This window comes from Crinia signifera, chromosome 8 (assembly GCF_055691185.1).
Source record: "Crinia signifera chromosome 8, ASM5569118v1, whole genome shotgun sequence".
In the NCBI taxonomy this organism is placed as follows: domain Eukaryota; kingdom Metazoa; phylum Chordata; class Amphibia; order Anura; family Myobatrachidae; genus Crinia; species Crinia signifera.
This window is the reverse complement of record NC_139224.1, coordinates 77,039,648-77,111,736: the sequence shown is the minus strand read 5'-3', so window position 1 is coordinate 77,111,736 and position 72,089 is coordinate 77,039,648. Positions and strand designations below refer to the sequence as shown.

The following is a 72,089-nucleotide window of genomic DNA, read 5'->3' as shown; positions in this document are numbered from 1 at the left end:
GTGTCTTATATAGCGCAGCAGATTCCGTTACAGTGTCTTATATAGTGCAGCAGATTCCGTTACAATGTCTTATATAGCGCAGCAGATTCCGTTACAGTGTCTTATATAGCGCAGCAGATTCCGTTAGTGTCTTATATAGCACAGCAGATTCCGTTACAGTGTCTTATATAGCGCAGCAGATTCCGTTACAGTGTCTTATATAGCGCAGCAGATTCCGTTACAGTGTCTTATATAGCGCAGCAGATTCCGTTAGTGTCTTATATAGCACAGCAGATTCCGTTACAGTGTCTTATATAGCGCAGCAGATTCCGTTACAGTGTCTTATATAGTGCAGCAGATTCCGTTACAATGTCTTATATAGCGCAGCAGATTCCGTTACAGTGTCTTATATAGCGCAGCAGATTCCGTTAGTGTCTTATATAGCACAGCAGATTCCGTTACAGTGTCTTATATAGCACAGCAGATTCCGTTACAGTGTCTTATATAGCGCAGCAGATTCCGTTAGTGTCTTATATAGTGCAGCAGATTCCGTTACAATGTCTTATATAGCGCAGCAGATTCCGTTACAGTGTCTTATATAGCGCAGCAGATTCCGTTACAGTGTCTTATATAGCGCAGCAGATTCCGTTACAGTGTCTTATATAGCGCAGCAGATTCCGTTACAGTGTCTTATATAGCGCAGCAGATTCCGTTACAGTGTCTTATATAGCGCAGCAGATTCCGTTACAGTGTCTTATATAGCGCAGCAGATTCCGTTACAGCGTCTTATATAGCGCAACAGATTCCGTTAGTGTCTTATATAGCACAGCAGATTCCGTTACAGTGTCTTATATAGCGCAGCAGATTCCGTTACAGTGTCTTATATAGTGCAGCAGATTCCGTTACAATGTCTTATATAGCGCAGCAGATTCCGTTACAGTGTCTTATATAGCGCAGCAGATTCCGTTAGTGTCTTATATAGCACAGCAGATTCCGTTACAGTGTCTTATATAGCGCAGCAGATTCCGTTACAGTGTCTTAGTGTCTTATTTTTCAATTTTTTTCTTTTCAAATGTAAAATGCCAACACATGTTAGCCCCGCCCCCAAATCATTGCGAGGGGGGGGGGGGGGGTTGGTGCGAAATATGCCCTTGCTCCAGGCTCCATGGCACCTAGCTACACCGCTGTACCCAGGACCTATTCCATACCCCAGAGCAGCTGCAGGAGGGCCACATGTCAGAGGTGGAGGAAGATGGTGAGGAGGAGGAAGACACTGGCATGGAGGAGGAGGGGTACATGGCTGGAGTAGAAAATGATGAGGAGGAGGAGGTAGTAGAAGCTGGCCGCACAAAAAGTGGCCGAAAGGTCAGATTCTCCTACGAGGAAAATGCTGCGCTTGTCCGGGCTATCATACCTGTGTTTGACCAGTTACTGGGGAAAACTCACCACAAGAGCACTGCACAGCGGAAAAGGGCTGTGTGGAAGGACATCACCCAGGCGATGAACGCTGTAAGCCAGCACAAGCGCCTGGTCAGAAATGTCAAGAAGAAGTTCAACAACATCAAGAGACAGCTCAAAAGTAAAATGGCCATGGAGTTGGAGGAGGCCACCAAGACTGGCAGAGGAAGCCCCACCACTGTTTGCTACACGTCCTATGAGGTCAAGCTCAAAAGAATCAGGTCCTGCCTGGCATGCACGTTGCGGATACCGATAGGCCGCCAACGCCATCCAGAGCTGGTAAGTGTGACCACATGCAATCTTAAACATACATGCCAATGTTTTCAAACTGTAATGTTCACTTGTATTGTTATGCTAAGTAAAGTGCTGCTGTGGAACTACATAGCCCAGCAAGGTCAAGCACAAAAAATTGCCTGCTCCTACTTTCAAATTGGTCATAATGCTGGGCCTTGTAGTTCCACAACTGCTGATATTGATCAACACTTTAACATTCTTTCTAGCAGCTTAACATGTATGTGGGCAAAAAAACATTGGTGTACTGGTGGTTTAGCTGCCATGCCTACATACCACATATTATCCACCAGTTGTAATGTGTCCAATAGTTTAATAATAATCTAACAAAAAATTCAGGTGAAAAACATATGTCAAATAATGTAGGGACTAAATAATGTAGTCCTTAACCAAAGGAAGTATTGTCCAGTAATGTCATTTCAATGCATTTTTGGAATAAATGCTTATCCATTGCAAGGTATATAATGGCTGCCCATCTTTCCTTTCACAGATTGTCTGTCCCGAAGTGCTCACGCATCAAAGAAAAGAAGGCCCGTTGGTGCAGAATCTGTGGAAGCAGGTAAATGAACAAAAAACAGGCCATTACACATACAGTACACACACCTATGTCACATCAACAATATCTCACACTACATTCATCTCCTGCTGCTACATTGCAACGGAAATGAATGTAATCTGACCTAGCCATCTCACTTATTATTAATGTCAATGTTACATGCAGTATCGGGGTACATGTGTAAGTACATAATACCCCTAGGTATGTGCGTTCAGCATCTCAAGCCCTTTCAAAAACAGTACTGAAGAGAGACTGGCCTATATATGCATCAGTACTTACCTCTTCATCTGTATCCACAGGTACTGTACAACTAGGAACACAACCAACAGATTCCTCTATGATGATGTTGGACGAAATGGACATCATTCTCGAACCTGTGGAGACCTTTGCAGCTGAGGAGGAAATACAGACGTCATCACAGAGTGATCTTCCCCCAAGTGGGGTGACTCCCAACCCACCCCCACCCACAAACACACCCCATACTGCAGCTTCTGCTGCACATGTAGCTAACTCCTTGGTAAATTTCAAGGAGAAACAAATTGAATTTATGGCCTCCCAAAGCCTGCAAATAGGGAACATCCAGGGGTACATGCGTGACACTTTTCTTCAATTAAGAAAAATTTCAAGGAGTGTACGGGTTGGTGTAGGTACTCATGTGCCCATTGCTAATAGCATTGACACCCGTTTTGCAGATCTTACTTCTGCTGTAAGGGAACAGAATAGCCATATTGGCAGCCTTGCGCAAAGTATAGCTGCACTTAGCCAATCATGCACAGCGCAGACCAATGCCTTAATAGGTATGCAGGCCCAACTTCAGCAGATGGAAGGCAATGTCATAGGTGCAGCAGCATCTACACTGAGTAGTGTATCTAGCACCCCAGTCAGTGGCTCCCCCACTTCCCCACCCCGTCGGAGTATTAGGACCCGGGGTGGCCTGGGTGCAGCTTCAAGAAGTGGTTTAGGGTGGCCTGATGGTGGGAGAAAATAGGTCATATTTGTTATACATTTTTAATTTGCATCTTATATGCAATACATCTTGTTACATCCCCCGACAGTTTGAATGTTTGAGTGACAAAACTGCAGGTTGTTTATGACATACTATATTGCAGTAAAAATGTCTAAACGCATACCATTTTGTCTGCGTATTATTTTTAAACCAATTGATGTGTGAAATATGACATAGTGTATGCTATATGACAATGGGATTGATGAAAAGTAGTGTTGGGTAACTCCTGGCCCGTCAAAGGTTGTGGAACTACATATTCCAGCAAGCTCTGGCACTCATTGGCCCTTATTCTGGTTGGTGCGGTCGAGCCGCATATGCGGCTCCGACCGCACCAGACGAATCCCCGCCCACGCTACGGATCGCCACGGCCGTCCGTACACGGACGGCTGGCGATCCGCACGAAAATGGTGGAGGCGTACGCCTCCACCATGGTGGGAGCTGCCCCCTGCATTCGATGGTCGACGACCATCGAAGGCAGGGCCGCACGCCGCGGCAGCTCCCGCAAGCTGAGACCACACGGACGATTGTCCGTGTGGTAGCTTGTATGGGGGCTGAAAGCTGACATCCGGCGACGTCAGCTTTCCGCCCCCATGAGTGGCGTCATGCCCTCATTACCATGCGTACGCCCCGCGTTTGCATGGGAACGCCCATGAAACGCGGGGCGTATACATAGGGAAATGAGGGACTGAAGCCCCTCACGCCCCTATACGCCCCCTTTGCGGCGTCTAATTTTTTTAAACGGAGATTTCCCCTGCACATGCGCAGAGTGACCTCTGCGCATGTGCAGAGAGAAAACATCGGCGGTACGGCCGCATGCGGGCCGTACCGCTTCAATCTGAATAAGGGCCATTGTTTGGACTGTAATGGTTATAGTGTGTCAAGGCATGCTGGCACGTGTAGTTCCACAACACCAGGTGACCCATGTTTTAGAGCAAACTTAATTCATACATGTTACAAACAGTGGCGTAACAATAGAGGGTGCAGGGGATGCAGTTGCTATGGGGCCCGGCGGCTGGGGGGGCCCGGGCCAAGCTAACAATCCCCTGCACCCTTTACATTTTTTAAATAATGGTGCGGGCATGCTGACAGCGCTGCTGTCCTGTGTCCCAGGGACAGCGGCCAGCGCATCACTGACTGTATAAGCGAAGCGTCGGAAGCGATCGTCCAGACTCTGGTCTCTCCTCATCCTCTGTTCTGGGGCTCAACGTCACTATCTAGTGACCACTGATCAGCCCCAGCGCGTCCTTCAAAAGCGCCTGTGCACTGCACAGTTTCCGGCGCTGATGTGCTGTTTGGAGAGACCGGCGCGGTGATGCCGACTCGGGAGTCCCAGCACTTGTGCAACTTCAGGCTCATGATGCGGAGACCTGGCGCGGCGTAGCGAAGACCCGGCAGGGTGAAGTGTTGGCAAGTGCTGTTGAGTCCTGACGGAGCAGAGACCCACCGTGCTGCGCAGCTTGAGGTAGTGTCATCTGTCCTGGGAGGGTACACAGTGGCAACTTTATTGGATATGGGAGGGTGTAATTGAAAAGTACACCGAGGCACCTGTAAGTAATGGGGGTAAAGTAGCAGGTACACAGCACCATCTCTCTCCTATGCTTTCTCCCCCTCTTTTTGCCCTGCTCTCTATCCTCCTGCACCTCTCTCTCTCTCTCTCTCTCTCTCTCTCTCTCTCTCTTCTCAGCACTGTTTCTGTCCCGACACCATTTGTCTCATACACTCCCCCTTTTTTTCTGGCACCCCCCCCCTCCCCCATGGGCATTATAGTGACAATGGGGGGCCCCATCCAAGATTTTGCTATGGGGCCCACATTGTTCTAGTTACGCCTCTGGTTACAAATGTACTTACAAGGTTGATTACAGCAAGGGATAGGTCAGCACCACCAGCTGCATCCGTTGGGCTCTGTGTATTAGGCTAAATGTGGGTGGAAACAGATGGTATTGCTAAATAATTTGTTTATGAGTACACTTACAGCAAAGGTACATATTGGAATACAGGGCACATGTGCTTACCAGAAAAGTAATGCCTGATGATTTGTGAACGCACCAGATTCCCCCTCTGCGTACCCCTCACTACCCGAGGTGTGGTAGGTTGGGATTCCTGCACAACTGTTGCATGTTCCTCCTCCACATAGGCAGGTTGGGACAGGGCTATGTTGTGTAACATGCAGCAAGCCTGGACGATCATCACTACTTTTGCAGGGTGGTAAAGCAGCGTACCCGATGACCGGTCCAAACACCGGAATCTACTTTTCAATACGCCAAATGTGCGCTCCACCACATTGCGGGTTGCAATATGGGCTTCATTATACCGGTGCTGTGCAGGGCCCTCTGGGGAGCGCAAAGGTGTCATGAGCCAGGAAACACACCCATATCCTGAGTCACCTAAAACACAGATAGGAAGTTATTGCCTTATATGGTAAGGTATATGCATTGTGCAAACAGAAGACACTGGGACAACAGCAATATGCTTGTGAAACTGGAAACACACACATTTGAGCAGGTACAAATAAGGACAGACAGGGTAATATGTAAAAATGTACTTACCAAGTAGCCAGCCCTCTGGCATTTGTTGTTGGGTAAATCGGTTCCAGAGGCCGGAGTGTCTCAGAATATAGGCGTCATGGCAGTTCCCAGGAAAGCCTGCGACAACACTTAGGAATTTGAGATGAGCATCACAAACAACCTGCACGTTCAGGGAGTGCCGCCCACGCCTATTGACATAGACGTGGCCCCGCACGTGCGGTGCCCTAATCCCAATGTGTGTGCAGTCTATAGCTCCCAGCACGTGAGGGAATGCTGAGAGTCTATAGAAAGCCACCTTGTGGTCCTGCCACTCCAACTCAGAACGTGGGAATCTGATGTATGTCCGCCACAACTTCTTTAAAGCAAGTAACACTTGAGTAAAATGCTTAGAGAAAGTGGGCTGTGATACCCCCAAGGACCATGAGGTCACAGACTGAGTGGAGCCTGTGGCCAAATAGTAGAGGGTACACATTAATTTCTGCAGCCCAGACACTGCATAGTTGCCTCCCCCGAAAGGGTCCAAATCATCTCTCACCTGCTCATATAAGTCCAACAGGTTATTGCGGTTCAGCCTAAACATCTCCACAACCTGTTGATCCGAGAGAGAGTCCAGGTACAGCCGAGCACGATACATACGTAGGGTACGCAGTAGTCGGGGGGCTACCTGGATCTGGTGTGCAGCTTCCTCTCTCCTGCGCAGCTCCTCCAAATGGGCCACATCACAAATGAGCAACTCCAAACCACTCTGCAAAATCCCCATGTCTCAAACCCTCACAGGTGTCCTTAATGTTGTTGGGGTTTATGTAGGGGTGTTTCTGAGTGAAATTGAGGGCACCTGTGCTGAAATTAACCATTTGTGCACTTGACCAAAGTGAGTTCTGGGCCAAATCGCCCAACAGAACCTGGTCTGAAAAAAGTGCGATTATTCGACACCTTAAAAGTGCGATTTGCGAAAACGCATTCCATTAAATAAGCGATTTGTATTCTTTTCTGTACGAAAACATCTGGATGCGATAAAAATGCGAATTTTTCACACACTTTTGGTCCGCATGAGTTATCGCACATAATATGCGATATCCGTCCCTTAGTGCATAATATAAAATATGCGATTTCAAGGAAAAATGCGATGTCGCCATTTTTTTTACTAATATTCGCCAAAAAACACAAATCTCATCCCATAGAATGTCACCCTCAATGTTTTACTGATTTCTGCATGCCCACAGAGAGTTGTAAGCACAAATAAGTATTAGAGAATTTTAGTCCACTAAATGGCTTTACCCATTTGCAGGGTTCTGAGAAGTGCTTAAGATGGAGTCAATAATTAAGTAAAGGTGGAGGCAACAATTACACAGTTTTGTTCTGAAAATGTTTTGGTCCCTGAGGAAACCTCTTTGTTACTGCAGTCATTAATATGTGAGAGCATCTACCATAGAAATTTTGGGTCCATGATATTTAATAGGCAATTCAGAATCGCTCGTTGTGATCCAAATTTGGCCCCATCCCCAATAATCTCAAATGTGATGGGTCCCTGAATCTGTATCAAACAGCAGCCTAAATAATTACGCAGTGTATATGTTTAAAAAGCTCTTGCCTCATCTGCCAATTTGCTTATTGATCAAATCCATAGATTACCTAAAGCCAGGACAGCTCCTGATAATGTTCCCGGGGATGTACTAATGAGGATACAGTATTTTAATGTCGAAGAGTATCTCTTACAAGATGCCAGACCATCATCATCACCACCACCATCAGCACTTGGAGAGCTTCAACTCTTTGGAGACTTTTCCCCAACTTCACTTCTCAAGAGGCGATTGTTCCCACTTATTACATCTGCCCTCCATAAGTTGAATATCCCTTATCAATGGGGTTTCCCAACCAAATTCTTGGGGCGTGATGTAATAGTATGTGATTTTTTTTTTTTTTTACACCTAAAAAAAAATTCACTATATCACACATGTCAAATGTGCGATCCCCCCCAATTTTTTTTTACACGCGTGGTTTTTGAGTCTGGTTCCAAAAACATGGGGGAGTAAAAAACTGGGGTCTCCTGTATTTTGGAACCAGCCCCAGACTCAACAGCCAGCGGTATCATGCCACAGCTTGCGCTCACTTTTTTATGCAAAGTCCCCCAGCAGAACCAAGATCACCCTGGCTGGTCAGTCCTGGACAGGGTACCTGGGGTACAGGGGACCCCCCTAATAAAGGGCCCCCTTCCCAGGCTTTACCTTTCCAGGGCTCTCACCGCTACTCGTGGGCTGTGGGTAGCAGGCTGATAAATTAATGTTAAAAATAGATTTTAAAATATCATTGCTTTTTACAGTAGAACTGCTAGTCTCAGAATGCTGGGAGTTGACAAACCACAAGTCCCAGCATGCAAAGCATTAATAGGCCCCAATAGACTTGTAGTTGACCTGTAAAAAGAATGTTAAAATAAACACACACCTAAAAAGTTAAACACTACACATGCATTCGCACATAGGGGTGTGTTCAGTGTATTCAATGCTTTCTGCAAGCTGTGACAGCAAGCTGTGCTGCCTGCTCACTGTCACAGCTCACAGGGTCAGTATTCAACTGACCCCCTGCACATGCCGTTTCCCCCTCTCTAGGTTTTTAGAGCAAGGGGGAAATGGCATATGCGGGCACAGGGCCGGCGCTACCCGCTCAGCAGTGGATGCAAAGCAGGGAGGCGCCAGGTAGGAGAGGCGCTCTCCCGAGTCCCTTCTCTGCAATCCCTGCTTATGACTTACGTGCACTGTGTGGCTGACGGCTACAGTAATTCTTAAGACAAAAAGGGGGAGGAGCTAGTGCCATTTTTTTTACAGGAGGGACCCGGCATTCCATCCCGCAGCGGCAGTACATACATTGGCCCCTCCCCCTGTGCACACCTCGCCAGTCTCTTATCATACCTGGTCCTGGATGTCAGGCCGCCGGGGAATTGGAGTCTGAGAAGGGGACGGTGCTACACAGCACTCACAAGAGCTATCAGACAGCCCTGGCCACAGCAGCATGGAGAGAGGGGAGAAGAGGAAGACGACAAAGGAATTTTTACTGTATATGCAGTGAGTGTACAGTATATATCCTGCGTGTGATGTGAAGATGGAAGGGAGGAGTGGTCACTATATAGTCTGTATTCATGTATGTCTGTGACTATGTATGTTTGTGTGTATCTGACTGTATGTATGTATGTCTGACTGTATGAGTATGAATAAGTGTCTGTATGTATGAAACGTGTGTGTGTCTGCTTTTGTGTAAACATGTATTTATATTGTGTATTATGGGAATTATATATGTGAGTGGTGCTGGTTCTGTGGGCCATAATTACTGTAGGTGTGTGTCAGTAATGCCTTGCCCACTGTGTGGCCCTGCATGTGGTGCCATAGACATTTCAAATATTGTACTGCCAATAAGCCTATCAGAGCTCGAGGACAGGCAACCACAATTAGCAGTTGGCTCCAGGACTGCGAGCTCTGATTGGCTTATGAGCTGGAACCATATTTGAAATGTGTCAGCCCTGTTTGAGCCGCTCAGAACTATAGGAGCAGAGGTGTTGAGCAGTACTGGGGGCACTGTGTACCGAGCACTACTGGGCACATTATGTGTAATAGGCACTACTGGTGATATTAGGTGTATAAGCAGGTATACTGGGGGGTATTACGTGTAGCATAATGTGTGGCAGTTTATGATATGGACATTACAATGTGTTGCCTCAAGTGTAATGGACATAACAGTGTGTGGCATAATGTATCATTTGCATTGCTATGTGGCATAATGTTTAATGGGCATTACGGTGTGTATCATAATGTGTAATGGGCATTATGGTGTGCCTAATCCTGTCGCAGTGTGTCCAAGGGGCTCAAACTGGTGCAGTGTGTCTAAGTACCTCTAGCTGGCGCAATAGACACGACGGTGTGGTGTAATGTGAATAACGGACATTATTGTTTGGTGTAATGTGAATTGGTACTATTATGGGGTCACGCCCCTTCCCCACAAAGCCACAGCCATTTCTTGAGCGCGCCTCTGGTGCGCAATGTCCCTGTTTTCAGTGTGAAGGGAGCACAGGGCAGCAAAATGTCTAGTTAGAGCACTGCTGCTACTGGGCACATTATGTGTATAACAGGCACTACTACTCTGGACATTATACGCCCAGTTTTTTCAGTGTGCACCTTCGGCAAGCGCTGTCTCTTGTAAAGTATGGGAGGGCGCAAAATAATATCCCTGCATTAGCCGCGAGCCTTGCTATTTGGGGGAATTCCCCCGGAATGTTGAGTAGGGTGAGCGACTGGCGCTGGGGTTAAATGGTGAGGATCGTTTGTTTTCAGTGATCCCCGTAGTAACCCCCTCGCCGGCCCATACTTACACTTCCTTGTTCCCCCAACGGAGCGGCTCCGGGCTGTCAGCAGAGTCCCTGTGTCATCACAGGGAATCCCGCTGACCTCTGTGCTGGGGACCCCAATCAGCCGCAATGTTTTAGCGATGTCTATGATGATGAAATGTAATAGATAATGTGTATTTAATACTGTAGGTTAGATTTAACAGGCTGATACTAGTGATAGTACAAGCAGAATTGACCCAGCAGCAAGCGCTATACAGTGTGTGGGAACATCTCATATCTCATATTTTGTGAGGACACAAATATAACAGGCAGACATATGTGTCAGCAATAGTACCATAAAGGTTTATCCCGCAGTAAGCAATATACACTGTGCAAAAACCTGAATTCATCAGGGTGATCCAGGGGAAATCCCAACACAATTATTGTGTAAATAATAAATGCTGAAATATATACTTGGATCAGTGACATCCAAATACATCATATATAATTTTGTCTCACATATGGGGAGCCTTTACCTCACCTGATCTCCTACTAAGTAAGTCCCATTGGGATTTACCCAACAGTAAACAATATATATTGTGTGGCAAAGGAACATTAATGCCACAATATAGTGGGAAGATATTAACACAATAGGCTGATATATACGCCAATAGAAGCATCATTAGGGTTTATCCGCAGCAAGCAATATATACTGTACTGTGGAAATTTGAACTCACTAACAAGGCACCTTAAGGGAGATCCTATATCCTATTGGTATGTGAAGAACAAAAAATGCCTAAATAAATATTCAGATCAATGACGTCAGATCCCCTTATATAAAAATTGGGATTATCTGTTTCATCTGATCCCCTGCTAAATAAGCTAACCGAGGACTACACATTATCTGTCCCATTTGATTCCCTGCTAAATAAACCAACAGAGGATTACACTAGAGCAGGGGTGGCCAAGCCATATGAGACGAAGAGCCAAAAAAAAAATTCTGTTAAGACAAAGAGCCGCAACCATTCAAAAATGGGTGTGGCCTTGCTCCCATAAGGCCACTCCCCATGTTTAAATGGGTAGTGGCTTAGAATGACATCAGGACACACGGGCTGAGGCCCGAAACAGCGTGGACCAAATAAACATCACGTTTGAAATAAGTCAGAGTGACGCTTTGTACAGCAATATATATTGGTGCACCGAGTATATAGACCCCGACAGAAGTAACAGAGAGTGCTGGCTCATTGACCTATATATATATATATATATATATATATATATATATATATATCAGGGCAGGGCCCTGGAACCCCGACCACTGCAGATGACTTAATTTGGTGCCCTCACAGTAAACGTGATATATAAAACCAGGGTGCACACTCATACTGTAGAAATAATTGAGACTCGCTCCCACCACGAACCCCCCCCCCCCCCCAAACACACAAACACACACACACAAACCTCTTGCAAATTACATTGGATTAGCCCAGAAGGGCTCAGGATGGCAGCAGGCTGAGGCGGTGCAGGAGCCAGAGCAGGAGCAGGAGGGATCAAAGCGAGTGGCATACTAAGCACTGCGCAGTGACTGACATGGCGCCGGGGACACTGCCTCCTAGCGCGACTGCGCATGCGCAGGCTCACGGCGGCCGTGGCTTGTCACACTGCAGCACAGACGCCGCAGAGCCGCACATAACATAACAGGGAGGGAGCCGCCGAGCCGCATATGACAGGGAGGTAGCCGCCGAGCCGCACATGAGGCAGTGAAGAGCCGCATGCGGCTCCCGAGCCGCGGGTTGGCCACCGCTGCACTAGAGAAACAATTGTTACACTTTGCAGAGGCTTTGAGACAAAGGGGTGTATTCAATCCTGAGCTGTCACAGCTCGCAGGGTCAGTATTCAACTGATCCCCCTGCATACGCTTATTCCCCCTCGCTCAGTTTTTGAAGCGAGGGGGAATCAGCAAATGCGGCCGCTGAAACAACAAGACTTGTGGCTAAATGCAATTGGCTCACCACTTTAGCTGCGAGCCTCGCTGTTTGGGGGAATCCTCTCCATCCTGTGACAGCGAGGATTCCCCCCAAAACGTAGAATAGGGTGAGGGGTTAAGCAGTGAGGATCGCTTGTTTTCTGCGATCCTCGCTGTTTAACCCCCTAGCCGGCCACATAGAATACAGGCCTAAGTAACAACCTCTGGAACTAATGTACTGTATAAAGCCTAAAACCTAGATGACACTTCAAACAGAGTACAAAAGGGAATAAATAAATGCAATAAAGCATAATATAATTCGATTCCCTGGTACCAAGATAATATTCATATTTGAGGCATAGATCCCAGGAACCCACTAAATGCCCAAATATTAGCATAGACTTTAGCTGCAGTATAAAGACATCCAATAGTTAACTCATCCATTTTAAATCTGTACACTCACTTTTTTCATTTTCTTCAAATTAGCACTATATTACATGTCACAACCACCATGGCTGCTACCCAGTTCCCCTGTGCTGTGCCTAGCCCTAAGACTTATATCAGCGTGTCTCCTGCCACAGGGCTCATCTCCGCTCCTGTTCCTTATACTGGTGGTGTGCATACTCTTGCACTGTCACCATCAGGTGACAGTTGTGGCGTGTACTCCGGTGCCATGCAGGGTCTGGGTGGCGTGAGATGTGGGCCGCCATGACGGTCTGTGTTTGGTTTGATCTCTGGCTGGAATCGCCGACAGCAGCGCATGTGCGCACAATCCCCGCCGGCTGGTTTCTGTCGCCTCTGCTGGTGGCAGCCATGTTTTAAGAACCATCAGCCAATACTGCGCGGCTCCACCTAGTGCTGTCAAACAGCCATCCAATCGCCGCACAGCTCACCCTTCAAGTACTGACTTGCCAGGCAAGACCGGCAGTCAGTACAATGATGTCCATCCCTATACATCATTGTTCACTCCTGGCTGTCTGTAGCATTCCCTACAGTTCCTGCGCCTCTGGTGAAGTCATCCTCTGCTCCTGCTGATCGTCTCACTGCTATACCGGTGTACCACGGAACCTGCTGCCGCCTAAACGGACTGGATAAGGTTAGCCCCCCAAAGGGGTAATATCTTTCTCCTCACTCCTGACGGTTATTCTCCATGGTTACTCCTGGTTCTGCAGCCACGATCCTATTCAGCAAGGTCATTCGGACTTCATCATCATATCCTTATTCAATTCTCCAATTCTTTACCCAACCATCCAATTATTCTTCCAATCATCCAATCTTCATCCAATCATCCAAGTATTCTTCCAATCATCCAATCTTCATCCAACCATCCAATTATTCTTCCAATCATCCAATCTTAATTCAACCATCCAATTATTATTACAATCATCCAATCTTCATCCAATCGTTCAAGTCTTCATCCAATCATCCAATTCTTCAACCATCCTTCAATACTTCTTTCAATTACCAAGCATTTTCAACTTCTTCTTTTTTTTTTTTTATAATTGATTTTTATAAAATTTTGTAAATTGACATACATAACATAAGACATAAAACATTACAACATCCAGTGCGTTAGTTACATTCTGTGTCGTTCTGTATTTTTTTTTTTTTACAGTTTACCATAGAATGGACACTTTACCAACTACACCTTTCATGCATTACTCATTCATTGTACTATGCATTAACTTCCACCATTTCCTGTTCTCCGTCCTTGGTGTTACCCCTCTACTGACCCTACCCTTCCCGGCAGTTCTCTTTCCCTCCTTCATACCACAGTTTTAGCAACTAGGACGTACTACATATTACCTTCCACCCTGACCTTAGATGTCCCTAACCTTTATTTCTTGTATTGTGTCATAAACGTGATAATTCGATCTTCAAAAAAGAGCAAGTCATAGTAACCTAATAACAACAGGAAGGGGGGACAGGCTGACAAAAACACTTCTCACCTGAAATAGTGAATGAAAGTTAGGGTGACATTCTATGGGATGAGAGTTTTTCGCCCTTTTATCTCACTTTTTTTAAATCGCATTTTTGCAGTGGATTCGCATATTTAATGAGGTGCGTGTTCCAGCAAGCAAAGTGCGATGTAGTGCGATAATGGGTGAATTTTATGTCAAGCATCTCATGCATCTTATGTGTTTGTGCGGCATAAGATGCATGAGATGATGCAATCGACACGATCAACACGATCGACGAGATTAGCATCTCATGCATCTTATGTGTTTGTGCGGCATAAGATGCATGAGATGATGCAATCGACGCGATCAACGAGATTTTTACATTGGAATCAATGTAAAAATCCACCAAAACCCCAATTTTAATTGCTAACTCCCCCCATGGGTGAAATGGCCCCCCCATTGTTAACGCCACCCCACTATTGACGCCAACCCGAAGCGTGGCGAGCGGCGGTGGTAAGCGTCCTCCGACCTTTTCATACCCCCACTATCCATGTCGGCATGGAGTTGATTTTATTTAGTGTGGCGTCTTCGGCTTATGCATCTCCATGGAGACGCATCGCCCAATCACGCTCTCAGCCTGTGTTGCGCTGGGACAGCGCGACCTGAAGCTGTTAGCTCCATCGGAGAAAGCCGGTTGTCCCCGCTGTAGAAGGGAGGACAGCGCTGGATCCTGGATCGGTGAGTATGTGGGTGTAAAAGCGAGGTGTGTGGATGTGTATGTAATAAAGTTTTACTTCTCTGTGTGTGTGTGTTTTCTTTTAACATTCTTTTTACAGGTGGACTACAAGTCCCAGCGGGCCCATTAATGCCCTGCATACTGGGACTTGTGGTTCTCCAAGTTCCAGCCTGCGGGGAGGTCTGCTGGTACTTGTAGTTCTCCTGTATAAAGCAATGTTAGGATTGAAAGATTTAACCCCATCAGGCCCCGGACGGGTGACGCCAGGGGGGGGACCCCTTTATTGGGGGGTCCCCACTCCTCCAGGTACCCCGTCCAAGGCTGCCCAGCCACGGTGCTCATGGTACGGCCGGGGGACCTTATGTAAAAAGTGTCCCCCGGCTGTTGCATGACACTGCGGGCTGTTGGAGCCCGGTGCTGGTTTCAAAATACGGGAGACCACCAGATTTTTTGTCCCCCGTATTTTTGGAACCAGGTCCGGCTCAATGAGCCCGGGGCTGGTTATGCTCAGGAGGGGGGACCCCACGCAATTAAAAAAAAAACTAACTAACCACAATGATCTGTGCAGGGTTCTGGCCAACTCGCATATCAGAACCTGGTCTGATTTTTTGGCGAATTTAAGACACATTTCCCAAATTTGCATCTCATTAAATATGCGACTTGTATACGTTTAAATGGGAAAACATCTGGATGCAAGTTCCGGCGCGATTTAAAATCGCACTTTGTAAAAGTGCGATTTCGCGGCAAAATCTGTGATTTTTGCTGTTTTCCGCATCTCATTAAATATGCAAAAACAGGATTTCGGCCGTTTTTTGCGCAAATTTCGCCAAAAAACACACATCTCATCCCATAGAATGTCACCTTTAGTGTTTTTCACTGTGATTCTACTGTGTTCCTAGTGATGTTTTTAATTTTTTTTCCTCTTTTTTTTTTGCCGACCTTCCTATTCGGATTATTGATAGTCAGCTATCTTTAAACCTATCTGTGACCTTTACTATTAAGGCTATTCTTGCCATTTATTTTTAGTGCAAAAAAGGAAACTAATATTTAGTGTTGATATCAATCATAGTTCACTAGCTCTGAAATAGGGGGATGTCAGCCAGGGGGTCCATATCTGTATATATTTGTTCATATTATTACGCCTTGTATGCAGGTGTTTTTCCTGCGTTACTGTGTAGTTGACTAAGGCCAACCAGCTATTGATATCTGGGGCCTTGCTGTCCATCCATTGTCTGGCCACTATTACTTTGGCCAAGGAGCACATGATGTTAATGTTCTTCAACTTCTTCAATAAAGTATTGCATATTATTGACTTTTATCATACCAGAAACTACAGTATTATTATTGTGCCATTATTACAACCTGTACAGCAGTATCTTCATTAAAAAAGGTTTTACTTCATCTCATTGCTTCACTCCCTTCTGTCATTAATGCAACAACCTTATATGAAAGCACCCAGCCTGTGTTACACTCCAGCTGGTGCTTCACAAAATGTGACAACATGTATATATGTCATGTGTGTTGTCATTTTAACCCTAAATATTTTGCTCAAGTAAGGAGGGGCTCCCATTGCGATCCTATATATATTAAAAGACCACAAGGATCTTCCCCTCTCTTTTTAGAGAGAGCAAATTAAAAGTTTAAGTTTTAAAATATAAAAAAACAACCACTGGTGTGCATCCATAGAGCAAATCATTTCTTTTGTGTGTTTATAATATGGCCAGTATTGACCTGAGAGTGACACTGAACTGCTTTCTCATGTATTTGACAGAGACTGTACATAGGGAAAGACTTTTAACTTATTAGTGACGATACGCCATTATTGTTTTACCCAGCTACCTTGTGCCAGAGACGTTAGGACACCAAGTGGGCTCATTCAGTAAATTATGGAGCAGCCACACCATCTGGTGATAGGATCAGTATCACAACCTTTGTATTCCCATCTAATTGAAAGTCCAAAGACTCATTCAGCCTCAGGTCTTCTCCCAAGTGATTTTCATTCCATAAACCAAAGTAACCATTGCTTGTGACATTTGTATTCAGCTTCCAAAGAAAGAGGACCCTATCAAGGCAATATATAAAGCCATGGTTCTGAACCCTGTGCATGGGTCAAGTTACAGAACTTGTGTGAATGGGACCATAATTGTGTTTGGGTACCCAATGGTCATAACTCAAGCATGACAGTTTGTACTGGCCAAATGTATTCAGCCAAACAACAGAGTCCAACAACCGGCTCAGTTCAGCAGCTAGCAGTCCGGATGGAACACCAGGAGATTGCACAGAATCAAGTGAACCAGTGTCTACAGGAACTGTCATCTTCAAAATACTCTACATGGCCCTGGGTCTCCTCCACCTCCCAGACCAGACAATTCAAATTATTTATCCGGGACCTTCCTCCAAGTTTGAAGACTTAGTGTCTCTCTGCAGCAAAGTTGATCTCCGCTTCAGAGAACGAGTGGCTAAGAGAGAAAAGACTGCATATTCTAAAATTCCCTTTGTTATCCTCCATTGTGTAGTATCTGCCGAAATGGTTGAACCTATGCAAATCAATTGCTTATGCTTATCACCTGAAGTCTCTATTGTGCAGCTTCATCTCACATTGTGAATTCTTGTCTCGAGAGTCCAGGAAACTCCAAATCCTAACCAGTCAGGGAGAGGGGCGGTTAGGAGTAGTTCTTTCCTCTGCCCAAACTAGAGACTGTATCTTACGAGCATCTCTACTCATTAATCATTTCTCCAGAGAAGTATCCACCTTATTGGATTCTGGTGCTGCAGGAAATTTCATAACAATGGATCTTGTTCAAAAGTGGTCCCTACCCACTGAGAGATTCTCGCATCCAGTGTTCCTCACTGTTGTGGATGGCAGTAGGATTTTCAGAGGCACGATTGTCCTCAGAACTCTATTCAAGTCAAAGTGAGAGTGACTAAAGCTTCACACTCTGGTCTTTGGTCTTCCATGGCTAAGACCAGGGCCGGCGCTACCCACTCAGCAGAGGATGCAAAGCAGGTAGGCGCCGTGCAGGAGAGGCGCCACAGTCCCTGCTCTGCATCCTCTGCTGTCCTCCGTGCCTGCCGGCTGCTGCGCCTGTCACACTTCATCACAGGCAGCAGCGCCGGAGGCACAGAGAGATCCCTCCTGGCTCATTATCAGATAGTCATTGGCAGGGTCCGAACGGGGGCGGAGCTGCACGGAAGGAGGGGGCGTGGCTACATGGACCAGAAGGGGCGGAGCTACAAGGGAGCAAGGCTGGCTGACTGAAGACACCAGGAAACAGGAGAGGATGAGCTGCCACCATTGTAAAGTGTAAGTGTACTAATGTCGGCAACTGATGTGGGCACGTTTGTAGGCAGCACTACTAATGTCGGCAACTGTTGTGGGCACATATGTAGGCAGCGCTACTAATGTCGGCAACTGGTGTGGGCACGTATATAGGCAGCACTGCTAATGTCGGCAACTGGTGTGGGCACGCATATAGGCAAGCTACTAATGTCGGCAGCTGATGTGGGCATGTGTATAGGCAGCGCTACTAACGTCGGCAACTGGTGTGGGCACGTGTGTAGGCAGCACTACCAATGTCGGCAACTGGTGTGGGCACGTCTATATGCAGCGCTACTAATGTCGGCAACTGGTATGGGCAAGTGTGTAGGCAGCGGTACTACTGTCGGCAACAGGTGTGGGCACGTGTAGAGGCAGCACTACTAATGTCAGCAACTGGTGTGGGCACGTGTAGAGGCAGTGCTACTAATGTCGGCAACTGGTGTAGGCATGTGTACAGGCAGTGCTACTAAAGTCAGCAACTGGTGTAGGCACGTGTAGAGGCAGCACTACTAATGTCAGCAACTGGTGTAGGCACGTGTAGAGGCAGCGGTACAAATGTCGGCAACTGGTGTAGGCATGTGTACAGGCAGCACTACTAATGTCAGCAACTGGTGTGGGCATATGGTTACACAGTGCTACTACTGTCGGCAACTGGTGTGGGCACGTGTAGAGGCAGCGGTACTAATGTCGGCAACTGGTGTAGGCACGTGTAGAGGCAGCACTACTAATGTCGGCAACTGGTGTAGGCACGTGTATAGGCAGCGGTACTAATGTCGGCAACTGGTGTAGGCATGTGTACAGGCAGCACTACTAATGTCAGCAACTGGTGTGGGCATATGGTTACACAGTGCTACTACTGTCGGCAACTGATGTGGGCACTACGTATAAGCAGAGGTACTACTTTCAGGTAACTGGTGTGGGCATGTGTATAAGCAGAGCAACTATTTTTGGCAACTGGTGTGGGTGTTATGTTTAAGCAGAGGTACTACTGTCAGCATCTGGAGTGGGTATATGGTTATGCAGCACTACTACTGTCGGCAACTGCTGTGGGCACTACTTGTAAGCAGAGCAACTACTTTTCGCAACTGGTGTGGGTGTTAAGAATAAGCAACGCTACAAATGTGGGCATATGCAGGAGTACTCTGGGCATTATGTGTAGCATAATGTGTGTCGATGTCATATGGGCATTATAATGCATGGCATATTATGTAAGGGGAATTACAGTGTGTGGCATAATGTGTAATGGGCATTATGGTGTTCTGCATATTGTGCAAGGGGCATCATGATGTGTGGCATTACAAATAATGTGCATTACTGTGTGTGGTTACTATAATGTGTTATGGGCTTTGAGGTTTGAAGCATAATGTGTTATGGGGATTATGGTGTTATTGGTACTTTTATGTGACCACGCCAATTCCCCATGAAGCCACGCTTCTACAATTTTGCGCGCGCCTTCGCCGCGCACTGTCCCTATCTTTTTACACGTGGCACCAAAATTGCTAGTTACGGCACTGGTGCTGTGTTAGGTGAATAACATTGTGCTACTGTGTGGTGTAATTTGGAGTGGGAGCATTATTGTGTGGCCAAACCCCTCCCTTTGTAAAGTTTGGGTGGGGGCAATTTTTTAGTTTGCAGGAGGGCGCCGAACCCCCTAGCACCGGGCCTGGCTAAGACTTCATAATCCCAGTATTGATTGGACCACTTCTCAAGTGACCACCTGGGGGTCAGTCCTGCTTTGGGTCCTGTCTCAAGCGAATATTGCTGACACGAAGTTCTACTCCAAAGACAGTTGATATGGCTTATTATTCTTATGAATCATTCCCTGATGTTTTATGTATTTGGCACTGACATGCTTCCTCCTCATCGTCCCTGGGATTGCCCCATTGATCTAGTCTCCGTGTTTCCTGAGCCTGGTCGCTAGGCTACCAGGGACGTGGAGAGTCACTTCCGCCCCAGCATCAGTCAGTATCACAAAGGGCGGCTGATGACTTCCGCCCAGTGGTTGCTAGGTTACTTGGGGAAGCCAGCCGGGTGCGTCTGCCTCAGCTGGCGGCATTAGTTCCAGGTGGCTGGGCTGGATCCTCCTCAGCTGATTGTAAACCTAATCCATTTTAAGGGATTGAGGCCAGCACAGCCCTGCCAGTGATAGCTTCCATTTGTGCCAGTGATCTTCCTCTGGATTCTTTGTTGCCCATCCTGGGTCCAGTTCCAGTAACCGTAAGTGCTCCACTCTGGAGCCCAGGTTTATTTTCCCTACCGGTTATGCTAATATTGTTCACTCTTGTTTATTTTCGCTCTGGGGTTTCCAGAGTTTGCTGCAGGTCTGCACCATTTGGTTACTCCTAGACCAATGAGGTAATTTTCTGTTACGGTATTTTTCTGTATCTGCATGTGGTTTGCTGTGCTTTTGTGTGGTGTATATTGGTGATCTTTTGTGGTGTCATTTGCTTATGTTTGCGACTAGGTCACCCATGGTATGCGACAAGGTTGCTCATACTTTTTGTTGGCTTTCTCCTCCGAAGTTGGCAGAGTGCTGTTAGCCAGTTACAGTAGGTCCCTTTAGTCAGTTTCACCTTTTGACCCTTTTTAAGATTGCCGGTACTTTGTCCATACACAAGACCTGTTTGACAAAAATCAATATTCTACTTTTGGAATTAGGTCCCATGTGTATTGATTAAACAAACTGCAATACACAAGTTTTTTATTTTTATTTTTTTTATTGGTTAGTTTAAACATGTTGATCCAGGTACACATACCTAACTATCCTAAAACTATGTTTTATCAGATAGAGGATTATTAGACAAATTACTTAATTTAACACCGGCTACCGAGGGTTAGGCACTGGGCAGGGGGGGTTTGGGCTTAGGGAATGGGGGTGTTAGGTTTAGGCACTGGGGGAGGGCTTAGGGTTAGGCTGCAGTGGGGGGTATGAGGTTAGATTAGGCTGTGGGGAGGGGGTTAGGTTTAGGCATTTAGAAGGGGGTTAGGCTAAAGGGCAGGGTGGATAGGTTTATTTGGTACAGTAAGGGGGTTAGGCACTAGTGAGGGTTAGAGAGGTTGGGGAGAGGGTTAAGACATTTACGGAGACCCAGTTGGGATCCTCCATATTGGGATGCCGGTGTCAGTCTTTTGACCACCTGCATCCCTACTACCTGTGTATATATAATATCATTTACTGTCCTGTACTTCAGTCATATTTATCTTCAACAGTATTTTACTCTGAAACTGAGATTACATTATTTTCATCTCATTATAACAAAACAGCAATATTTTTAACTCTACATTAATCAACAGATTGTATTGCAAAATGAATGGCTTATACATAGCTCTTAACTATTTGTGTATACTTATAATAAAAAAAGACAATAACATGTTTATGGATGTTCCAAAAATTTCTAGATCATTAAATTGTAGATGAGGAAGTATATATTTAAGCATCTCATTTGTTCTGTGCTGTACTGTTGTCTTCTTACTGAAAAACATATTAGAAAGGAGAACTCATTATAGTAAACTTTTTGTATATGTATACAAATCTCTTGAAATGTACACTACTTGATCTACTACATATTTTACTACACAGTTTCAAAATGATAGAGATCATTTCATATACTGCAGGCTTGAACAAAAAAGGTGAATTTTATTGAAGTTACAGCATGGTGTCAATCAAGTACAACATGGCTGACCCGATAGTTGTTTCAACTGGAGTCCTTCCAGTTTTCATCAAGGGGTTCCACAATGCAGTACAGCAATGGTTTAAGTTCCCTACAAAAAGGTGCCAACAATCCCACCCAGATCAATCCAGACCAGAGCTGTCACTCAGCACCTTGTTTAGTGGTGCATGTGGCGAATCTGACAGCCAAGATGTGTGCGAGGCGTGTCATCGGGAAATCCCTGTCACAGATGCTTGTACTGAACTGCTGCCGTGGAGTGCTATCACAGGAGATGACAGCAGCGGACAGTTACAGTGGGGGAAAGGCAAGAATAGTGGAGATGAGGAGAGTGATCGGATGCAGAAGGCGTTTGATTGCGTGTTTTCAGGGAAAGTCACAGATCGTCCAACATGATGTTGTGACTCCACCAGGGGTTGTCATTAAAAAAAGACCATATTGAATACACGAGGCAAGGTAAAGCAAGAGATGGAAGAGATGCTACACCTAGGGGTCATAGAGGAGTCAACCAGTAAGTGGAATAATCCAATTGTTTTAGTACCTAAACCCTCAGGTGCTTTAAGATTATTCAATGATTTCTGTAAATTAAATCAAGTGTCTCGCTTTGATGTATACCCTATGTCCTGGGCTAATGAGTTAAAAAATGTAGCCAAGAGTCAGTACTTTACCCCTCTTGATTTAACAAAAGCTTCTGAGGCAAAAACAGCCTTCTCTACCCCAGAGGGCTTATTTGAGTACAAAGTGCTGCCATTTGGTTTACATGGAGCTATGAAAATGTTGCTGTGGCCCCATAGGGAATATGCAGCTGCATATTTAGACAAAATTGTTATCTTCAGTTATGACTGGGAATCACACTTACCTAAGTAGAGGTCATTTTAAAGTCTCTATGGGCACACAGATTTACCAATAACCCTGAGAAATGTGCCATTGGTATGGTGGAAACCAAGTATTGGGGGGACATTGTGGGCAGAGGACAAATTGCCTTTTTTTTTTTATTTTCTTTGCACAGCACTTGTGCACTTTTACAGCACACGTCCTGATGAAAAGACCACACAGGTCTTGAAACGTCGACCACTATGCTGTATGTATATTCTATGTGCAATATAAATATGGTTTAATACCTAAGCCGACTGAGTGCCGCCTGCTCCTTGTGGACCCTGCCATAGGTCTCAGGATATGTGGATTATACAATTTATTGGGAAGACATACCTTATCCATTTGAGAGCAGAACAACTACAATTGTATATGTATGTATATATAGATATATATATATATATACAAACACGTGGGGGGGGGGGGGGGGGCGGCGCGGCGCCTCTCAAAATAAATGAACCACAAGGTGCAGGAAGGTACTTCCTGCACCTTGATAAAGGGGCCTAAGGGCTCAGAAACGTTGGTAAATCAAGTTGCCACAGTGTGGTTCATTTATTTCGAGTGCCGCCCCCCCCCCCCCCCCATGTTTTTGTATATTAGCAGTACCCACTGCTCTACTGGAGGGCACCAAGGTGATTATTTACCATACACAGAATTGTCACCCTTATCACCTATAACTCTCCTCTCCTGGCCTTGCCCCTTCCTTCTCTCTTGGGTATCCAGATGCTTCTGTACCATCTCCTCCTGGATGTCCAAGCATTTTCTAAAGCTAAACATGGCTAAACTGAACTTTTTTATCTTCTCCCTCATGTAGAGTCTCCCCAGTACCTGATTTCTCAACCACTGTTAAAAATACCATTATTTCCCCTAACTCTACTTATTGGGTGTCACTCTTGAGTCCTCTCTCTTTGTTGTCTGTCACATTCAATGTCTTGCTCACCACCACAAAAACATTGTTTGCATTGGACCATTCTTCTCCTATTATGCTTTTAAACTTATTATCCATTATACTTTATTTCTCGGCTAAACTTCTGGCACTGTATTTCTCAGCTCAACTACTGCCACTTTCTCCTTACTCGCTTCCCCTGTTCCTCACTCCTCTCCAATTTGTTTTCAATGCTGCAGCTAAACTAATCTCATTGTTCCACATTTGCCAATCTGCTCTGCCTAAACTTGTATTCCCTCCCCTTATCCTACAATATTATCTTCAAACTCTTCACCTCGACATACAAGACCCTCTCTAAATCAACTGCTCCCTACATCTTCAACCTTATCTCTCTACATACTTCCTTTCCTTCCCTCTCTAATTGGTCAATGACCTCTCATATATGCTGGTTACTGCATTTCACACTTCAGACCAAAATATTGTCCATGCTGACCCTCTTACACTGGAATGAGCTCCCTCACGCTTTCAGATCCTCCCCAATCATTCACTTTACTACATTACATACCGCACCCTCTTGCCTTGGCCATATCTTTCTTACTTCCTGCTCTAAGGCCTCATGTAATCTGTCTGTTTCCCCCTTCCCCTTAGGAGTGAAATCTCTCATAAGTAGGGTTCTCCTCCCTGTTGTTCTCACAGTCCACTTCTTAACTTATGGCTAAATCAGTCCTCAAGATCTACCAACAGTTTATGTTTTTCAGGCAACCTGTGGATCTATATTAGTAATGACTACAGCTGTGCACCAGCTAGGTAATTTGGAAAACATTGACCGTTGGTAGATCTCGAGGACTGGTTTGGCCATCTCTGACCATAGTGTACTCCCACCCAGCAGCCCTTTACCATTGGGCTCAACTGAATCACAACCATTTATATCTGGCAGCTGCTCCAAACCTGATAGTCTTGCCATTACTTTTGTATACAGGTTCCAACCTATGTCAAATACCTTGCACCTTTTTTCCCCAGCTGTTTTGTGTGTAATGTGAACTGTGGTCTTAAAAGCTACTTGTCTGCTGTTATCTTTTGGTTACTGTACTACTTTGTTTACCCTGTGCTGCCTTATTGTTTACCTAATCTATGTCACTGTGGACCACTTGTTGCACCCTATAAAATGTAGTAATAGTAATTTTATATAAAGGTTTATAATTATGTTCACAGTCCTACAAGTAGAGCAGTGAGCAGCAAGGGGTGGGCAACCCTGAGGATCTGTGGCTCTGTCTGGGAGAGGAGGGGTGCCTGGGAGAGGTGAAGTTGCATGGAGTTCAGAACCTCAGACTACAGGCAGTGCTGTTAGGATTATCACTAGCAGTCTCATAGGAGATTGGTGCAGGCAGCTGAGATAAATGTATTGGTTGGGATCTTGAAATACTGTAGCTGCAACTGTGTCTGCAAAGGGAGGAGTCAAATGCAAGGGATTGGTGATAGCTAAGGGTCCAGAACTGACTTCTGAGCATGGCGGCTCACAGAAGAGCACATTCAGATGCAACCATGTGAAGGAAAGTTCAGTTTGGCCTGGTTATGTGACAACAGCAGACAAGGTACTGTATAAAAAACGATATATTATGTATTTTACAATACAAACAAATTAACTAAAATAGATCTAACAAACCATGATGCATACCTCCTCTGATTGCTTCTGCAATATTTCCCTGAGACTCTGTGGTAATGTGTTATAGAGATCCTCTTCAACAACAATTTGACTTCTTTTGAGAAATGGGCAATTGCCTATATCGGCAGGAAGATTATCAAGCTTATTATGTGAAATCTCAAGCTGTCTTAATTGTTTTAAATTCCCAATTGCTGATGGGATCTTTTGTATAAGGTTGCATGATAAAATAAGTACACGTAACTTTATGCAGCAAAACAGCCCTTCTGGTAATACTGATACTTTGTTGTGTTCGATGTTGAAAACAACTAGTTCCTGGAGTTTAGAAATTTCTTCAGGAACAATTGAAATGAAATTGTATGCAAGAGTGAGATGCTTCAGTCTATGAAGATAAAACAAACTTGATGGCATCTCACTGATCAGATTTTTGTTGAAGTTTAGGTATTCCAGGGATGTTACCTTTGCTATATAAGGAGATATGACTGCAATTGCATTATAGTGTAGCTTAAGAGATGTAAATTTCTTGAGATTCTGGAAGCTTGCTACTTCACTCATACCTGTCAAGTTATTTTCTCTAAGATCTAATTCCTGTAGGTTGCTTAAACTGAATACCACACTTGGAATCCTATCTAGTCCACACTCCACAAGTTTAAGAGTGTTTAACATCGAAAGCTTTCTGATGTTATTTAAGGACGTCAGCTTGTTTTTTTGATTATGGATACTAAGATAGTACAGATGATTTGCAACATCATTTACAGCTATTGGAACTTTAGAAAAGTTTGATACAAAATGCAGAGATTTGAGATTTTCCAGTTCACGGAAAGACTGCAGTGTGATAAATGTTTTGTTGTCCAGCTGAAAATTACCTTCAAAGAAAAGCTCTTTGACATTTTCCAAACTGTAGATCCAATCTGATATCTCAGTTGGTCTTTCAAATCGGACACGAACAATCTGCAAGTTTTTCTGCAAAAATTGCAGTGCCTCTTTTTCCACTTTAACAGTGCTGTCCAGAATCCACATTTCTTTTAATAATGCTAATTTAGAAATTGGTTGTTCGATATATGCATCACTTATAAATTCCAGTTTGAGAACATCTAAATTCTGTAACTCATAAACAGAAGAAGGTAATCCAGATAACATGAAGAGGTGTAGCTCACACTTATTTTGTGCATTCACAATCATACGTTGCAAAAGCTTTTCTTTTGTCCACTCGTAGTTTAAATTGATTTGAAGCAACTTATTTTCACTAACATCTGAAAGAAAGATGGCAAAGTTTTTGGCATATAAACTGTCATACTGATCTATCAAATGCAGCAAGAAAGCAAAATCATTCTTAACATCAGGTATGTCATTAATGTTTGTTTCTTTGCGAACCTTAGCAAAGCTATATTCTTTTAACTTGCAAAAAAAGATCCAACTGAGTGAGTATACACAAGTTGAGCTGTATAATATAATGACCGCAATATATGCAAATGATAACATTTCATACAATCGGAGCAAACCGTGAATACAGAAGAAATCAGAACATCCTGTTGAGTGAGAACCATCCCTGCAGTATATGATGTAGCGCATTTTTGGAGTTAACACTGAAACGTAAGACAGGATACAAAGTGTTTGAAAGCACCGTATAACTGTTTGGCGAATGTACATGGTATAAAGTATATCTCCATCCTCCGTATGAATCCGAAATTTCTTTACCTTTTCAAACAAAGCCTTCGCTTGCTCAGCATCTTTTTTATCTAAGATAGTAAGTGGCTGCTTTCCTGAAATGCTGCTGGACTTTTGTGTCTGTGCCTTAGGGCCATAGTTGTCAATGGAAATCGGCTTTATAGGCACACTACTGTCTGTTAGAAAGCTCTCTGAAGCATTTGCCATATCAGTAAGTGAAGACTCCAGTCTTGTTGACGTCATACTGCCAAGATCTTTTTTATCAGAAAACTCATACATAGTCTCGGAAAGTGCCTTTGTTGTCCACGGGGAATCTAAGCATTTAAAAAGCACAGATACAAAATGTTCGATTTTTGAACTGGTTCCTGGAAACTTAAACCAAAAATGTGCACACACCATGAAGATCATTGAATGCATAAGTACCAAGTATGGAAAATATTTTGAGTACCACAAAGTAGCTGTGTCATAACACCATTGGTCAATCATGACATATTGCTGTCTATCCAAGTAAAATCTTATGTTTAATTTTTGTTCATCAAATGCTTCAGTAATCGTTGCATTCCACTTTAATGTCTTCATATCAAATCCATTTGGAACTGGGATACAAAGTATTTTGGCTCCAGAGGGCATCTGGAATATAAAATAGGAATAACATAAAACAGCAGTCATCTAAATTAATTTGTAAGTATACTGCTCATTTTTTAAATGGAATGTCTTATTATATTTAATAAAGCATACATAAACTCATGGCATTGAAAAAGAAAATATGAATGTGTGGTGCGCAACTCAACAGCAGCTGGCACAGGGTGGTCAAACCTAAAAGATAAAAGACAGAGTGCCAGCGCTGGCTGTACCAATGATTGTACCAGACGTTTCTCAAAAGTATAACAATTTTAATAATATAAATTAATATAATACATATAAAATATTACAATTAGCACAGTAAATCCTTAAACATAAAGTCCACCAAAAGATTAGAATAGTGTATCACCGGAATACTTTTGGTGATGATTTAAGCTGAAAAGTTTCTATATGGTAAAGGACATGAACATTTATATCACCATCCTGGTCGGTCCGGCAAGCACACATGGCCAATAAAGTTGATTCTGATTCTGATTCATATCCCAAAAATGAAAATAAGATAATTTGTAAATACTGGGAAATAAGAGAATTTATCTGCATTTATTTTATAACCTAAAATTAATTGTTAAGCAATGTAGAAACAATGTTGAAAATTAGTAAATTACAATAATATATGCACAGATGGGCTGGCCATATAATTTATCTATTGGCCATACTTACTGCATTTGTCATGGTCCAAAGTGAAACGTCTTAATACATTTTCCCATGGGCAATCAGCCAATTGGATTAGCTATCCCATCTATTAATTTCTGATTTATTAGAAAAGATGGCTGCTTAGTAAAAACTGATCTCAAATACCAACAATACCTGAATAACAGCCAACCAAACGTATAATAAAAATAAGAGGACAGGAGATTCTGTTACGGTTCTGTAGGTGGTCAGAAGACCTGCTCCCTGACTCTGTTGCCCCAGCCTGACGTCCCTGACGAGATACTTGCGGAGCTAGTCTTCTCCTGTACCCGTCTCGGCTGAAGGGCAAATTATGTCCGCCCCACTCTGCTACAGGCAGGTTTTATGTTCAGGACAACGTATCTGTGGAGGCAGACCAGCAGCAAAAGGACCTCTAACTAAACCTGACGTGCAGGACTGAGACCCCTACAGGAATGGCAACAATGCCCAAATGGTGTAATATAATAAATACAAATGGCAACAATGCTCAACGATGGAATATAACAAAATACAATACTGTAAAGCACAAGGGTAACTGGCGGGGTGCACCCCTGACTTATAGTTACATAGTTACATAGTAGGTAAGGCTGAAAAAAGACTTGCGTCCATCTAGTTCAACCTGGTATAGATATCCATTGCTGATTTGGTAGGTTCTGGTATTTTACAGACAAATTATATTTCTTATTTGTACCCATGGATGTTTTTCTCCAGTAAATGTTTGTCCAACTTTGCCTTGAACGCATTTAATGAGCCAGCCGTTACCACCTCTCTGGGAAGAGAGTTCCAGAGTTTGACTGTTCTGACCGTAAAGAAATTCTTTCTACTAGCTGAATGAAATCTTTTTTCTTCTAATCTATACTCATGCCCTTGCGTCCTAGATTCCTTTCTAGTAGAAAATAGGGTGTGTGACAGTTCCTTATATTGGCCCTTGATATACTTGTACATGTTGAGCATGTCCCCCCTTAAACGTCTCTTTTCTAATGTAAATAGTCCCAAATTGCTTAATCTCTCCCCGTAGCTTAAATTCTCCATTCCCCTAATAAGCTTTGTTGCTCGCCTTTGGACTTTTTCTAATTCTATGATGTCCTTTTTATAGTGTGGGGCCCAGAACTGTACTCCGTACTCTAGGTGAGGTCTCACCAATGCTTTATATAGTGGCATAATTACCCTTGAGTCCCTAGTTTCCATTCCCCTCTTAATACATGCCAGAATTTTGCAACGAATGCTGACAGCAGGTTCAGGCTAGGACACTGCAGGCTGGATGAAGCAGGTACTGCGGACTGAGGTGACCAAGGACCAGATACATGCAGACTGAGGCACAAACGAAGCTGGCACACAGGACGCTGTACACAAGGTGCTGGGACCGGGAAGACTCTGGAGCTCAAACATAGAGGGAATGCACGGCAGGATACACAAAGCTATCAGTAAGCTAACAGAAAGCTATAACCGGCATGGGACTGAATAACCAGAGGGTTTATATAGAGAGCACAATGTGGTGCTGATTACACATTGCCTACAGGTGAGCATTGCAGGCTAGAAGCCTAATTAAGACACACCTGAGTCCTGATAACACACCACTGAAAGTAAGCTGCAATGGCCCAGGCTGACCACTGGAGGCCACCAGCGAGTAAACACACACACATGCTGGAATAAACCCAGGGAGCAGAATCCAGGGAAAACAGACAAACTACCCACAGAATATGAAAAACTGCACATTTACACCGATCCGCTGGAGGCGGATCGTAACAGATTCAACACCACTAACATGTAACTCACATGATACATGCTAGATAAAATTAGATGTGCAGGGTCTGTAAACCAAGCCTACCAGAATTTGACATATCAGAGTAGTTCCAAGCCAAGAAGAATTAATAATGTATCAGTATAGGGATGTGGGCTGTGGAATGCATGCACTACTGTAGTTATGTCAGACTGTGAAGGGCTGTGGTCTGCAGAACTACTGTAAGACCATGTCAGTGAAAGGAAGTGGAGACCACAGGTGCCAGCCACTGTGGCACTACTACTGTGGCTATGTCAGACTGAAGGACTGTAGGCTTTAGTATTAAGACTGTGTTATTAAAGGGTTGGGGGGGGGGTGCAAGTACTACTGGGGCACTACTACGGTGTGTCACGTTTCGAGAAGCACCAGCTGGAGTGTAACAGAGGGCTGTTGCATGAACGACAGATTGAGTGAAGCAATTGGATAAAATTAAACCTTTTTTGAATAAAGATACTGCGGTACAACATATGAATGATGGCATAAAGAATAACTGTAGATATTGATAAACTGAAAGAAGGCAATAATAAACAGTACTTATTGGAGAGCTTGAAGATGATTGGGAAGTTGAATGATTGGATAATTGCAGGATTGGATGATTGAAGAAAGATTGGATGAAGGATTGGATGAAGGATTGGATGATTGGATGAAAGAGAAGAAGATGAAGTCCAGTTGAATCTGTGTTGAGTGAGATCGTAGCTGCAGGACCAGGGATGCGACCACGGATAATAACCATCAGGAATGAAGGAAGAAGATGACACCCTTTGGGGGGTAAACCTTGTCCTATCCTAATAGGCGGCAGAGGGTTCCGTGATGATATGGTGGAGCATTGGACGATCAGCAAGGAGATCAGCGAAGACTTTCACCGGGATGCGAAGGAGAGCTGTAGTGGATACTACAGGGATAGCCAGGAGTGACCAATGATGTTAGCTGGTAGACATAATTGTACTGACTGCCGGTCTGGCCCGGCTAGTCAGACTTTAAGGGTAGAGCTGAGCGGTGATTGGCTGCGCGTGTGACCTCACACTTTGGAGTCGCATAGCATAGGCTGTAACAACCAAGAAGATGGCCGCCGCCAGATGCGGCGACAGAAACCAGCTGGCGGAGAATATACGCGGAGGTGCTGCAGTCGGCGCTTCCCAGACAGAGGCCTAACATACCACAAAAAAATTTGGAATCAGACTTATCCAGCGCTTGGAATCTTGAATACACCAGGATCTCTCCGGTGACAATTTACATATAAATGAGAAAAAAAGTGTGCAATAGTGAAGTACGTTTTAAGGCACTTTCAATTTAATACATCTCTCATAAAAACATGGTTACTAAAACACACATATAAAATCTCAATACATAAAACAATAGGCACTATTTAAAGTGCATAAGTGAAATCCAGAATTGAGAAAGTACTGAGAATTACCGGGTGGAGTGGGAACTGATACACAGAACAGTCCCAAATCAGCTTTGATAGTGCAGTCCTTATGGAGTAAATCTGCTGGGCTCCAGGTCCTGTCACAAATCCCCGGGTGTCAGTCACTTCCTTCAGTCCATATGCATGTAACACCAACGCGTTTCTTCCTCTAAACGGAGGACTTTTTCAAGGTGTGCTTATAGTGGGCATACAGTCTGTTTAAATACCTAATCCTTCCCGCGCCCCGCCGGACTCTAATTAGCAGATGACTACAAGTCCCATAGTCCTTTGCGGGAGCGCGGGCTTCCTGCTGCCGCCTGATGACGGCATCCAGGGTAACCGCGGCAACCACAGACTCAGACGCAGCCGAGGTCTGGTGCCGATACGTCACTTCCGCTTTGTTACTTCCGTGTTGAGCGCAGTTCATAGAATGGAAAGATTGGACTTCATATACCAGCAGCCTTTGTGTACGCTGCCGTCCTCCATCTTTGTTGTGCACGGTTGCTAGGCACAAATGCGTTCTGTGTCATATATGATAGTCTTGCGGAATAGATCTATACATGGGTGAACACAGAATTAATACAAAGATCTGGACTCAATATATAAAACTACTCTATATAAAAGACATATAAAATCAACATGAGGTACATAAATGTGATCCCCCATAAGTAAAACAATTTTTTAATACGTATATTGAAAGTTTTTTAGTAGTTTTTTGATACCCCTATTAAAAAAATTAAAGAAACCATTTTATTTCAAAATCGGAGTTTAAACCTCCAGGTAATAATGTGTTAAGGTCATAAATCGTCTGCATTTCAGCACGTGCTAGCTGTTTGGCTAACCCCTTTTGTCGCCAATTTTCTTTAATTTGTTTAAGTCCACAAAAGGTTAAAATATCTCTTGTGTTGCAGTTATGGTGCACCCTAAAGTGCTCTGATAGTGCATGGGTTTTAAAACCATTTCTTATGTTCCTGAGGTGTTCCCCAATTCGTACCTTCAGGGGCCTTGATGTTCTGCCTATATACCATAAGTTACATTTGCACTGTATTGCATAAATCACACTGCTGCTGTTACACGTGACAAAATTATCTATTTTTACAGTTTTTTCATTGATGGATATTTCTGTAATTTTGGATCCTTTCCCTGGTATCCCCCTACACCCCAGACACAGTCCACATCTAAAAAACCCTTTAGACTTTATGGTTGTCATGGATTTGCTGGGGGGAACTGCACTCTTTACCAGTTGTGTTCTGATAGTGGGGGCTCTTTTGTAAATACATTTGGGCCGTTCTGGTATAAGTTTTCCTATTACTGGGTCTTTCTGTAATATGGTCCAATGTTTCTGTAGTGTCCGTTCCAGGGACTTATATTGACTATTAAAAGTAGTGATAAAAGCCCATTGGAATGCAGATGAATTATCCTCTTTTGCTCTTTCAGATGGTTTAAGGAGTGTTAACCTATCTAATTCAGCCACTTTACTGCTGACACCATCGATTTTGTCTCCTATATATCCAGAAGATTTGAACTTATTGCCCATCCCTACTGCTTGATCAATATAGACGCTTTTTTCAGTGCAATTCCTTCTTAAGCGTCTAAATTGGCCCTCTGGTATTGAACTAAGCCAATTTGGATGATGGCAACTGGTAGCCTGGATATAGGCATTCGAATCAGTAGGTTTACTATAATTTCGTGTGTGTATTACGTTATTTTCGATGTATATGGAGATATCGAGGAAATTGACTTCCTCGTGGCTTTTCTCATATGAGAATTCTATATTCCACATATTAGTATTGAGATATGTAAAAAATGAATTTAAAAGCTCCTCTCCCCCCTTCCAAATAAAAAAGACATCGTCGATGTAGCGTTTCCATAGCACCAGGTTCGCCCCCAGGGGACAATGGTTCCAGATATTCTCCTCTTCCCATTGCCCCATGAAGATGTTAGCATAACTGGGGGCGAACCTGGTGCCCATCGCGGTGCCCACATTCTGCAAGTAAAAACCGCTGTTAAAAGAGAAATAGTTGTTTTCTAAGATAAAGCGTACTCCATGTATTAAGAATTCTTGTAGGTCATTACCCAGATCACTTGTACTTAAAACTTTTTTAAGGGCGTCTATGCCTTTGTGATGTTCAATTATAGTATATAGCGATTTTACATCTGCTGTAATTAGCATATAGTCCTCCTCCCATTTGACCTAACATAACATGGACACCATCATGGCGGCCCATGCCTCACGCCACTCAGAGCCTGCACAGCAGGAGACTGCACACCACAGCTGTCACCTGGTGGTGACAAAGTGTCGGAACGCAGACAGACAGCATGGGTATCAGCAGCGGAGGTGAGCACCAAGACAGAGGGTAGCATATCAGAGGTCTGTAGGACCGGGACAGCACAGGGAGCCAGGGTAGCTGAGATGGTGGTCGTGACATGGCGTATGTGTTATACTGCGAAGTGCACTGGGCTGTAGCACACAGAACTGTGTCAGTGAAAGACTGTGGGGGTGGGTGCATGCATCTCTGTGGCACTACTCTGAGGCACTATGCTGTTCAGTGCAGGCATTGTTTTAATAACATTTAAGTTAAACTGTCAAAAATAATGTTAATTAAGTGCCATTGTGCCACTATAATCATAAGACCCGTTATTCCTGCAGTGAACCGGTATTTTGGACCCTACACTGGACACCCCTGGTACCTGGCCAGCGGGATCTCGCCTCCCCTCCCCCTCCGCCCCCTCCTCGAACCTTGCAAGCAGGGTCCCCCATCCCTTGGAACCAGGCAAGCGGGGTCTTCACCCCCCCCCCTTCCCCCTGAAACGCAGGGTCTCCGTCTCCCACACCCTGGCAAGCGCGGTCCATTGCTGGGGAGGCAGCGTGGCATGTAATGCTGGGGAGGCAGCGGGTCCCTTGAATGGGCTGTGTGGGCTGTGTGCAGACCCTGCTGCTGCAGAGGCAGACACACGAGAGCGGGTGCTCTGGGTGACCCGGCGCTCCTGCTGTGATTCCACCGTGTGCTGCTGCCGGTGATGGGGATGCTGCTGCAGGCGGGTGATCAAGGCTGCTGCCCGGGGAAGGGGAGGTAGGTAGGTGCTGGCTGTGTGCTGCAGTACGGGGTGGGGGGGGGGCTGCCACCCCCCGGGTCACCCCCTGAACCCACTCTTGCTACTGCCGGTGTTGTAGCTCTAATGCCGGCAGTGTGCACTGGCAAGTACCAGGGGAGGGGGGGGGGGGCGCACGCCAGTACCAGGGGAGGGGCAGGGGGGAGAGCACAGGCCAGGTACCAGGGGAGGGGGGGTATATTACTGATTAATTACCGTTTTGTACCTTTCACAACGGGTGCAATGTGAAAGGTACAAAAACGGTAATTAACCAGTAATATACCGTTTACAACATGCAATGTGAAAGGGGTTAAACTTGCTCTGACCCGGTTAAAGAAACGTTTAAAAAACCGGGTCAGAGCAGGTTTTGCAGTGTGAAAGCAGCATTATTCAGGCATTGTGTTGTAAAATAATAATAATGTGCATTAGTAGCCAATGTGTTACTTTAATGCTGCTTTCCCACTGCAGACCAGTTTAAAGTACTGGTAATCTTAAATGGTATTTAAAACGGTATTAGCATTCCCACTGCAGCAGATTACCGTTTTAAATACCATTTAAGTACCATTCCCATTGCAGTGAACCGTGTAAAATGTAGAGTGCCTAAACCCCCCCAGTGTAAAGAGTGCCTAATCCCTCCGCCCCCAAGTGTAAAGAGTGCCTAACCCCCCCCCGTACCTGCCCTGTGCCCCCACCTCCCCTCCCCTTTTACTTACCTGCACGGGGATGCAGGGCAGTGGGGAGGCAGCGGGGGTCCATGCAGGGTCCATGCAGGGTACAGGCAGTCCCAGTGCCTGATGAGAACTAGTAGTTCTCACTTTGCGCATATGTAATGAGTGCACATGCATAATAATGAGCCGCTCATTACATATGCGCATATGTAATGAACGGCTCTTTATTATGCACGTGCACTCATTACACATGCACAAAGTGAGAACTACTAGTTCTCATCAGGCACTGGGACTGCCTGGAGGCTAAATAACGTTTAAGAGGCATTCCCACTGCCTCTTAAACGTTATTTTAACGTGTAGGACGGGTTGAAATACCATTTAGCTTTCCCACTGCAGCCTTAAAACGGTAAATTGCGCTGAAAATCTGCAATTTACCGTTTTTTTAGCTGCAGTGGGAAAGGGGCATAAGTGTTGCGAGTCACAGCAGTGCATAAACATAATAAATATTGAATAAATGTTTACCTCAAATCGCACATGTAATAGTGTGCATATTGTGGTACAATCGCATGTTTTGAGATGACCAAAAAATCTAGATGTTTTCTCATTAAAAACAGCAAATGTAATAGGGTACAATTTTTTAAATCATAGTAACATATCGTAGTAACATACAGTAGTAATAAACCTGGAGCCTGTTCCCTATCATAGGGGGTGAACAGCACTAAAGCAAACATCACAGAGCTCAGATAATGGACAGGGTTACCCATATTCCACTACAGAGAAATATACAGATCTATACGGGACTGGTAAATATTGCTCATTTAAAGCCTGATATTGTCTCATAGTAGCAATAATGCAGCCATAAAAGCCTCATAGCCAGCCCATGCCTTTTATGTTATATGTTGTATGTCTTGTGTGCCTAATTTTGAGTGTAAATTGATACATAAATGCATATTTTTATTGTGATATATGTTTTTTTATTAAAAGAAAGATTTATCTTTGGGCAGTATTCAATGAGAAAAATTCTCCGTGCATGGCGAGAGATTTTTTCTCTCACCATGCACTCGCCCTGTTCTGGAGGGCTCGCTGCCACTCCTGCTCCCACTATTCAATGTGGTTAATGTAGGGTACACACCAGGGCGACCCGCTCACGATGCACATCGTGAGCGGGTCGTCAGTGTCTCGTCCGACCCGCTCACGGTGACGCGGGGGGGCACGACCCACTCACGATGTGCACCGTGAGCGGGTCCGATCCGATGGCGACCCGCACACGGCAGTATGGTCGTCATTGAGATCCTACCTGCAGCAGGTAGGATCTCAATAACGACCGACCGACCCGCGGGACCGTGCATCGGATCGGTATTGGTTCACACCAGGACAGAAAAGGGCCCAATCACCACACAATCTACATCCAATTGGTCGGAATTGGATCTAGATTGAGGGGATCGGGCCCTAGTCGTCCTGGTGTTTACCCAGCATAAGACTCGCCACCACTTGCGGCGAGTCTTAACCCCTGCAGCGGACGAGCCAGGGGACGGTGGAAGCCAGGGAGATTAAAGTCTCCCTGGCTGCCCCAGAACATATGTGGAGGGGAGGAGGGCTCCCCGGGACCCAGGCAGCACAAGCTGCCCCCCCCCCTATAGCCAGCGGGGGACCCAGTATTCACTGCACCCGAACGTGCATATGTAATGATCGGGTGCAGTGAATATATGAATATCTAATGAGCGGCTCGAGAGCTCCGGCCCCCTGCTGGCTGCTCTGTGTAAAAAAAAAAAAAAATTTTTTTTTTAAAATATTTTTTTTAAATGAAATATATATTCATGTGCTATAAGCACATGAATAAAAATAACATGCCCCTTCACAGAAAAAAAATCCTGATTTTTTTTACACCAAAATTAGTTTAAAAGTTCACATTCCAGTTCTCCATGAAAAGATGGAGAATTGCTACACGGAGAGACACAGTGAAAATCACTTAAAAATACGGTGAAAATATCACATTGAATAGGGTGGTTCACTTTTGGAGAGCAAAATGCTCCTTCCAATGCGAAAATAGCACAAACTCGCCATAAAACACGGCAAATTTTTCTCATTGAATACTGCCCTTTATCTTCCTTACTATTGAATCACTAGTACTTATTATTGAGGCACACATTCCCCCTGTCTGTGTGGCGGCAGCTCTACCCAATTAATTAAAGGGTCTGATTACCCTGATAAGAACCAGCGCTACTGAGTGACCTGTTCACTCCCCTCTCCCTTCCCTATGATAACTCAATTTTTAAAACCAGGAGCGGCTCTTTGAGCCTGGGGCTGGTTATAGCCATTGGGGAGACGCCAGTTTTTAAAATTATTTATTTATTTTTCTCTTTTTTTTTTTACACTGCCGCCAGCACGGATCTGATTGATATTTTTATAATTTTTTCTGGTGTGTTTGTGTCTATTTATTTAACTATTGGTTCTGCTGTGGAGCTAAGAGTCCCCGAAAGCCCACTAATGGGCTGCATGCTGGTTCTCCAAGTTCCAGTATGCGGACTAGGCTTGCAGGGACTTATAGTTCCATAGCAGAACCCAATAGTTGTTTCTATTTTTACACAATCAGGGAACCAGACAAGTAGGGGTTCCCTGTATTTTTTTAATCCAGCACCAGGTTCAACCAGCCAGCAGGGTAATGCCACAGCCAGGGGACACTTATTATATAAGGTCCCACGGCCAAAGCATTACCCCCTGACCGGTCAGCCTGGGCAGGGGTCCTGGGGAAGTGGGGACCCCCCCCAATGAAGGGGTCCCCCCTCCAGAACTTACCTACCCAGGCTGAAGACTTGGGCTGTCCCAGGTACCCCTGATGATGTTATTGATGTTAAAAAAATACATTATGATCACAATATTTTATGAAGTAAAATTGTCAGTCTACATTTATCACTGAAAGAAACGTATTTACCTGTAAGGATATACCCAAGACTGATACCATAATCATAAGAATAGTAAGATATTCTGTAAAAACATCCCACCAGGGCTTCAGTATTTTGAAGTTTTCCTGTTGATCACCAAAATATTTCAGATCTGCAACAGTTGCCATAGCTACTGTAATAAAAAAAAAAGAAATATTAATTTCATCTATTTTGACAAAAGCATAGTTGAAAATCAGGTTTTTTTTAAATACACCTCATTAATATATATACATAAAATACCACTCATATAAGAACTTATACATGGATAATTGCTATATTTAAAAAAATGTTAGGGACAGTGTGTATTTTGCCTGAATTTTCTTTTCTATTCTCGTGTAGGGGCAAATTATTACAATACAACTGCTGTTGGAAAGGCTTAAGGAAGCTTCATAGGATGTCAGAGATTGATTTCTACTTGCAGCCTATGGAGGTGTGAACCAAGATCAATCCATTGTAATAGCACATGTACAGCTTGTGTGTAATTGAATTCTTCTGTTTGAGTGAATTTCCATACAGATGGAGCCCACCTCGCCTGGTGGTCAGATCGCCAACCACCAGCCCCCGCCAGCTGTCAGAAGGGGACATGTGTGCATGAGACGCTCGAGCGTCCCCTTCCAACGGAGCTCCCTGTCGGTCTCCGCCAGTCGCCGTTGGTCCCCGCACACAGTGCAAAAACATCAGAGTATCCTAGTTACCCACCCCCGCCGGAGACACGCATTAGCGGTCTCTGGTTCCTGCTTCACCGCTTCCCTAATAAGATCTTCATAGAGACACTCTGAAGCTGGGTGCTTTACTGGAATAAGATCATAGGAGACACCAGTGGCTGTAGTGGCAGTGCGGCCACTGGGCATACAATTGTTTTCCTGAAAGGGTTAAAAACCGGAGCAGTGGGGTACACGGAGAGCTGCAGTGGCAGTACAACAACCCATGTTTTAAGAGCATTCCCCCAGAGCAAAGGATATAAAGACCCTACCAGTAATTCCAGCAGATGGGTGAGAGTGCCTTTTTATTATTCCTCATAATCCAGACCTGTTAAAAGTTTTTTTCCAATCTATGCATTGAACGTTTATAGGGTACCCTGGAATAACATCTTATCCCCAAAGCTGTTTTTTTACATAGAAAGGGAGTACCCCAAAAAGTCTAGTTTATTACATCAAACCCCCCCTTTGACTGTGTACCTGAATAGTGACATTTGTTTGTGGAATTTTTTGTCATTTTTATTATTTTTTATTGGAGTTTTTACGTTTTTCACGATATTTTGAATGCAATAAAATTTGGATATTTTTTATGAAAAGTGGACCTTGTTGCTTTAAATCTGGACATTGTGGTGAACTATATTTGAACATCTAGTTCGCTCTAAATCCAAGAAGTCTAGTGCTGTGAAGGGTCCTAAAAACCTTTGAAAATTATCCTACAGTAGTTACCCCTCCATCAACAACATATACCCCAAAAGGACTGTTTACATGATACATTTTAATTATCTGTGTTTTTGCAATAGCGCTTTTATTACAGTTTTAAACGTTATATGTTCTATACATAAATTTAGAGCTGCATTAAAACAATTTTTGCGCAGATATCTTATATTTACTCATAACAATACTTATTAAGGGATTATCTCCCATTAGTGTAATAATACCTAATTATAAAATATAGAAGGATAGAATAAGCGTATTAAATAATAGAAATAAGTGATTTAAAAGAATATTAACACTGTATGGCCATGTTGTCAGTTATATTCCTTTTGGGTTACTGTTGCCTCTAAAAGGTTAATATTTTGTATGATGTCCTTGAATTATGTTCTTTGTTCTTTCAGTTGGGAAAACAATTCTAATCTGCTATTGCTATGAGAAAGAATTGTAATGTTTTAGCTTCTAATGGATACTTTTGTCCCCCTTTGTGGGGCTGCGTGTAATTGTTACAATTGTAACTTTGTCAGTTTGTACTGTATCGCTTCATGTGAAAATTAACAATCTTAGCTAGACTCCTGTGGTATAATGACAACATTGGAGCTGGTTTGATAGAGCTGGTTTGACAGAGTACAGTATGTTGTTCTCTGGAAATAATATGGTGCCAAAATGCAGTGGTGAAACTTCTACTCCAACCCATGAAGTCATTATTGGTCCGGGCAGCAATGGTCTCCTTTTCCTCATGGGCCCCGGTGCAATGCACCTGCTGTACCAATGGTAGTTCCACCTCTGCCGAAATGCATCCCATAATGTTAATGTTATAGTTTTTAAATAGAAAAAAAAGTTAAGATATATGTGTTCGATTTATTCGGATAAATTCGATTTAAGTTTGATTTATTCGGATTCGGATTTGTTCGGATTGGGGATTTGGTAATTAGGTTAATTGAAAATACTATTATTTCTCTAGGTTTGTGTGACATATGCTATATGTGGGCTCTACCACATATAGCACATGCTCTGCTCTTTGCGCCTGGTTACTGTTCACAGGAAGCAATTCAATAGATTATTTTCATTTAGGCCACGAGGGGCTGCGGTGTCCAGGGTATAAATCCATTGCACTTCACGCTGTTTTAAAGCCTTGGTGCTATCACCACCTCGAATATATTTGGGTATATGGTCCCCCAGCATACATTTGGCTATGGTCCAGACAGTGCTGAGCCACAGGTTTATACATATATATATATATATATAGAAAGAGCAGCAGACCGGCACACTCACTGGCTCAGACGCTAGGATTCTGCTTTGCTGGGTGCCCCCACTGGAATCATGGAATAAACAACAGCTTGGAGGTGCGGCACTCCCCGCAAATTAACAGGACATGAAGCGGTTTAAAGGCAACGTTTCAATGTCTTTATTGCGACATTTTCCTGTTAGCCTGATGAAAATGTCGCAATAAAGACATTGAAACGTTGCCTTTAAACCGCTTCATGTCCTGTTAATTTGCGGGGAGTGCCGCACCTCCAAGCTGTTGTTTATATATATATATATATATATATATATATAAGGTACGGAAACTCACGGCACTCCGAGGAATTTTTTCAAAGAGATATATTCAAAAGTGTAACACACCAACTTTTCGGAGCAACAACGCTCCTTTTTCAAGGTGAAGTAGGAGGAAAAAGGAGCATTGTTCCTCTACAAATACGTGGTCAAGGGCACCGGGGTCCAGTGAAACTACAGGGAGAGTGCCAGGCCGCCATCTACTATATATATATATATATATATATATATATATATATATTCCTTAGATTAACAGCGGCACTCTGAGACTTCAGGTAGTGAAACAAGTAAAAACTTTACTGATCTACAGTTTCGGGGACATCACCCCTTCATCAGGGGTGATGTCCCCGAAACTGTAGATCAGTAAAGTTTTTTACTTGTTTCACTACCTGAAGTTTCAGAGTGCAGCTGTTTTCCTAAGGACTGCATACTACTGGCCACACAGCCAGCACAAAAAGGCAACTGAGCGAGTTACCCCACGGGGGGGGGGGGGGGGGGGGGTCTGAGTGCCGGGCATCAAAGATTGCTATATATATTAAGGATTTAAAGAAACAGAGCGATATAAGAATAAAAAAGATGGAAGATAATGTGATAGAAACAAAAGTGAGAAAATTCAAACGAGATCTAATGGATTATAAAAAATGGGAACATTAGATCTTGGCCTCGTCCTAAAAAATAACTATCCCAACCAACAGCATCAAGGTAATGACTGGCAAACGGTACCACTAAACCGTAGATTTTCTTATAGAAATCAACAGAATAATAGCAATGACATTCCACTTAGAAACAGGTTTGACGCACTAAACCCATCCACTCCCAGACAGAAAAAAACTTTTTTAGATCGTCCCCAGTGGAGAAACAAATTACCCACAGACAGATATACAAAAGAGAGCCCAGGTGTGAAAAGAAAACAAGACCTACTAGACGAGGGGCCCGAGGAGGAAAGGGTACAAGGTCAGAAGACCAAACCATTGAGGGAATATGGGATCTTTAACTTATCCAAGTATGAATTAAAACAAAATGAAATTAAGCTGTTATCTAAGGGACTGTCTTTTGCACCTAGGCCCTTATTCAGATCTGATCGCAGTACAAGTTTGTTCTCAAAATGGGCAAAACCAGGTGCACTGAGGGTGGGGCAGATCTAACGTGTGCAGAGAGAGTTAAATTTAGGTGGGGTTTGTTGAAACAGAAATCTATATGGTAGTGTAAAAATAATGCAGCCAGTATTTACCCTGCATAGAAACAAAATAACTTACAGAAATTTAACTCTCTCTATACATGTTACATCTGCCCCACCTGCAGTGCACATGGTTTTGCCCATTTTGAGAACAAATTTGTACTGCGATCAGATCTGAATAAGGGCCCTAATGTGAAACCTGATGCATTTGAATTATTCATTGATTCTAATAAATTTATAAGAAATCTTACATTAAAACGTCATTTTGCAAAAAATAAAACAATAAAACAAACACAAAACGGACAAAGTATAGGAACCTCATTAAAACCAAAGTCCAGTTTTTACCCCATTAAATCTCGTGGGAGTAATTTGGAAACCTTTCAAAATTTAATTCAGTAAGACTTTGAGAAAATGTGTACTAATAATAAAATTAATCATGACAACCTCACTAAAAACGAGAGGTACGCCTTGAAAAAACTAGAGGAAAATAATGAAATTATATTAAAATGTGCAGATAAAGGTGGAGGGCTAGTGGTCCTCAATAAAGAGGACTACCTAACTGAGGCACATCAATTGTTAGGAGATGAATTGACCTATTTAAAATTTAATAATGATCCCACAACCAGTATCATTGATAAAATTAAAAGTTTGGTGCAAATTGGACTAGAGAATCAAAGCATTAATAGCAAGGAATCTAAATACATTGTGATTGAAAATCCTACTGTGGCAATTTTTTATTATCTGCCTAAATTACATAAAAGATTAGAGAAACCCCCGGGCCGCCCGATAATATCGGGGATAGGCTCAGCTACTTCCCACTTATCAGAATTTGTCGACATACTGTATATCTGCAAATATATGTAACATCTTTAAAATCTCATCTTAAAGACTCGACAGAAGTCCTACAATGGTCACAGAACTTTGAATGGCAAGATGATTACAATTGGTGTACAGTCGATGTAGAGGCACTATATACCTCTATTCCCCACAAGGGTGGACTAGAGGCGGTTAACTACTTTTTAACTAAAGATGATACTATAAATGAACACTTCCGTCATTTCATTCTGGATAGTATTCGCCTGGTTCTAGAAAATAACTATTTTCTTTTTCAAAATTAATTCTTTTTGCAACTCTGTGGAGTTGCTATGGGGACTCCGTATGCCCCTTGCCTAGCAAATATGTACTTAGGCAGATGGGAAGAGAATAACGCTGAAATTAATGTAGAATATTGTCATCATATTAGATGTTATAAACGCTTCATTGACGATATCATTATAGTGTGGCAGGGAGATATTAGTACATTTGAGGAGTTTATGTCTAAAATAAATATAAATAACCTCAATCTAAAATTTACATCCAAGTTTAACTCTGTTAATATTGAATTCCTGGACCTAATCCTAGACACTACAAACTGGGAAACTAAGAAATGTATCAACACATTTACATACATAAAATGTGTCGACAGTAACAGCTACATCAATTTTTCCAGCTGTCACTTAAGCAAATGGGTATCCAATATCCCCTACTCACAATTCATTAGACTTAAAAGAAATTGCTCCACACTAGAAAAATTTGAAGAACAAACTGACATTTATAGTAGTAGTAGTAGTAGTAGTACGTTTATTTATAAGGCGCCACAAAGTGTCCGCAGCGCCGTACATAGCAAACAAAAAAAAAAATAATTACAAGGTAACGTACAGGGTGTGTAGAAAGATACAGTATAAATAGGGGTATAGCTGGTAGAACTAAAATCAGCATCAGTTCAGAAGTAGGTGTCAAAATAGTCAAGGAGACCGAAGATGAAGTAGAGGAAGGGAAGAACAGGACAGGAGCACAGGTGAGGTAATGAGGTAGGGTGAGTACGTGAGGAAGGAGGGCCCTGCTCATAAGAGTTAACATACTAAAAATAGGTGGGTGGACGAACGAAATACAATAGGATAAGTAGGAACGGAGGGGAACGGAGGCAGGATAGGAGGATAGTACCCGATTTAAGGAAAAAAACTATCCACAACATCTTATACAGAAGTGTAAAAAAAGGGCTGGTGCTAAAGATAGACAGGAACTATTAGTATATCAAACTAAAGATGAAGGAACGGAGAGTAGGTTTACCCCTTTTATTACAAAATATAATGTAGATAGTGACAAAATAAAAAAGATACTTAATAAACATTGGGACATTTTGTTACTAGATCCCCTTTTGAGAACCATCATTCCTGATAGACCGCAAGTAGTGTTCAAAAGAGCATCCACCCTTAAAAATAATTTAGCACCCAGTCATCTAAAATCGATCACAAATACCAACTGGCTAAACACAACAAAGGGGTTCTTCCCTTGTTCTAAATGTAAGATGTGCCCATTTGTAGATTGAGATAGATTTAAGTATTCCAATAATGAAGGAACCAAATTCTGGAACATTAAAAGCAAGATGACATGCTTAAGTACATTCGTGATCTATATGTTATCCTGCAGCTGCGGGAAACGTTACATTGGGAAAACCAAGCGTCAACTAAAATTACGTATTTTAGAGCATACACGTAATATACGTAATAAAGTTAGTACACACAGTGTGTCCAGACATTTTTTATCTTGCAATGGTGGTGACCTCAAACACTTCTCCTTTAAAGCTTTAGAACAAGTAGCACTTACTTAACGAGGAGGTGATATTTTAAATAAACTAATAGGCGTGAAACGTATTGGATATACACCATTGGTACCCTCTCACCAAAGGGTATGAACGAAGGCTGCGACATTGTTGCTTTTCTCCACTAAGGTGGCGCTTGTCCCAAAGTGCACTGGTCAGACACTGTTGTTGGGTCTGCGGACCTCAGTGTTTGTTCCAATAGGGTACTGCGGTTGAGCACACGGATGTGGAGCGCTGTCGCGCCCAATGTTCTTTATCCTATGATATCTGCCTAATAGTATGTTTTATTCTATATTCTATATTTAAATATGTGTTTGTAATTGCATGTATTTTATATTGATATATATATATTTTTCTGTTCTTCTCTTCCTTTGTCCGTTTTGCTAGCTGGAGTAAAACAAACAGTGAGGTGTATATTTGCTATGTTTGCCTAGATAGAGATGTTTTATTATAGATCTTGTATGTTAGGGTGAAATAAATCCCCTCTTTTAGATATAGCGATTAGCTTTATACTGTAATGTAATTAAACTGTACTTTTATGTATGTTTCTATTTTAAAGTCGGATGCTGCCGCTGTAGCCCGGGTCCACGGGCCGGTGATAGTATCTAGTCATTTGTGTAAAAAGTTGTCTTTTAAGATAAATATGTATACGTATTTATATATGTATTTTATAAAATTCTCTCTCTACTTTCCTATATGTTTATGTATTTTTTTATATTAAAATGTATTGTGAACTAAAATCATTGTATTATATACACATAGATGTTAGAATGCCTGTACAAATAGATATCTCCCCATTTGGACGCTAGCTAAAAGACTAGGAAAGAAAGGCTGATTAGAATTGAAATAGGTACCAGCTGAGCTGATGTAGATATAAAGCACACTGAGATCCAGACTTACCACACCTCCTGACGAAGTCCATCACGTGACGAAACGCGTTGAGGCTGGGCTGTCTCCATACAACTCGTGTTTTCCTGGTCCAAACATGTGAAGCACCGACGGCGGGGAACTAAGTCCCGGCTTCCTCCGCCTGAAGGCTGCGTCCAAGGACTCTGATGATCGGGCAAGCTGATTGCTGCATTCTTATATGTATGCAAGCTTTTATTCATGAGTAAATTACTTTTTACCATTGTTTGACTCGCTTGCGCTATTCTCTCTTATTTCCATATACATCATTGGGACAACTTTGAGCCTTGGTCAGGCTCTGCGAGAGAAAAGGCTGCAAACATACCATCCGGAAAAAAGCACTTTTATCCTTTAAGTGGCTGTGCGCGGTTGGACTCCCAACTATCTATCTATCTATCTATCTATCTATCTATCTATCTATCTATCTATCTATCTATCTATATATATATATATATCTATATATATATATATATATATATATCTATATATATATATATATATATATAGGTCTCTGTGGGACCAGCACTCCAAGCTGATCCGAATGAGCTGGCGCTGGTGCCTTCACAGCTGATCTCCAGCAAGGTACAAGCACAGCACAGGGTAGGTGCGGCACTCAGCTATCAATATGAAGAACGACAGTACAGTGTCTTTAGGTGAATCAAAGTTTCAGTGCTCTCTTTATTGGCACTATCATCAGGATATAAGTGAGGCAATACATTTACAGGTCTTAAATAGCATGAAGCTGCGTGAAGTGGGGAAGGAGGCCGGCCACATTCCGGCCCGGCTGGCGTGGATGACGTCACCAGACCACCGCCTCCACAGGTGTATCCATACAAAGAAAAGTACATATAATAATAATGACATATCAAGTGACAGCAAACATAATATAAATATAAAAGGGATATACAAGATATACAACACCATCAGGTTACTGATAGTACATAATGGCACAACCAATATATATATTATTAATTCATAGTAACCAAAAGGCAAAAAGCATAATGTACATATCAAACCAGGCATGTAAGATAACATTCAAAAGGATGCAAATGATTGATATTCATTAAGCCCTCTAGGCGAGATTACATCCAACCGATGTATCCATTCAGACTCGCGTCTGAGTAACATTTTATTGTGATCACCTCCTCTGTGTGGTCGGGCGACCTGATCTATCATACACGTACCAGATTCATTACTTTGAGTTTGGTAGCATTCAGAAATGTACGGTCGTACCCACGGTCAACAAATTTTTCAATGAGAGAGTTTGTTGTCCGTGGGTACGACCGTACATTTCTGAATGCTACCAAACTCAAAGTAATGAATCTGGTACGTGCCGATTTATTACAAAGAGATAAGAATGTTTCATCCACCCCCACCAAACGATTGCCTTGGGTGAGCAAATTTAACATTAAATCCAAACAGGTCCAGAAAATTATTAGGAACCAATGGCCCACTGTCCAGAGTGACGAACAACTTCCTTTTAGCAATACCAATTTGATGACTTGTTATGCCAGAGGATCCAATCTGCGGGATCTCCTGGTAAAATCTGATATAACTAGATACAGGGGGCCAAATGTAATAGGGTGAGAGTTTCAGAAAGTGAGAGATTTTGGGAGAGTTTTCCCATGTTTTTTAAAGCAGCAATCAATTACATGACAAAATCAACCTGGTTTTGCAGTGTAATTGATTGCTGCTTTAAAAAACATGGGAAAACTCTCCCAAAATCTCTCACTTTCTGAAACTCTCACCCTATTACATTTGGCCCCAGGTGTAGAAAATAAGTGGCAGACACAAAAGAGTGTCTGTCGCTTTAAGAAGCGCGGACCTGCTCAGTAATTAAATGACCAAGTTTTTAGTAAAGAATATAAAGCATTTTATTAAAATAACATAGCAAAATAATTAATAATTCCCCCCTTCTTTACAATTCATGTGCACAATAACAACAGACAAACAGGACAGACAACAATAAACATATAATAAAAGCTTGATTAGCTGAGAATGCCGTTTGGTACAGTCACTTAGATTGTGGCAATGAATGAGGCAATAAATGAGGCTTTGTGCAAATTAGCTAGAGGCTTATAAGGTGTTTCATATAGTTACCGGTCCTGTACACTTGATTTGCGCTGTTTTAGATGGTAAATAGAACTAAGGTCAGTCTCTCCACGAATTACCAGAGATATACTCCGGAAATAGCTGCAATGGGGACCTTCTCCTGCTGGACCAGCCAGCTAGGTAATTATTTGTAATCCACGTGTAGTGCGCTCTGCAGGATCAGTGCAGGACCAGCGGTGAATAGGGCCTATTCACCGCTGGTCCTGCACTGATCCTGCAGAGCGCACTACACGTGGATTACAAATAATTACCTAGCTGGTTTATTGTTGTCTGTCCTGTTTGTCTGTTGTTATTGTGCACATGAATTTATTTTGCTATGTTATTTTAATAAAATGCTTTATATTCTTTACTAAAAACTTGGTCATTTAATTACTGAGCAGGTCCGCGCTTCTTAAAGCGACAGACACTCTTTTGTGTCTGCCACTTATTTTCTACACCTTGTACTATCTAAGGGATTGACACTCCCTATATAAAGAAGCAGCGATTATCCTGCCCAGTTAAATAAATAATAATTGATTGAAATACTGCCCCTGTCAAAGTGACAGATCTATGTATACTTTTTTTATGGTGTTAAATATATACCCATTGGGGAAGCTATAAATCACCTTTTGGGAACTAGAGATCTAGCACGACTAGCGCTACGGAGTGGCCCTAGGGTCACTAAATTTTTCTGGTAACTAGATACCAAACTGAAGGCCACTTTCTAACTAAATGAAATGGCTGTTTCAGATGTACATGTGTCACCTGCCAATATTTATTGACCGGTGACAGTTTCAATCACCCCCATTCTGGGAAAAAAATACCCATAAAACATCACCTGACTTGCAATAGCTCCTACGTTATATATCAAATCTTGTGCCCTTGCGGCCTTAGTTACATAGGAAAAACCAGATGTAAGTTTAAGGAGAGGATGGCGGGCCATCGCTCTACCATTAAGGCTGCACTCACGAACCAGGTCAGTGACCAACCGGTAGCGTGGCATTTTCTTGAGAAGAATCATTCACTCACCAGCCTGCGCTATCGTATGATAGATCAGGTCACCCGACCACACAGAGGAGGTGATCGCAATAAAATGTTAAGGCCCATACACACTTGACGATTTTCAGCTGAAAATCGCTCAAAACAGCCGTTTCCGCTGAAAATCGCCTGGTGTGTATGCCCCCCAGATTGCGACTAGCGAGGATGCGCGCTCCCGCATCCTCGCTAACGAGGTGGGCAATCTGCTGGTTTTAACAGCACACCTAGCGATGATGGCTGGTTTTTCAGCCATCATCGCCAAGTGTGTACAGCAGCCGGACTGAAAGCTGAAAGTCTTTCAGTCCAGCTGACAGCCCGCTCCCTCCCCCTGTTCATACTCACCCCTCCCCGCTCCCCACGCTGCCTGTCTCTTCTCCTGGTCCTGGCTCCAACGCTGCTGCTGCTGCTGCACAGTGACAGGTTCTCCTCCACTCCCCTGGCCGGACATACAGTACAGCTCGGCAGGACGCCCCGCCCCCAGCAGAAAGCCCCCCACCCCCAGGCTCACAGGCTTGCTCCCTGCTCCTGCTGTGTGGAGCATAACCCCACTGACCACCAATGAAGGTTTTTTAAGGCAGTGATATAAACATTGCTGGCACATGCCAGCAATGTATATATTACTGCACCACTGGGCACCAATGATTTTGTTTTAAGGCAGTGATATATACATTGCTGGCACATGCCAGCAATGTATATGTTACTGCACCACTGGACACCAATGATTTTGTTTTAAGGCAGTGATATATACATTGCTGGCACATGCCAGCAATGTATATATTACTGTACCACTGGGCACCAATGACACATAAGCCAGTAATATATACATTGCTGGCACATGCCAGCAATGTATATATTAATAGCACCACTGGCCACCAATGATACTTATAATGCAGTATATGTATATATATATATATATATATATAATGCAGTAATATATACACAGCTCTTAAACTCCCACGTGGCAACGAGCACTTCACCCCCACCCATGGCATCGATCATGAAGGGCCCTGGGATCGAGCATGAAGCCCCTGGCATTATGGTATGTGGCTTAATGGGCATCATGGTGTGTGGCATAATGTGTAATGGGCATTGCGGTGTGTGACATAAGGTGTACTGGTGTGTATAACATGTAATGGGCATTATGATGTGTGGCATAACGTGTAAGGGGCAATACGGCTGCAAGTAAAATCGTAGCTATGCACATGGGCGGGATTTCCTTGTGCAGGACCGCATTTACCTGATCGCTGGGCTACGAATATACGCAGCCCAGCAATCAGTTCTGAATCAGGCCCCAAGAAAAGAAATACACTGAATAAAATGGCCCCTGCTCTCACCCTTGGAATTTTAACCCCTCCCTTTATGTAAATATCCTTTTATATGAAAGATTTTCAGCAAAGTCTTTCGCCTCCTGAAAATCTCTTGCTCTTTGGGGGAAAATAGCTCAGTGTGTATGCACTACTTTGGTGATAGATAAATCCATCAGAGATTTTGGCAAAGTCTTTGGAAACGAAAATCTTCTAGTGTGTATGGGCCTTTACTCAGACGCGAGTCTGAATGGATACATCGGTTGGATGTAATCTCGCCTAGAGGGCTTAATGAATATCAATCATTTGCATCCTTTTGAATGTACATGCCTGGTTTGATATGTACATTATGCTTTTTGCCTTTTGGTTACTATGAATTAATAATATATATATTGGTTGTGCCATTATGTACTATCAGTAACCTGATGGTGTTGTATATATTGTATATCCCTTTTATGTTTATATTATGTTTGCTGTCACTTGATATGTCATTATTATTATATGCACTTTTCTTTGTATGGATACACCTGTGGAGGGGGTGGTCTGGTGACGTCATCCACGCCAGCCGGGCCGGAACGTGGCCGGCCTCCTCCCCCACTTCACGCAGCTTCATGCTATTTAAGACCTGTAAATGTATTGCCTCACTTATATCCTGACGATAGTGCCAATAAAGAGAGCAATGAAATGTTGATTCACCTAAAGACACTGTACTGTCGTTCTTCATTTTGATAGCTGAGTGCTGCACCTACCCTTGCTTATATATATATATATATATATATGTGCGTGTGTGAAAAAAATAAACATAGACTTTCGTTTGTGCTTAAGTGTATCAGCAGCACTCTATAAGACCTCCCTGTTAGCGGAGGAATAAGTGGAATGGATAAGAATAAATATAAAGTGCGCTATGTAGTCTCCACCACCTTACCACCAATTTAACAGTGATTTTTTAAAATTTATTAAAACATTACATCAGACATATAGGGGGAAATTTACTAAAGGAAATTTGTAAAAAAAATAGGTGTATTTGTATCCAGAAATACACTTATTTTTGACATTTACTATCCCGAAAATACGGCAATTCGTATTCATATTGATGTTCTATCAACACGAATACGAATTGCCATATTTTCGGGATAGTAAATGTAAAAAATAAGTGTATTTCTGGATACAAATACACCTATTTTTTACAAATTTCCTTTAGTAAATTTCCCCCATACAGTTTAGACATAGTTCCATTGATCATTTAATTTCAGATTGAATAAAGCCCAATGCGTTTCATCATAAATGATCGGGGGGACTTATTCTAAACCATCAAATTTTAGGGTTTAGGAATACTCTCATAGTGTTTTCACTTTTACTTATAATCGTTTTCGGATAGATGTACAAATAGTTCAAGTGGGATCAAGGAAAATCATGAATGTCGGATAAATTGTAGAAAAAACTTAGAGATCCAATAAGTTGTAGGAAAAAAACAGAATCAGCTGTAAGGATCATATGCCTCCAATGTCTGATTCATGGAGGCAACAATTGCTGCTGTGTGAGCTCCGGCCAGGGCGGGGCCCCCTGACATGCCAGGGCCCAGGTAAAAAGTTCCCGACCCCCCCCTCTTGGCACCACTGGTGGTGCTCTAACAAACTGACAAGATGTCGTCATGCATGAGCAAAACTAAGGAAAATCTAAACACAAAAACTAATTGGGCGCAAATAATAATAACCTAATAAAATAAAATTAATTATAATTAACAATCTAGATTTGATTGGAGGAAACTAATTGTGGCTGCTCCCAATAGCAAACTGGAAATTCTCAATATAACACTTCAAAAAACACAAACCATATATACACAAGGATTTTACACCCGCGCATATACTTTTAGAGAGCGCCACACAATCGGATGAGTAATTAATAAAATGTATTATTCATTTAGATAAGCAATATATCAATTTCATAGATAAATAATACACATACAATAAAAATATTAAAAATATAGATATATTGGGTGACATTTATTAGAGATCGATGTTGGGTTTTTGGCGATTTTTATTGCAAAAACTGACGTTTTTTTTTTTTCCGTGCTTCTCGTCGGTACCGTGCTAGGGTGTACCTGAACTCCCTCTCTGATCAACAGGTGGTGGACATGTTTAGGTTGAACCGACAGAACCTGTTGAACTTATATGAGCAGGTGAGAGATGATTTGGACCCTTGTGGGGGGGCCAACTATGCAGTGTCTGGGCTGCAGAAATTAATGTGCGCCCTCCACTTGTTTGCCACAGGCTCCACTCAGTCTGTGAGCTCATGGGCCTTGGGGGTGTCACAAGCCACTTTCTCTAAACATTTTTCTCAAGTGTTAAATGCATTAAAGAAGCTGTGGCGCACATATATCACATTCCCACGTTGTGAGTCCGAGTGGCAGGAACTGAAGGTGGCATTCTATCGGCTCTCAGCATTTCCAAATGTGCTGGGAGCCATAGACTGCACCCACATTGGGATTCGGGCCCCGCACATGAGGGAGCATGTCTATGTTAATCGCAGGGGCAGACATTCCCTCAATGTGCAGGTGGTCTGCGATGCCAACCTCAGATTTCTCAGTGTGGGTGCAGGCTACCCTGGGAACTGCCATGATGCCTATATCCTGCGGCACTCAGCTCCCTGGGACCGTTTCCACAACAACACCATGCCAGAGGGCTGGCTACTTGGTAAGTCACTTACCACTGTTTACATGCTGTTTGCTTACCTATGTCTTTACCTTTAACATCCATGTGTGTAACCTTCTAATCAAGAGTCATTTCTGTTGTAATTCTTTATACCAGCCCAAACAATATAGTATAGGCTGCTACTATTATGTACCAATTACCCACATGATATGTGACCACACAAATCCCTTTACACGTTAGGTGACTCAGGATATGGGTGTCATTCGTGGCTCATGACACCTCTGCGGAACCCACAAAGCCCTGCACAGCACCGCAACAATGCTGCACATATTGCTACCCGCAATGTAGTGGAACGCACCTTTGGGGTGCTGAAAAGCCGATTTCGGTGTTTGGACAGGTCAGCAGGTACACTGCTATACCACCCTGCCAAAGTGGTTTTGGTTGTCCAGGCTTGCTGCATGGTGCATAACATAGCTTTGGGTCAACCAAATTATGTAGATGTGGCCCCTGCAGCAGTCGTGCAGGAAGCTCAAACTACTGATGTTGTAGTGCGAAGTACACGGAGGGGGGATGTGGTTCGTACACGGATGATCCTGCAGCATTTCACAGGTAATTTGTGTGTGTACAATGAATAGTAATGGGGAACCTGTAACACACATACATTGGTAACATTACATTTTTCCCTGTCCATGTTAATTGCCCAGAAGCAGACCAACAATAATGGGCAACACCTGAAAGCTACCCCACCACAGCATACTTTATGCCTGGCAACATGATAACACCTATAACAATGTCAAGTAAGTACTGTAGTTTTCTGTGTGTACAAATGGTGGCAAATACAAATTAACATAGGCTTAATGGATGGAGGTGACATGGATCATTGATCTGAGGTGGTTGAAATGTTGCAAAACAAGTGGCGCCTACATACAGTATGCAATTCCCAATGCTTATCCCCTTCAAATGTGACTATTTCCTTAAAATTCCATGACAAATAAGCACACACAACCCAAAGTCCCGTGTCTGCTAAAATGGGACTAGTTGACAATACATAATAGAACAGTGTGGGTAATCATTTGTAAAGAATGACAACAAGTTTGCTGGATGCAAATAATTTTTACTTGCATAAAAATTTAGCCATAGGCCATAGCATATAAAAAATTTGCAGGAACAATCACTGCATGAGTGAAGGAAAAAAAGAAAGAACATGATACACATGTAAATGCAAAGAACATTATTCATGTTTGAATACAGCCCGGGTATTAGCACCCTTACCACTAGTGGCACCACCACCCCTAGTACGGACACTACGCCGTGGGGGACCCACTCATGGGTGTGGAGGACACACTACTGCTTTGGGTAGATGTGGTTTGGTGCTGACCTAACAAAGTAGTTGCACTGAGGCTGATTTGCGTTTGTAGGGACATCAACGCGGTTGTTTGGCCATTAATAGCTTGGGTCTGTTCAACCATATTGGCATTTAGTGCTCTAAAATTAGTAGTTTGACCCTGAATGGCTTGGCCAATTTCTGCTAAGCGTGTGTCTAATGTGGAGACAAGACGAATTTGTGTCCCTACATTAGCCTGCACACTTTGAGAAATTCGTCTCATTTGCAGAGCTATGTTACGCACATACCCCTTCACGGTTTCTAGTTGGGTGGTCTGCACCTCCATAAAAGCTAGTTGTTTCCACTTAAAAGGATGGATGGATTGCGCCAACTCCTCCACACTAGTGGGGGTGTTGGTGGCTGCAATGATTGGGGGCTGCTGCCTATGTGACTGCGTATAGGGGGCCTCATTGACTGGGTGTGCTTGGTTTTGTGCAGGTTCCAACGATGGCACCGTCTCCAGGATGATTTCACTCATGTCGTCCATATTTTGCATGGGATCCGTAGGTTCAGGCATCGGTTGTGAAGGACCTACACATGAGAAAAGAGTGGTAAGTATGCTATGCAGATTGGTGTATGGCGGGTCATGTTACCTTAGTTGGAATGGTTAGGTGTTGCTCATGCATTATGCATTGGCACAGGCTACTGTGGTGGGGACAGCCATGTGTGAAATGTGCAATGTGTTTGTGTCACAGTATGATATCTCACCTGCAGACTGGACAGTGTGAACAATCGGATGTGGCTGATGTTGGTCAACAGCAGGCTGGGACTCCAGAGCTGGAGCTGTTTGAAAGAGGAAGACATTTTCTATTATGATTATTTGCACCTAACTGTCATTTTTTCAAATATGCTGATAAAAACTTTACCTAAATCAAACTTTTTTACTCTGATATGATTACATAAGGAATGTGAAGACTTTTAACTGAAGTGGTTATTTCAGTATTATGACTGTGAACAAGATTTTGAATCCACTTGCTAATAACAGGAAAGACCAGCAGATTACACATGTAAAAGTGACTGTAAAGTGCTTTTCCAACTACCCAGAGGAATGATATGGATTAACAATTAAGTACACTGCAGGTCTACAGTGATTAGGACAGCACACATTAATTGGATCTGTGGAACTACATAACCCAGCAAAATGCACACTCCATTATTTAGCAATGCAAGGTAGCAAAATGTGATTTTGCTGGGATATGTAGTTCCACACACAGCAACCTTTTGGACACATAAAGCATAGCAACATAATAGCATGCGCACATGACATAGCAAAATGTGTAGTTGACATGTGTGGACACTTACCAGTTGGCGGTGGAGTGGGGGGCCTGTCTGTGTCGGCAATGTGGATGCCGGGAAGCACCTCCGGTGGGATGATTCGGCGTAGCAGCCTCTCATAGGCCTTAAAGCGGACCTCCTGCCTAGGGCCACCTCCTGTGCGACAGGCCTCTTTCTTCTCCAGGGCAAGCTTGGCTTTGAGGAGGCGCTTGATGTCATTGTATTGCTTTTTGACGTTGCGCACACTCCTCTTGTGTGTGCTAACTGCATTTACCGCGGAGGTGATACTGTCCCACATCCCCTTCTTCCTTGCCACACTTGTGCGTTGATGGTGAGGACCAAGTAGGCGGTCATACAGAGGCAAGAGTGCACGCACCAGGGCCATATTCTCCTCATAAGAGAACCTGACTTTCCTCCCACTAGCTGTACGAGCTGCATCATCCTCCTCCACATTTTCAGCCTCACCCTCTTCCTCCTCCTCCTCCTCCTGTCCTGGTTCTTCCTCCAGCACCTCCAAGTCAGCTTCATCTGCCTCCTGCACAGGCCAGTCCACCTCAGAGAAATGCCCCTCTTGCAGCTCCTCCTCTGTGTGCCTGCAGGGCCGGCGCCACCACTAGGCAGGTTTAGGCATTTGCCTAGGGCGCCGGCCACTGGAGGGCGGCAGTTCATCCCTCGCCCCCCGTGCAAAGGGGGTACCTGCTGCGCCGTCTGGGGAACGGGCAGGGGGTCCATTCCGGCTTCTGACAGGAGCCTGCAGTGGTGTCCTTGCCGCGCGGGTACCTGCGGCGCTGTGTATAAAGCTGGCGGGGGTCCCTGCAGTGAATAAGAGATAACTAGCACTATCCGCTGGGCTATGCAGTGGCGCGGGAAGCGCTGCCGGGTTTGAAAACACTGGCTGATTGGCTGAGATTCAGCCAATAAGTGTGCGGCCAGTGGTTTCAAAACAGAAGCGCTTCCTGCGCCGCCGCATAGCACTAGTTATTTCTTATTCACTGCAGGGACCCGCCGACAGCTTTATACACAGCGCCGCAGGTACCCGCGTGGCAAGGACACCACTGCAGGCTCCTGTCAGACGCCAGCATGGACCCCCCTGCCCGCTCCCCAGACGGCGCAACAGGTACCCCCCGGCTAAGGTGACCAACTCATCCCTTTAATCCGGGACACTTATTAATTACACAGGTTCTGTGGCAGTTTAAAACCAGGTGAAATGGAGTCTCTAGGTGTGGCAGTTTAAAACCAGGTGAAAGCCAGCCACAGAACCTGTGTAATTAATGTGTCCTGGATTAAAGGGATGAGTTGGTCACCCTACCCCTGGTACCGTGGCGCCCCCACCCCGACTCGCCTGGGGCGCTCCGGTGCCTTGCACCGGCCCTGTGTGCCTGGCACTCTGTTCCTCCTGTGAGGACACCTGGCTTGTGCCTGCTTCCTCCTCATCCTCCATAGCCACCTGCTCAGCTTCCACCATGTGGCCTCTCCCTGGCGCAGCTCTTGCTGGGAGCATGCTGGCTCTCCCTGTCCTTCCTCTGGCAGTGCTGCCTCTCACTCCCCTACCTCTCCCAGTGGTTGGGGTATTTGGGCCCAAGCTGGCTGTCCCTCTGCCTCCTCTGCACCTAACCAATCCTCCTCTCCTCTCCATCTCAAACGCCTTACTCCCTTTCAAAGGGTAAAATGGCGTCTGCGCCCCTTTATATAGGGGGTGTGATGCGTATTGCAAGAGACTAAGGTGGGCCAATAGGTTAGCATGTTGTATGGGCTGTTCAGGTGTATTGGTGTAAATCGCAAATACGCACATGACCTAACCCGGAAATCGCACTTTTATGGCGTATTACATCGACTCAATTTGCACCTCATCGCCGTCTATCGCCATCTATCGCACTTTTCAGGCGGCTTTGCGCCAGCCATTCAATACGCAATTTCTGGAAAAAAATGCGATTTCAAAAAATGGCGATATATGGCGATTTGAGTTTAAATCGCATTTTCGGGAAAACGGTCAACACAATAAATATCGCCCATAGTATATCATTTCATACACTCCCTATAGCTATTCAAAAGAATATTAAATGTCATATGTTGGATTTAAGTAGGTTAAATTCTCTCACACTGAGATGTTATATGCCACTGAAGTCCCAACTTTTATAATGATGCAGATGGATTTTATTCCAATTTAGTGGTTTATTTAATTTGCCTGCTCTCCTTGAAATAAATCTCAGTAATGTGGAGAATCTTTCTTAGTATCCATATACAGCCTGTAATAGATGAAAGAATAGGTCCAGCCACAGCAGGGAACAGAAGCCCGCAGACAGCTCCAGCTACACCAGCTCAGTGGTCGCCGCCTGTTGGCGAACTACTGGTGGTGGAATTAGCAGGGAGTGGGCCCTCTGCCGCAGATGTTGGCGCCAATGGTTTGTGCCAAGTGGTATGCGCCATCACGCCAGAGGTGCCTGAAGTTATTGGCAGTGTGCAGTCAGGGACTATGTAAAAACCAGACCAGGACTAAACCGGGACTGCCAGACATCAAAATCTGCATTCCGGGGCTTGTAGTGTCCGGTCCGGGGGGTGTCTTGTCTGGGGGGGGGGTGTCCCTATGATAGCTATCATCAGGGACATGGGGAAGGGGAGATTACAGCCTCCCTGTGTGGTCCGGACCGTCCGGTTTTTGCTACATGCCCGGTCCCTACAGGGAGGCTTTATTCTCTCCCTCCTCCTCCCCCTGGTGACAGGTGTCACAGGCAGCCCCCCAGACAGGACACCCCCGGACAGGACACCCCCCGGACCGGATGCTACAAGCTCCGGACTGCAGATTTTGATTTCCGGTCTGGCGGTGGGCGCCCGGCATACTAACTAGTGTGTCACAGCGTGTGACAGGCAGCAGTGCCGACTAGGATGAAAGCAGCAGCTGCTGCTGGACGGGACTCAGGAGCCGGGGCTTACATAGAAGGGCAGCAGCAGCAGAGGAAGTCACTTTACTTTCACTTTCCACGCTGCAGTTCTGAGCCCCGCCTCCTCCCTCCAGTCAGTGCTGAGAACAAGCATGTATTCCTGGAGCCGGAGCTGCTGCCTCTTCTCTGCCAGGGGACAATTAAGCTGGCCCCTGCAAACACCTGCTGGCTGCTGCTGGACTCCCTAGTGCTGCTGCTGGCAGGCCCTCCACCCAGCGCCAGTGGTATGTACAATATTATTAATATCCTGGGATATATGTATGGATGTCATTTTGGGGACATATGGATGTATGTATGCATGAGGGTGCAGTGTATGTACAGTATGTATGTATGTATGTATGTATGTATGTATGTATGTATGTATGAGGGAGGCATTGTGTATGTATGTATGTATGTATGCATAAGGAAGTCAGTGTATGTATGTATGTATGTATGTATATATGTATGCATGCATGCATGAGGTAGGTAGTGTATGTATGGTTGTATGTATGTGTGTATGTATGTATGAGGGAGGCAGTGTATGTATGTATGCATTAGGAAGTCAGTGTATGTATGTATGTATGTATGTATGTATGTATGTATGAGGGAGGCAGTGTATGTATGTATGTATGTATGTATGTATGTATGTATGTATGTATGCATAAGGAAGTCAGTGTATGTATGTATGTATGTATGTATGTATGTATGTATGTATGCATGCATGCATGAGGTAGGTAGTGTATGGATGGTTGTATGTATGTATGTATGTATGTATGTATGTATGAGGGAGGCAGTGTATGTATTTATGTATGTATGTATGTATGTATGTATGTATGTATGTATGAGGGAGGCAGTGTATGTATGTATGTATGTATGTATGTATGTATGTATGTATGTATGTATGCATAAGGAAGTCAGTTTATGTATGTATGTATGTATGTATGCATGCATGAGGTAGGTAGTGTATGGATGGTTGTATGTATGTATAAGGGAGGCAGTGTATGTATTTATTTATGTATGCATAAGGAAGTCTATGTATGTATGTATGTATGTATGTATGTATGTATGTATGTATGTATGAGGGAGGCAGTGTATGTATGCATAAGGAAGTCAGTGTATGTATGTATGTATGCATGCATGAGGTAGGTAGTGTATGGATGGTTGTATGTATGTATGTATGTATGTATGTATGTATGAGGGATGCAGTGTATGTATGTACTGTATATATCAGGGAGGCAGTGTATCTATGTATGTATGTATGTATGTATGTATGTATGTATGTATGAGGTAGTCCGTCTATGCCCGCCCCCCAGTCCTGCGTTCCATCCCAGTGCCTACCCCACTCCCTGCCCAATATCTGTCCCCACTCTACCTGCCCAGTATCTGCCCACCGACTCACTGGATATCCTCTCTCTCCCCCTATGCCTGCCCAGCATCTGCCCCCCTCCTCTCCCTGCCAACCATCCGTACCCCTTCTCCCTGTCCACCATCCGGCCTCTGTCTGCCCACCATCCGTTCCCCCTCTCCCTGTCAACCATCCCTCCCCCCACTCCCTGCAAACCACCCCCTCTCTCTGCCCACCATTCATCCCCCCTCCCTCTTCCCAGCACCTGTCTTCCTCTCTCTGTCCAATGTCTGTCCCCCTCCATCCTCTGCATCTCTCCCCCTCTCTCTGTCCAGCATCTGTACCACCTCCCTGCCCATCACCTGTCCCCCTCTTCCTGCCCGACATCTGTACCACCCTCTCTCTACCCAGCATCTGCCCCATGCGCACTCCTCAGCATCTATCTGCCCTCTCCCCACATCTGTCTCCCCCTCTCTGCCCAGCATATACCCATCTGTCCCCAGCTAGAACTGTATCCCATGCACCCGGAATGATGAAAATGAATTTGTGGCTCCTGGGAACAGTATTTCCTTGGTGTCCACAACCCGTTTTATTAGACCATACACACTTTTCTAGGAACCTGCACGAAACTGCCCCCCCCCCCCATTTATTTATTGTAGTGCCCCCACTGTAATTTCTTCTGGATCCCTGTGTGTGTGTGTGTATATGTATGTATTTATATATATATATATATATATATATATATATATATAGTTAGTGGGGGGGGGGGGGCACAACTTTTTTGGCTTGGGGGAGCAAAATTTATAGTTACGCCACTGCCGTCAATACAAAATTATCCAAGCACAGAGGATGGCCACAATGTATCCAAAGTTTTGTGTAGCAAAAGGGAGTGTAAAAACAGCCTCAGTCCTTGATGCGTTTCTCCGCTATCATGTAATGCAGTGGTTTCATCAGAAGGGACAAGACACCCCCTGGATGGGACACCTCCCGGACCAGACATTACAAGCTCCGGAATGCAGAGTTTGCTTTCCTGTTCCGGGTCCGGTTTTTACTTAGTCCCAGAGCAGACCTAATGTTTCCTGTGTGTCAGCGTTCTCTTGGAGAACGTGACAAATCAATGAGTGCTGGGGGAACCCTCTGCCAGCCCGTGACATCATTGCCTGCCAGACTGTGGTGCTTCGGGGATTTGTGGTCCACTGTGGAACACAAACCCAACTCCCTGCATCTGTTTGTGTGTGGTGTTCCCTCCTTCAGTCTTCACCACCAATGTATCTCTTTGGCTCTGTAGATGGGGTTGAGCCATCCCATCTGATACCCCTTTTAGACATACTACCCGGGAATTACCCTGCATTTTGACTGCTGGGTCATTTTCCCGGGTGCAGCCTGCACCCTTTCACACTTACAGCAGCAAATTACCAGGTGCAGCAGTGCTACCCAGTAATTTGCTGAAAAACCCGGGTTTTTATTATGTCTGAAAGGGTCAACCCGGGTCTTAAATCCTGGGTCCCCAACCCAGGTAAAAAGAAGGGTCTGTGATATCTGTCACCAGGGAGAGGAGGAGGGGACAATAAAGCCTCCCTGTATGGTCCGGGCATATAGCAAAAATATGGAACGGTCCGGACCAAAAGGCGGAGGCTGTAATCTCCCCTTCCCCTCACAGGCATCCCCCCAGACAAGACACCCCCCTGGACCGGACACTACAAGCTCGGAATGCAGAGTTTGATCGGGTCCAGCATTCCGAGGTCTTCTCCTGGTCCAATTTTTACTTAGTCCCCAATTATTCCACATTTGAGCTTCTGTACCCACGATGGGAAGATAGTTGCTGTGTAGTGATTGATACTGTTCTGGTCAGTGGCAAACGCAGGATTATTAGAGTGGGGTTTCCAAACGTAATCCAAAATCTCCCACTATGCAGCGCATTGGAGTAAGTACAGGAGTCTGGTGGAGTGGTAACAGCCCTGAAAATTGGTACTTTTATACACTGGATACTGTATGGAATACAGTATTAATATTTAACATTACAGATGGTATATCGTATGCTGCTTCAAACATTTAAATAAGATAATGGTCAGGAAAAACACAAACATAATATAAGCAGTACTGCACTTTCTAAGCTCACAATCTCCCACTTCATGGTAAGGTTCCTGTCTCTTCCTCCTGCCAGCTACTTTCTGGTCCATTGCGATGTTTGAGGGCAGTAAATGTGGTATAAGAAGCTGGGGTACTTGTGGATTATCACGGCTTCCATCGCATGCCATATATAGTGGCATGCGATGGCATGCGATTGGATGCGATTTTTGCCGTTTGTACCGTTTTTTTTTATACAAAATCGCAAGCGTGGCGAGCGCAGCGAGCCCCGTGAGGGGATGCGGATACCTGTGAAGCCCGCGAGGGGACGTGGGCGCTCGCCACACTTTCTATTCTCAACTCCACGCCGACGTGGATAGTGGGGGTAAGAAAAGGTCGTAGGACGCGTTGATAGTGGGGGTGGTACAGGCTCAAAAATGACATTTGGGGGCCATTAAACATGTTTGCTACTAATTCCAATGCATTTGGATGCTTTTCTGTTAAAAATCGCATGCGATGCGATTTTTTCCCGTGCGATGGCCATCGTGGGAGCCGTGATACTCCACAAGTACCGAAGCTGGTACACTAGGCATGTGCAACAGCTCTGCTCTGTCCCTTACACTGCATGATGTGGTGGCAGCTCTAATGGTCATATTATATACCAGTGCTATTGTAATAATTTAAGGCACTTGCCAAGAGGAGGGGGGTTTCCAGGCAACCAGAACCCCCCCCCCCCCCCTGTGTTTGCCTATGCCAGTGTCCCTTTGTGTTCTGCAATTTATGCTGTTGTTTCACCTACTTGTGTTCATAGGCGAATCTAGAAGTATGGTAATGGGTGGTCCCAGAACTAGACACAACAACAGGGGGACCTTTGCGTGGTGTAGCCGCACAGAAAAAGGGGGCATGGCATCACAAAAAGGGGTGTGGTATTACACTTTAGACCATACACAGTAATGCCCATTATACATTTTAGCAAACTCCGTAATACCCATTATACATAAAGCCACACGCCGTAATGCCTCTATGGGTAGAGGAGCAGAGTGCAGTGCAGAGCACGCTCCCACTCCCCTCCTGGTGTCCCCTCTAGCCGATTGGACATTGGAAATATTGTGCGCGCTGTTGTTGTGCGTGACGTCAAGGGAGCACGCCGGACGCCGGCACCACATGATTAAAGGGGGGGGGGGGGGCGGGCTGAGGTGAAAGCGGGGAGAAGAATTGGGTGACAGTCATTGACAGCTGGGCAGAGAGCAGGGGGCTGCCCGGCTGTATTCAGAGCACTGCAGGTCATGGCTGTTTGAAATAATACCCCTTTCACAACAAAAAATGCAGGGATTTACCCGGGAATATGGTCCCAGGATCATGCAGGGACATTCCCAGGCTGACACCTTATACACCAGCCTAGTCCCTGCATTTCGGAACCAACTGACCCATTTACACGAGTATCATATTGAAGAACTTTTGAGTTGGCTGCGAATGATTTTGGTCCCGTGAAACTGGGCTGTTTGGTTCCAGAGAAATCTGCCCTCAAAGAACATAAATAGTCATGAAATTACATTTAAGAAATGAAAAAAACAAACCGGTTTAATCTCAGTATCCCTGGAACCAATGAACCCATATGGATCCAGCCTGGTATCAGATTGAAGGCCCAGCGATTTGGGTTCGACTGAGATCAACCTCGAGCTTCAGTGATGCCGAAGGGGGAACTGGCAGCCGTTAAACTGGGTGGGGGTCGGAATTAGCGGGTCCCATGTTATCCTATAGGGAAAACGTTCCAGCTTTGCCTGGCAGTATCTGCGGTTCCCAGGGGGCTAGAGACACGGAGCTGGGCTCGTTGGAAAGCCCCAGCCCTCAGCTACAAAATGGGCTAATGGGTGGTCCTGTGCACCTCCGGACCACCCCCTAGATTTGCCTATGCTTGTGTTCTTAAAGTGATTCAGTTGCTGTGTACTTTGTGTCCTGCAAGTGATGAATTCACTGTGCCCCCTTGTGTCCTGAAAGTGATGCGATCCCTGTGCTCATTGTGTTCTGCAAGTGATGCTGTCCCGGTGCTCCATTGTGTTCTGCAAGTGATGCTGTCCCTGTGCTCAGTGGCGTAGCTACATATGTGGCAGATTCTGCGCCGGCTTGGGGGAGCGGCACCAGCGGGTTCTATGTTAGGCGTTGCTGGCTGAGCTGACAGGCGACCCAGGCAGCAGTGAGCACTGAGCTGGTCCCGCCCTGTACATATGTAATGAGCGGGTCCTGCTCATTACACATGCATGGGGTGGGGACCCGCTCATTAACTATGCACTGCGCTGGGTCCCCACTCATTAGATATGCAAAGAGCTGGACCATCTGAGAGCTCACTGCTGCCTGGGTCGCCTGTCAGCTCAGCCAGTGGCACCCATAGTCCATCGCCTTGCCCCCTTCTTGTGGGTGGCGGAATTTTTTTGGGCAGGGGGGGAGAAAAATTTCTAGCTATGCCACTGTCTGTGCTCCTTGTGTTCTGCAAGTGAGTTTGTCCCTGTGCTCCCTTGTGTTCTGCAAGTGATGCTCTCCCTTTGCTCCCTTGTGTTCTCCAAGTGATGCTATCCCTGTGCTCACTTGTGTTCTCCAAGTGATGCTATCCCTGTGCTTGCTTGTGTTCTCCAAGTGATGCTGTCCCTGTGCTCGCTTGTGTTCTCCAAGTGATGCTGTCCCTGTGCTCGCTTGTGTTCTCCAAGCGATGCTGTCCCTGTGCTCGCTTGTGTTCTCCAAGTGATGCTGTCCCTGTGCTCACTTGTGTTCTCCAAGTGATGCTGTCCCTGTGCCCCCTTGGGTTCTCCAAGTGAAGCTGACCCCTTTATTTACCCCGCCATGCTGCATACAGTAATTAATGATGTGCAGTAGGATTATTACTCATGACACAGTGTCATTCTGTCCATGTAGCTATAGTACAGTAAGTAAATTTGCTTGATAGCCTGGCTGAAAACATAGCTGCAGCAACATACAGTACTGACAGCCTGCAGCAGTGTGTGCCATGTGGTAAGCCTGGGCCAGTTATCCATTAGTGTGTTGTGTGTGCGCAGGGGAAAAGCTGTAAAAGGGAGAAGACCAAAACACACCCTCCCAAATATTTTGGTTGCCGGCCCTGTGTGCAGGACCGAAAGTAACGGGCTGGGGATATGGTCATTGGGTCATCACCAAGTAGGTCAAGAAGCATTAGGTCGACACAACTAGGTCAACAGGCAGGAAGGTTGACATGACTTTAGGTCGCCATGGGTTAGGCTGACAGAGTCATTAGGTCGACAGGGTCATTAGGTCGACATGGGGAAGGTCGTCAGTTAAAAGGTCAACGTGGTTTTTTTTTACTGTTTTTCGAGCCTACATGTGCGAACAGGTGGTATTTCATGCCCTATCATCCACTAGGGTGAGGTGGGAGAATAAAATAGTGTGCCGAGCGTAGCAAGGCACCATGCCCGAAGCATGACATGCACAGCGAGCCATGCGAGGGGACGCGGTGGTACGTTTCAGTGTCCATGTCGACACAACATGTGCCGACAGGTGGTATTTCATGCCCTACCATCCACTAGGGCATGGTTGGAGAACAAAATAGTGTGCCAAGCGTAGCGAGGCACCGTGCCCGATGCATGGCGAGTGCAGCGAGCCATGTGAGGTGACGTGGTGATATGTTTTAGTGTTTATGTTGGCTGTGTCGACATTAGGGTGATTAAAAAAAACATGTTGACTTTTTCACTGTCAACCTAATGACCCTGTTGACCTTACCCATGTTGACCTAATGACCCTGTCGACCTATCCCATGTCCACCTTTAGTCATGTTGACCTTTCTGTATGTCGACCTTAAGTCATGTCGACCGTAAGCCATGTCAACCTTAAGCCGTGTCGACCTAATGCTTGTCGACTTACTTGCTGGTGACCTAATGATCCATATCCAATGGGCTGTTACTATCAGCTATGAGTTTACTTTTTCTGCACTATTCTTATCCAAATAATTGCACACAACCTTTGATTTTACAGAATCATTATCCATACAAAATTACAATTTAATAATAGTACCTCTTTGAGACAGCCGTGGCCGAATAACCGCCATTTGAAGCGCTGTGTTATTTGGCCACATGCTGTCAGACCCCCTTCACACAGAAGAGCAAATCTCCAGGTCTAAAATTTAGACCTGGTAATCTGCTCAATTACACTGGGTTCTCTCCTGTGCAAAAGTGTCAACCCGGATCCTAAACTCGGAGTTTAATTTCCAGATTGACCTCTGCTTTCACACAGGAAAAGGACCTGTGTATTTATTGAAATTTCCGGGTGGAACTGCTTTACCTGGGAATTTCAATTTCTGTGTGAAAGGGGTACAAATATCATAATAAAAAGTAATGCGGATGCATTGATGCATACCCTCCAACATGACCCATTGCATTCGGTACACAATGCTCTGCTCCTGGACTTCCCTCTAAAGCTGTGTACACGGGGGGAGATATATTGCTCAGCCATATATTGCTAGCAATATATTGCTCAGTTTCTCCTTTTCATCAGCGACCAGAGATGGTCGCTGATGAGAAGGAACCTCTGCCGGGGGAGCCGCAGAGGTACTCAGCTGGTCGCAGGAGCTTAGAACAGGGCTGAAAACGGGAGCGCGCACCCGGCGATTTATCGCCGGGGCACACTCCAATCACTGGCAATATGGTCGCCAGCGACCATATTTCCAGCGATTTCAGCCCCTATCGCCCCCATGTGTAAACAGCTTTAATGTATGAGTGCCGTCACCTGTGTAGAACTAGGAAATTGACAAGAAGGGTGTTTCAACTCAGGTGACGGCACTCATACATTAAGAGGGAAGTCCAGCAGCAGAGCATTGTGTACCGAATGCAAAGGGTCATGTTGGAAGATATGTTCATGTCATTAAACTACAAAAAATGAGGTAAAGTGCCAGTATGGCAGTGATAGTGAGGAGTATTACATAATTTAGTGAGATAATAATAATTTATGGAGTACTAAAATTTGGTGCTCTAAAATGTTTTCTTGTTATATATCAATTAAAATGCATTTTGAACATGTTGAAATAGGACATATCACTCAACTGAATGGTTTATACAGCTATACAATGACAATAAGCAAATAGTAAAACCCACCGGCACAGCAGTAATGTTCACTAATGCTTTATAGCTAATAAGCAATGTTTCTTAGACAATGTTCACCTCCCACATCCTGACAGGAAACATGGCTGACTGTTGACCAGAGCTATAACTGACATAACAGTGTCATGTGACCACAACAAGCAGATTAGAAAAATTGATCCAAACAGCCAGTGCAGCTTGTGTGAGCATGCTACTGTATGTGATTGCTCCATATATGCTACTGGCACTGCCTTATAGTCAAAGGTAAGTTAAATTGGTAGACTGTCCATTACTACGCAGTGCGTCTTAACGTTAATTATGATGTACACAGATTGTACTTAATACATACCTCCTAACTTTGTAGCTGCAGAAATAGGGACACTCGCGCGGCAAAGCGTCCAAAAAGGGGGCGCTGCTTATGTAAATGAGGGGCGCGGTTTAGGCAAATGAGCCACGTCCCCGTTTTCGGCCGGGAATAGATGCTGTGCGCCTAAGCGCACAGAGTCTATTCTGTTAAATGGGGGGGGCTCCCAACTACCCCCCCCCCCCGCAGCGGGACACCTACGGCTGCGGGTGGGACAGCGGGACAGGACCCGGTAATCGGGACTGTCCCACTGAAATCGTGAGTGTTGGGAGGTACGCTTAATAGCATTTAAACATAATTTCTAGGAACACTTTGTTACTGATTTGATGCAATTTAGCAGGATATAATCTTTATAACTAGTTGTTCCTCACCTGCAGTGATTCCATTCAATTACAGACCTGCCTTTGCTCAGTGCCAGAATAAGGGGCCCATTTATCAAGTAAGATTTGCAGCTAAATCGCAAATATTATGTATCCCTGAAATGTATTAAAGGGGACCGCAGCAGGAATCTCCGATCCCTGCTGCGATCCCCCCCTGCAGCGCCGCCGGCCGCATCCCCCATAGGTTTCTATGTTGATAGGTTGATGTTGATACATCGGGCAGCCCGGCTTCGCACCCCTGGGCTATCGCCATTCTGATATGGCAATAGCCCATTGTAGCCTACGGCTACACATCGCACTGCCCGAGCAGGGCAGTGCGGTCAGAGAGGTCGGCGGGGGTCAGCGCATAACCACGCATGCGCTGACTCCCCGGCTTCCGGGTTTCGCAGGGACAGGCTCCTATCGGAGCCCTGTCCCTGCGCCCCAGAATGATAAATTCCTGCGGTATCAGATGATACCGCAATGCGATGCCCGGCGTTGTCATCACGCTGGGATAACTATAGAATGATAAATGCGCCCCTAAGGTACACATGGACCTGGAGTTGAAGTTTATGTAGGGCCTGTTGTGTGCCGCTGCAGCAGCTGTTCGAAAAGGGGTCATGACCTAAGGGATAGGGGAATAGTCTCATGATGACCTTTTTGTCCTTCTGGGGTCATATCCAGCATCCCCAGATATGCTCGCTGCCCCCGGGGACTTTGTCGTCTGCAGTGCTGGCTCGTTATCTATGACAGGAGCGAAGTTCTGCAGGAGAATATTACACTGCAGCACCCAGCTCCTGTCACTGCAGAAATCAGCTCTGTAAATCTGAGCACATGCATGTTACATGTTTGTAATTATGACAGTTACTACAGTGGGATCAGAGAAGGATTTACCAGCCCTCCTACATTTTGACTGTCTGTAAATACCCTGTTTTGTTGTATCACTGTCTCCTTTGTAAAGCGCAACGGAATATGCTGCGCTATATAAGAAACTGTTAATAAATAAATAAAATAAATACCACAAGGCAACCTAGACACCTACCTAGGGCCAAAAAGGTCTCAAGGGGCCCAATAAAGATACCCTGGCCATTTCAAATGTTCCCAGAGGAGCATTGCATGACATCACATGGACCTGCCCACAGTCCCTTTGATTGGATAAAAAATATCTGGACACACAAAATGGTTTCATTCACTGTATGTGGGCTGTCAGTTTACATTTAATGTGACACAGGCATTAAGCCTACTTCCAAAATACCTAAAGCCTGATTCAGATTTGTTTGCAATGCCGATGTTCACGTAGCTAGGCATTTATTGTTAGATTGTGCACGCGTTAGGGTGCTCTATCAATACCATCTACAATCGGCAGCAAAAATATAATTCTAAGGATTGTTTAAGCAAGGAGAGCCCCAAAACTGTAATCTTGCCTAGGGCAGGGCCATAACAACAGGGATTGAGGGCCTAGGGGGTCACATGACCCTAGTGCTGGGTAGGGGAAATAGCCAGGGACAGAAGAATTTGATATAAATACTGTGCTAAAAATTATTTCAGCAGCTTAATATATAAAAGACAATGTAAAATGGAAATGAGTGCTATTGTTTGTGTGGCGAACATCCTTCCTGCCGAACAACCCTCCCGCCAGGCATTACAAGCCAATCCCCGGCTACCTGCGTGGCTTTATATTTCATCCTGCTGAGCTGCCCCATCATCTGACATTCTCCCCCCAAGATACAACAGACAGATCCTCGGCAGTTTACGCTCTCACACAGCCGCACGGCAGTCCCTGACAGTGGAGGCACTAAAGGCAAGAGCTGCTCCAGCACCTGACCAAGTTAGAGGTAGGGAAAGTGCAGTACTGTCCCAACCTCAAGGATTCCTTATCTCATTCCAAGGGAGCTGTATACATTTTTTTGTAACTAATCTTTCTTGCCATAGGTGCAGTTTGCAATTTATTTTCAGGATTTTTTGTCTTTATTTATTTTATTTTTATTTATTATTTATTTAAACTTTTTATACATTTTTCTCTATTCCTTTTTTCATATCAACATTCTATTCACTTTATCTTGCCACACAAACAATAGCACTCATTTCCTTTTTACATAGCCGGTGATAGCCTAGTAACATGGAAGAGCTGTGACCCAGGAGGGAGATGGTGCGGGGAGCGGATAGGAGACGCAGCAGCCACCACCTGTCCACCAGCACAGAAGAAAAGCCACGGTCGGTGCCGCATCACACCAGTCCGGACCAACACAGTGATAAATTTAACAGATGCCATGGCCCACAACTGTGCCCAGGTCAGGCGACAGGGGGGTGGGGTCAAAGGGGACACTCGTACCAGGCCTTAACCTTATGAAGGGCTCCAAGTCTCGGAGGGGCTCAGGGGCTGTAAGCATGGCTGCAGCAGTGCAGCTCTAGCAATGGTTTATAAAGATGCTGCCAATCCACTTGGGTTTGTGGAAGCAAATTTACACGGACCCCAATCCAGTAATCCCCCTCGGTCTAGTCACCTGTCCAGCTACCAGTACTAATGCGTTAAGTGACATCATGCAACACAGCGAGCCATATGACCCACAATGCTGCGGCCTCCTATCTGCCCTGCCTTATTATATTGCATAGCGAATATTTAAAAAAAAAATTATAATATAAACACATTCAATATACTGTAATAAAAATGTGGGTGTGCGGTTGGGGCCCCAGAGATATCAGTGTACTGGGCCCAAAGTTATCTGATTCCGTCCCTGACGGCGCCGCAGCACATCTCACAAATTGTCAGAGGTATGTGTTCTTATTATGTGCAGCCACAGTCAGTGCCAATGCCAGTGCCATTGATAATTTAAATTGGATGCTGCCTGGAGAAACCTTGATTTACACTGTAAATAAAAATCTATCACTGATTTACACTGTAAATTACAGTACTGGCTGCCAGCCATTACTGTGATTTACAGTGTAAATCTGAAATAGGTTTTTATTTACAGTGTAAATAGGTTTTTAGGGAAGAGTTGAGGTAGTTTTTCTTTTAGGAAGGGGGGGGGGGGGTCTTGTCCATTGATACTGCTGCATAGTCCAGTCCAGTGATACTACTGGTGCATAATTCCAGTCCAGAGATACTACTGGTGCTTAATTATATTCTGCTGCCAGGCTGTGTACCGTACTAGCAGGACATGGCATACATTTCTGGGGGTACAGTGTCCATTACAATTATATGATTTCCTTCCTTTCAAATCAAGGGGATAACATTGGCATATCTATATATTTTGGGTAAAAAGGTAAAAAAGTTCTCTGACCCTGGTTTAACTGGTAACAGGTCCTCAAGTATTTTGTCCTGTTTAAGAATATTGTAATTTTTGTTTAATATCTGTGATTGGCACTATTATATTTACATATGAAAAACATTTTATTATCTTTTCTACAGTCAGATTTGTATTTGTTAATTAGTAGATTTTCACAGTCCATGGCTTGGACTTCCACATATAAGGCTTTAAGTAGGAGGGGGTCTGGATATCCTCTAGAGCTAAGGGAGGTGTGTATATTTTTAGCTTGGAAATTAATACCACTTTCACACCACAGCTATAACACAGTAATTTGCAGATTTTTAACCATTTCAAAGCAGTTATAGCTGCAGTGTTTAAATGTTTTATCCTACACGGTTAAGACCTGTTTTTTGTGCAGTGTGGATGGGTCTGAAACGATATTTAGGACCCAGGCAGCAGTGAGCACTCAGCTGGTCCCGCTCCCTAAATATCTAATGAGTGGGACCAAGCACAGTGAATATTTAATGAGTGGGTCCCCGCCCCCTGCATATGTAATGAGCGGGTCCCGCTCATTACATATGCAGGGGGCGAGGATCCACTCATTAAATATTCACTGCACTGCACAGAGCGTTTTTTTTCCCAACAACTGTATCAAATGTAACTCCAATATTAGCTTACTTCATCGGCATGATATTGTAAATGAAACGGGTTCAATGTGAAAGGAGCAAAAACGGTAATTAAACTGTAATATACCGTTTACAACATGCTATGTGAAAGGGGTTTAACTTGCTCTGACCCATTTATAGAAATGTTTTATATACAGGGTCTAAGCAGGTTTTGCAATGTGAAAGCAGCATTAATGTTTCTAGTGAGGAAAAACTGTGACGAAGGCTAAAAAATGTAGATATGAATGTGTGTCTACTGGTTTGGTGAAATTAGATGTGGTGATACATGAATCTCTTATATCCAAGGAAATATCCCAAAAAATCAATATGTGAAATATCATAGTGAAACCTAAAAGGACAAATTAAATTAATCGAGATTCAGTGAGGAGACAAAGTTCTGTGCTGAAGAAAAATCCCCATCCCAAATTATAAAGAGATCATCTATGTAACTGCCATAGAAGACCAGACTCGCGCCAAAACCTCTGCCCGACTCATGGGCATCTTCAAATTCGCCCATGTATAGGTTGCCTTAACTCTGCGCAAATTTGGTCCCCATGACCGTTTCTATCAACTGAAGATAATATATATATT

At 44.3% G+C, this 72,089-nt stretch overlaps 1 protein-coding gene, 1 long non-coding RNA gene and 1 pseudogene across 3 annotated transcripts; all 3 read right to left on the bottom strand.

The window, feature by feature from the left end:
- Window positions 1-20,863: 20,863 nt before the first annotated feature.
- Window positions 20,864-66,961, bottom strand: LOC146027025 (uncharacterized). Of its 2 annotated transcripts, none has more exons than XR_014454633.1 (3): window positions 66,878-66,961; window positions 37,994-38,133; window positions 20,864-21,521 (listed from the first exon to the last, which is right to left on the bottom strand). It is a non-coding gene; the product is annotated as an uncharacterized LOC146027025 (long non-coding RNA). The 2 variants fall into 2 exon arrangements; XR_014454634.1 differs by having other exon boundaries at window positions 37,994-38,136; window positions 66,878-66,943.
- LOC146026896 (volume-regulated anion channel subunit LRRC8C pseudogene) lies at window positions 25,131-27,099 on the bottom strand (annotated as a pseudogene).
- Window positions 45,935-57,863, bottom strand: LOC146026895 (uncharacterized). Its single transcript, XM_083157948.1, has 5 exons — window positions 57,785-57,863; window positions 55,464-55,700; window positions 54,870-54,944; window positions 54,442-54,692; window positions 45,935-45,991 (listed from the first exon to the last, which is right to left on the bottom strand). Exons 1-5 carry the CDS (start codon window positions 57,861-57,863, stop codon window positions 45,935-45,937), a joined length of 699 nt encoding a protein of 232 aa, XP_083014074.1.
- Window positions 66,962-72,089: the final 5,128 nt, after the last annotated feature.

What these genes read in the sequence shown, in the direction of transcription:
- LOC146026895 (XM_083157948.1), bottom strand. Translation starts at nt 57,863, where the DNA reads ATGGCGCATACCACTTGGCACAAACCATTGGCGCCAACATCTGCGGCA. An exon ending in CCCCACTCCACCGCCAACTG is followed by an intron (nt 54,945 to 55,463) that starts GTAAGTGTCCAC and finishes TCTTTCAAACAG; the next exon opens with CTCCAGCTCTGGAGTCCCAG. An exon ending in AACAACTAGCTTTTATGGAG is followed by an intron (nt 45,992 to 54,441) that starts GTGCAGACCACC and finishes TTTCTCTCGCAG; the next exon opens with AGCCTGACCAAGGCTCAAAG.